Source organism: Megascapheus bottae, chromosome 6, assembly GCF_031878675.1.
Source record: "Megascapheus bottae isolate mThoBot1 chromosome 6, mThoBot2.hap1, whole genome shotgun sequence".
NCBI classification, from domain to species: Eukaryota; Metazoa; Chordata; class Mammalia; order Rodentia; family Geomyidae; genus Megascapheus; species Megascapheus bottae.
Genome location: NC_143514.1, coordinates 69,130,946 through 69,202,075, shown reverse-complemented (window position 1 = coordinate 69,202,075; position 71,130 = coordinate 69,130,946). Strand labels below are relative to the sequence as shown.

Sequence of the window (71,130 nt, the reverse complement as noted above, 5' to 3'; positions counted from 1 at the left end):
GCAGTACCCCAACCCCCTCCTGCCTCTCCTGAAGAGGCATATAAACCCCTGTGTGAAAAATAAAATCCGCAGCTTGATCAGGACGCTTGTCTTGCTGCCTTCTTCATGTCTCCTGTCCCTTTCATTCCTCCCTCTAGGTTCTTGGCCCTAGTTGACGTCCCGCTGGACGGGACAACTTTCACCATTCAGCTGGTGGCTCTGCTTGACCCTCATTTCCATTCCAACTCAACTCAGCTCTTTTTTCCCACTACACCCTCCAACTGTAAAAACTTACCATTTCCTGGTATACTAGAACCTTTAAATAACGATAGCTAACACACTTGTGGACTGTTACCCTACAGCTGGTATTAAACACACTGTACAATTGTGTATAATTTGGGTAACTGTATGATTGCCTGAAGCACAGCACTGCGGAGGGTACAGTTGTATCTCTCTACCCAGACAAGGATATCCCAAGGACCAATCAGAGATGCCACTGGGAACCTGGGCACCTTTTTAGACCTCCCCAACCCACCCCTGCACCTGGGACTCAAGAATTCCATGCTCAAATTGACCAGAATTCACATTCACCATTTATGCCAGACCCATCCTCTCAGGGTCAAACTTCTTGCCTACAGATGCACTCCTGTACCCAGAGCTGGCATTGACAGGCCTGTGTGTGGAGTTCACATAATGCAAGAAGAGGCTCTATCTGGTATCAACCTGCAACTCTAGAAGGCCAATAATTCCCAATGCAGAATCTGGCTATCTTGTTGTAGCAGTAGAAGTATCAACATTGTTTGCTTAAGCCTGTGGTCTAGTGGTTGAGATCCTGTTGATGATTCCATTAAGATAATATAAGCAAGAAAGGGAAAGAGGAAATGCTTTGGGATAAGGAGGGATTTTTGAAATGTAAAGTTTGTCTTAATTGTGTCAATTAAGACACAGCTCAGATTGTTCAAGAAAATAGTGGAGGATATATGTTTTGAGATTGCTTGTGGGCTGGGAAGGTGGCTTAGTGGTTGAGTGTTTTTGTAGATTGCATGAAGCCCTGGGTTTGACGATTCCTCAATACCACATAAACAGAAAAAGCCAGAAGTGTTGCTGTGGATCAAGTGGTAGAGTGCTAGTCCTGAGTAAAAGAAGCTCAGGGACATTGCCCAGGCCCTGAGCTCAAGCCCCAGAACTGGAAGGGAGTGGCGAGGGGAGCGGGGGAGATAGATTGCTTGTGTACTGTTAATTTTTTGTCAGTTAGGGATAAAAAGGGAGCAGCCGACCTACTGTGTGCTTGCTTGCTAGATTTTTGGCTAATGGAGCACCCTTCTGCAGAAGTAAACTTTGCCTTACCAAGTTCCTTTTGAACTGGTGTGCTTGTTCCTACGTGACACCCCAACATCCTGAGCCCTTTCTAATAAAGGGTAGAACACATATTCATAAGAACTAGTTATCCATTATTCATGAGGCTAAGATCTAGGAATCAGGGTTCAAAGCCAGCAAGGGTATATAAATTGAGAGAGACTCTTATTCTCAGTTAAACAACAGAAAGCCAAAAGTGGAGTTGTGGCTTCAGTGGTAAAGTGCCAGCCATGAGTGAAAAACCTAAGCAAGAGCACAAGGCATTGAGTTCAAGCTCCCAGTACTGGAATACATGTACAATGGCGTACATGTACAATGCACGTGCATGCACACACACACACACACACACACCCCACTTGTTGGCTTGATCTATAACTAACATGCTTATGCATATAGTATTTTCACTTCCCTCTTCTACACCTGCCCTGGATGTGCAAGTAGGCCTGAAGAAATAAAATCACTGGTCCAATTAGGCTACACAAGAGCCAGAGCTTTGGGCCCGGGAGTTTGGCCTAGTGGTAGATTGCTTGCCTAGCATGCAGGAAGCCCTGGGTTCAATTCCTCCATACCACATACATAGAAAAAGCCTGAAGTGGTGCTGTGACTCAAGTAGTAGAGCTCAAGCCGTGAGAAAGCCCAAAGACAGTGCCCAGGCCCTGAGTTCAAACCCCAGAACTGGGAAAAAAAAAAAAAAAAAAACTCCTGCTCTGTGGATCATGCTAAACTATCTTACCAGGCCACCCCTATTTATAGGCAGAGGAGGAAGGCCCGGAGAACTTCAGACATTTGCACAGATGCGAATGGACTTCATGTTGCAGAGGGACTTCTATAGTGCTGCAGGTATTATTCAGTTTCCTTTGCTCAAGTCTGGGTTTGCAGCCTTCGCTTTGAAGGCCTGCGTTTCCTCCTCTGTGAGATTTGGAAGATGCCCGTTCCACAGGGTGCTTGGCAGAACCACGTAGGGACAACGTCTCCGGCATCTAGGAATGATAACTATCTATAAGTGCCAGTGGTGTTACTGACCACCAAACAGCCTTGCAGTTTTCTGCTTGCAACCATTCTAGAAGCTTAACTTTGTAACCCATTGTAAGAGAAAAGAAAAAAATTCTTAAAATAATTTGATAGCTCCCTTTCTTAGAATAGTCCAAGGATTTTTTTTTTTTAATGCTGGTCCCTTTACTTGGATTCTAGACACTGTCCCAGAGTATACATTAGTACACACACACACACACACAGAGTCAACAATAACAACTGCTGACGCTGAATGACTCTACATCTTGTTGGTTCAAGTAAGCAATTCATTACCATCTTTCCAGTGTGAGCCAGGACAGTCTGATAAATATGTTTAAGTCAAGGGCAGATGACTGTTAGGATAAGGGAGGAGCATGGAAAAGGAGGAGGCCAGACTGGATCGTCAGCAGGTGAAGATTGTTTATTGAGGAGCAGTGAGGGGCACAGACTTTCCTGCGTGATTAAGGCTGTGTGAGGGACTGAGGTTGGGGTGGGCTTATATAGGGCTTAACAAGGCAGCAGAAAATAAAGTTGGGCTGTGGTTTCTTTGGGGCCAAGGGCTGTGTCCTTGACCAGGCCCAGAGCAGAATGTTCCGCCTGGGGAGTGGGGGCTGTTGTCCCCAGGGGACACAGCAATCAGGTGAGCAGGTGCCTTGTGCTCTGCTTGACCTTGAGGAATAAGGCAGGACTCGGTCCTTCATATTCCTTCTTTAGATACATAAAAAGATTGGACTGAGAGGCAAGTCCTTCAATTACTACCTATGAATTTATCAGACCAAGTTAAGACCAAGTGAACATACCCATATTAGTATCACACACCAGACCCAAGTGCTTGTCAAACACACATGACCTTATAAACCCCTACCTGAATAGGAGGAGACTCACCCATCCTCAGACCACCTAATGCCTGTGTCCAGATGGGTAGGTGGCAAACTCCCAACTCCAGCCCTCAGGGATCAACGCCGTTCCATCCCCCCTGGATGACATAACCCTGTGGATTTGTCATTTGTCTCAACCTAGTAAGCTTAGAAACAGCTTCAAGCCTGGAACCAGCATTTCATCTTGACCTAGCTTGTTTTGACAACAGCCCTGGGACATTTTTTCTTGTTCTATCTTATCTACCCACTAAGAGTGACTCCCATCCAGCCTTTGTATCAGCTCCCAGAGTTTGCCTTTCTTCAAGGCCTCTAAGTATTCTACAGCCCCTTTAACCCTTTCTTAGCCTTCCTGGAACCTCTCTATTACTGTGAGGGACAATGTGAGATCTGAGAGTTAATACTAGTAACAGAGATTGGAAGGCTGGGAATGTGGCTCAGTGGTAGACTGCTTGTCTAGCATGATAAAGCCCTTGGCTCCATTCCTCAGTACCACATAAACAGAAAAAGCCAGAAGTGGCACTGTGGCTCAAGTAGTAGAGCAAAAAAAACTCAGGGACAGTGCCCAGGCCGAGTTCAAGCCCCAGGACTGGTACTGGGGGTAGAGGGGGCAGAATGGATAAAGGAAACTGTCTACCAACTGGCTTACCACAATCAAGAAAAACAGTAATACTCGACAAATAAATGCCAACAAAACTGAGGCAGTTTGTGACTTTATTGTTATTCAATAAATTCTGACATTGTGAGATGACACAGTATATTAGTTTATAGACATCTATTAGTTTATAGATGTCTATAAACTAATACATATATGTACACACATATGCCAGTCCTAGGCCTTGAACTCAGGGCCTGAGCATTCTCCTTGGGCTTTCTCTTTTTTTTTTTTTTTGCCAATCCTGGGCTTGGACTCAGGGCCTGAGCATGGTCCTTGGGTTTTCTCAAAACTAGAACTCTATCACTTGAGCCATAGCACCACTTCTGGCTTTTTTCTATGTATGTGGTACTGAGGAATCGAACCTGGGTCTTCGTGCATGCTAGGCAAGCACTCTACCACTAGACCAAACCCCTGGCCCTAGTATGTGTGTATATATATTTTTTTGGGGGGGGGGGGGGCGTCAGTTGTAGTACTTGAATTCTGGGCCTGTGCACTGTCCCTGTGCTCTTTAGCTCAAGGCTACCGCCCTACCCCTGGAGCCACAGCTCCACTTCCTGTTTTCTGGTGGTTAATTGGAGCTAAGAGTCTCAGGGACTTTCCTGCCTGTGCTGGCGTTGAGCCACCATCCTCAGATCTCAGCCTCCTGAGTAGCAAGGACTGCTACTGCTGCGCCTGCTTCCTAGTTTATATTTTTGACATAACTCTCTCCTCTCTCTCTCTCCCCCTCCCTCCCTCTCTCTCTCTACTTTCTTTCCCTTTCTCTTTCCCTCCCTCCCTCTCCCCCCTCTCTCTTTCTGCCAGTCCTGGGCCTTGAACTGAGGGCCTGAGCACTGTCCTTGGACTTTCTCAAGGCTAGAGCTTTACCACTTGAGCCTCAGCACCATTTCTGGCTTTTTCTATGTATGTGGTGTCAAGGAATCGAACCCAGGTCTTCATGCATGCTAGGCAAGCACTCTACCACTAGGCCAAACCCCCGGCCCCCCCCCCCCCCCCTCTCTCTCTCTCTCTCTCTCTCTCTCTCTCTCTCTCTCTCTCTCTCTCTCTCTCTCTCTCTCTTTCTTTCCCTTCCCTCCCTCCCTCCCTGACTCTCCCTTCCCTCTCTCTTCCACTCTTTTCCAGGGTCTGGGTGCTGTCCCTGAGCTTTTGGACTCAAGACTCCCACTTCAGCTGCAGCTCCATTTTCAGCCTTTTGCGGTTTATTGGACATAAGAGTTTCACGGATTTTTCTGCCCAGGGTTGGCTTTGAACCACACACCTCAGATCTTAACCTCCTGACTATGGAGGATTACAGGCATGAGCCACAGGTACCCAGCTGAGAATTTTCACTTTGTATCTAGTCTAGTTGTGTGTTTGGGGTTTGTGAAATATCTGGGCTATTCCATAACATCTTTTTCTATGGCCTGGCATGGGGCGTGTTCCATGTCCCTTACAAAGTTTCCAAGCAGTTGACATTCATTGCAATTATAGCAGTTCAGTGGAGAATGGAGGTAACAGCTGCCACGGGAAGTTGGAAGGAAGCTTGCTGAAATCGCACCCCTTTTAGGCCAGGTGAAAATCTACCCTGAGGGGAGATCAAGCCTGGGAGGCAGAGGTGGCTGAGGTATCAGGTGGAGGAGTGTGGGATGCTGTGGGAGAGGAAGAGGAGGAGAAGGAGGAGGAGGAAGAAGAAGAAGAGGAGGAGGAGGAAGAGGAGGAGGAAACTGAACAGGAAGGAAAGAAAGCAAATGTATCCCTGAAACTTACTCCTGATTTATAGATGCCATCAGTGGCTTCTTCCAGCAAAGCCACTGCATCAGTTGGCAGACAACAGCACTGGCCCAAGACAAGTGCAGGTCTATCATTAGGACCTACAAAATAGGCCATTGCCAACTCAAAGCCCTGCAGAGAGGCAGCCCAGGAGGAGACTGGGCCAATCTAGAAGGCACACACTGGTCTAAGAGGTTGGGAAGTGAGTGTGTGTTACATGCCCTGGCTGTCTTAATAAAGTACCACAAGCTGAGCGAGGGTGGCTCATGCCTATAACACTAACACTCAGGAGGCTAGATGAGGATCACTGTTCAAAGCCAGCCTAGGCAGGAGAGTCTGTAAGACTTATCTCCAATTAAACTATCAAAAAGCTGGAAGCCAAGTTGTGGCTCCAGTGGTAGAGAACTAGCCTTGAGAAAAAAAAAAAAAAGTTCAGAGACAGTGTGCAGGTCCTGGGTTCAAGCCCAGGACTGACTATATAAGTAAATAAATATAAACTACAACCAAGTGGGGGACTAAAGCAATGAGTCTTCTCACTGTTCTGGGGCTGCAAGTCTGAAATCCCATGGGGACTGCTCCATGAGCAGTCGGGCTGGTCCCTTCTGAATATGGTGCCTGAGCAGAGGACCTGCCTGTAGCCATATTCCACCTGCATCTTCCCTCTTCTTCCTGCTGTGTGTGGCTGTGTCTGAGCCTGTTTCCCAGTTTTACAAGGACACCAGTCAGGCTGGATTGGTGCCAACCGTGATGACCTCATCAGAGTCATCTTCAAAGTCCCTGTATGAAGGTCACCAGTGGCCCCAGGAATGACGGACACAGCTAGGATTCATAGCAGCTTTTAGGGGGACATGGTTCAATTCAGACAGGGGCTTCCACTCAGCTTCAGCTGGTGGCTGTCCTGTAACAACGTGAGACCAGGAAAATGAGAATTTAAGTTTTTGTTTTTGTTTTTGTTTTTGTTTTTTTTTGCCAATCCTGGGGCTTGAACTCAGGGCCTGAGCACTGTCCTTGGGCTTTCTCAAGGCTAGACCTCTATCACTTGAGCCACAGAACCACTTCCAGCTTTTTCTATGTATGTGGTACTGAGGAATCAAACCTGGGTCTTTGCCTGGGGCCAGGCAAGCACTGTACCACTAGGCCAAACTCCTGGCCCCAGAATTTAAGATTTTTGTGTAACATCTTCTGATTTTTTAAATATGAGCATCTAATTAGAGATGAGTAAACTTGGCCTTAGCTGGGCACCATGGTCTCATGGCTGGATCATGCACGAGTTCTCTGAGTAAAGAGATTGTGGGGCTGGAGCAGCTAACATAGACCTGGGCACACAAAAGGTTCTCAATAAATGTTGACTGGACAAAAACTTTTAACATGATGGGAACCCAAAGAAATGTCCTGTGGAGTCCTGGTCTTTGAGTTCCTTACAAATCCAGTTGGTTCCCCCAAAAAGGTAAAATTCATACGTGTGAAGCTGGCTCACCTTTAACCCTAGCTACTCAGGAGGCTGAGATCTGAGGATCTCTATGAGTCTGTGAGACTCATCACCAGAAAACTGGAAGTGGTGCTATGGATCAAGGGGTAGGGTGGTAGCCTTGAGCTGAAGAGCTCAGGGGCAAGACCCAGGCCCAGAGTTCAAATTCCATGACTGACAAAAACAAAAAACAAAAAAACTCAGGAAGAAGTGCCCAGGACTTGAGTGCTGGGAGTCTGGCCTAGTGGTAGAGTGATTGCCTAGCATGCATGAAGACCTGGGTTCGATTCCTCAGTACCACATACATAGAAAAAAAGCAGAAGTGGTGCTGTGGCTCAAGTGGTAGAGCTCTAGCCTTGAGAAAGTCCAAGGATAGTGCCCAGGCCCTGAGCCCAAGCCCAAGACTGGGGAAAAAAAAAAAAAAAGATAGAAAAGAAAACAAAACCAAACAAAAAAAACTATGAGGTGTTTGACAATAGGCAAAAGAGGCCTTTAGGATCTCAATAGATATCCCAAAAGTGGTCTGATGAAGTATACTTCTTTTTCACGTGTTTGTAGTAGGCCTTGGACCCAATGCCTGGGCTCTGTCCCTTAGCTATTTTTTTTTTTGTGTGTGTGGGGGGGGGAAGTCCTGGGGCTTGAACTCTGGGCCTGGGCATTGTGTCCTTGAACTCTGTAGCTCCAGGCTACCACCCTACCCCTGAGCCACAGCCCCACTTTCTGTTTTCTAGTGGCTAATTGGAGGTAAGAGTCTCTCAGTCTTTAGTGCTCAGGCTGGCTTTGAACCAAGATCTGCAGATCTCAGCCTCCTGAGTAGCTAGGATTACAGGTGTGAGCCACCACCCCTTGCTTGTCCCTTAGCTTTTTCTGCTCAAAACTGGTACCCTTCCTCTTGAGCCACACCTCCACTTCTGGCTTTTTGCTGGTTAATTGGTGATGCATCTCAAGGATGCTTCTGTCTGGGCTGACCTTGAACCAGAACCCCTAGATTTCAGCCTCCTGAGTAGCTAGGATTACAGGAGTGAGCCACCAGCACCTACTTAGCATTTTGGTTTTGAGCCGGGTCTGTCTTTCCTGGCACATTTGCCCTGGCTAGCTCCAGATCCTCCAGCTTCTGCCCAGCCTCTCCTATGATTACAGGCAGACTGCACCACCACACCCACTCCTGTGAGGTAGGGGCCTCGCTTTCAATTTCCTTTCTTTAAAAATAAATGCTTTCTGACAAACATTTGAACATCCCCAGTCGGTTGGATGTCTTACAGAAACTGTATTATTCAGTGCATTCTTATGTAAGCTTGGCCTGTTCGGAGCTCCATCCAATCACATCTGCACAAGGAGGGGGCGCCCTCCTGCCTGCCCTGCAGTGACCCCTCCATTGTTCGCAGACCCTATTTGATTTCCGCATCCTCTGTTGTGGGCCCTGGAGCTGTGTACGGTGATTATTAGATACACAATCTAATGGGGACAGCATCCCTGCGTCCATGGCTAGGGTAGAAAAGACGCAGACGGAATTTGTGGGCACACGTTAGGAGCGCTTTCTCGTGCGGACACACGGACAGGACAGAATCCCTTCCTCCAGGCACCCCCGCCCGCCCGCCGGTCTCCCCGCTCCGCGGCTGCAGAGTTATAAAGGAAGAAGCAGCGAAGGCGGCGCCTAGCCAGGCGGGGTCAGAACCCGCACTCGCGTCCCCTCATCCCCGGCCCCCACCGGGCCCTGCGTGCCCCTTCTCCCCGAAACCCGCAGCGCAGGGCCGGGACGGAACCCAGCGAAGACAGCACCGGGGCAAAGAATGCAAATCCGCCCAGAAAATGGCTCCTGGGCGCTCGCCGGGTGGAGGGGGAGGGGAGGGGGCGGCGGGCGGGGCCCGGCCACCTGCAGCGCCCCCCCACCGCCCTCACCGCCCCCCCACCGCCTGGCGATTGGCTCCTCCCCGCCGGGGAGGGCGGGGCGGGGCGGCCGCCGGCCCCAGCGTTTCCACGCCGCCGCCGCTCAGCTCCAGCCTAGAAGCCGGAGGATCAGCACCGGTGCAGAAGAGCCGTCGGCCCGCGCCCGGGTGGTGCTGGGGTACTGGGCGCATGTCCACGGCCACCGGCACCCAGCAGGGCCAGGCGGACACGCCGCAGGGAGCAGGGTGGGCTGGGGACGGGAAGGGACGTCGGTTGGTTGGTGGCCGCCTCCTGCACTCTCCTGGGCCCGCTGCCCCCCCGGGGCTGCCACATCCTGGGTTTGAAATCATGGCAGGATTGTGATGCGCTTGCTCACCTTGGTTCTCCTCAAACAGATTCTTCGGGACACATCTGTTGTGGCCGTGGGCTGCTCGTGCCTGTAATCCAGACTTTCCTGCCAACCTGGATGGGACTCTTTAGCTCCAATTCACCACCAAAAAGCTAGAATTGGAGGTGCGGCTCAAATGGTAGAGTACCAGTTGGCAGAACGCATGAGCTGCTGCTGAAAGGCCAACAGACCAGAAAGTACTGTGCCACTTACACCAGGGTTCGTCCTTTCCTCTAATGGGGGAAGGACAATCTTCTACAGAAAAGGACAGGAGCGATTAGTGAGTGAGATGGCCATTCTCTGGCACCCAGAAATTGCACTTGCAGGAATCTGTTTTATAGCTAGCTCACCAGCATGCATACATAAAGGTGTGTAAGTAAAGGCATCCATTACTGCACCGTTCCAACTGCCAGAGACAGGAAACCACCTAAGAATGCACTGGCAGCGTTGATTAATTATGACATGTTCACTTAAAGGAATTCTATGCACTCTCTTTTGAAAATGAGACAGTTTTCATACCTGGAACAATTACCAGGACATAGTTAAAAAAAAAAAACAGTATAAAAGCATATGGTGTGATTGCTACTACGTAGAAAAAGGAAATATATACATGGGATGATATCCCACTAAAAAACAGACAAAGCTGGGTGTGGTAGTGCATGCCTCTAATCTCAACATTTCAGAGGCTGAAGCAAAAGGATCAACAGTTCGAAGCCTGGTGCTGCATAGTGAAAGCTGTATCCAAAAAGCAAGAAAATAAATGACAGTAAACACATACACTCTACATTCACTAAAATCTCTAGATCTGGTATTTCTCTTTTTAAGAGTGTAGCTTAAGGCTGGGAGCGTGGCCTAGTGGTAGGGAGATTGCCTAGCATGCATGAAGCCCTGGGTTTGATTCCTCTGTACCACATACACAGAAAAAGTTGGCAGTGGTGCTGTGGCTCAGGTAGTGCTAGCCTTGAGAAATCTCAAGTACAGTGCCCACTTCCTGAGTTCAAACCCCAAATGTAGCATGTAGCTTAATCAAATCATTCCAGTTAGAATGAAGACATACAAAAAGACTACTAAATTATGAGTAAAAATGAACCCAATGAAAGAGGAATAGGCAAAGAATATACATATAATACTGTCAAGAAATTATAAAAGGGATGTTTATAAGAAGGTTTAAGTGACACAGGCAGGAAGTGTTTACCATATAAAGAAAAGCTACTCAGAAGATTACAAGCTACTCAGAAGATTACCTACAGGCATGCAAAATAGTTTGAAGAAAACATGTCAGAAGAAGAAGAAGAGGAGGAGGAGGAGGAGGAGGAGGAAGACGTAGTAGTAGTACTGGAGCCAGCCGGCAGCAAACCAGGGTTCACAAATTGGGATTCCTGAAATAGGGGGCAGGGACTAGGAAAAAATAAAAGAGAGACAAACAGATGGGGTTCGGGAGGGCTACAACCCAAATCAGCAGCCACAGCTTAAGAAGACTGTAGCCCAAGACTGTCGCCCAGTTTATTTCAAGTTCTGACCTTAAATACACTTCATTAAACTAGGAGACTGCCAGGAGCTACATTCCTACAAAAAGTATCAAGTCCCAAACAGGTTAAAAGAGAAGTGATAGACACAGTCCAAAATCATGATAAGAGCTTACTTCCTTGTGTACTCAATTGTGCGGGTCCAAGGTCACTGACCCCACAGTCTGTCCCCAACAAAGAAGAAGAAGAAGCTGCAGCAGCAGCAGCAGCAGCTGGGCAAGATGGCTCACACTTGTAATCCTAGCTACTCAGGAAGTTGAGATCTGAGGATCAAGGTTCAAAGCTAGCCCAGGCACTAAAGGCTCTTATCTCCAAGTATTCACTAGAAAACAGGAAGTAGGGTTGTTGCTCCAGGGGTAGGGTGGTAGCCTTGAGCTGAAGAGCTCAGGACAACACTCAGATCCAGAGTTCAAGCCCTATAACCCACACACACAAAAAAAGGGGGTGGGGGGTGGGGGCTGGGAATGTGGCTTAATGGTAGAGTGCTTGCTTAGCATGCATGAAGCCCTGGGTTTGATTGATTCTTCAGTACCATATACACAGAAAAAGCCAGAAGTAGTGCTGTGGCCCAAGGGGTAGAGTGCCAGCCTTGAGCCAAAGAGGTTCAGGGACAACATCTAGGCCCTAAGTTCAAGCTCCAGGACTGGCAAAAACAAAACAAAATGTAATCCTGGCTACTGCATAAAGAGACTAGTTTTTCTACTTTATAGCTTTCTATGCCACTGTTTCTTTGCAGTGGACATCTTGGTCTCAGATAATTAAAAGACAGAAACAAAAAGCTTAAAATAAATCTCCGTGTTATTTAGAAAATTAGATATACAGACACACAAACCCAGCAATTCTACTTCTAGAAATAAACCAGCAAAAATAGCTGCAAGAGTGCTCAAAGCATTATTACTAATAACAAAGCCTATAAATAAGTTGTTGCTGTTGGAGATCACATAAATAAATGATAAGAACAGCTGTAATTCTGAACTCATGTCTGTAATCCTAGCTACTCAGGAGTCTGAGATCTGAGGATAGCAGCTTTTTTCTGAGTAATTTATTGGACTTCTATGTCCAGGCTAGCTTCAAATTGAGATCCTTAAATCTCAGACTCCTGAGAGTCTAGGATTACAGTTGTGAGCTATTGGCATCCAATCTGAGTTGCTTCCAACTCTAAGTTGACCTCAGTGTTTGCATCTTGTATAAACCTGGTCTTGCATATTTGTTTTATTTAAAAGTAATAATAAGGAGCTGGGAATGTGGCTTGGTGGTAGAATGCTCAGCTAGCATGCATGAGGCTCTGGGTTCGATTCCTTAGTACTACATAAACAGAAAAAGCCAGAAGTGGTGCTGTGGCTCAAGTGGTAGGGTACAGGCCTTGAGCAAAAGAGGCTCAGGGACAGTGCCCAGATCCTGAGTTCAAACCCCAGGACTGGCAAAAATAAATAAATAAAAGTAATAATAATAAAAAAAAAACAGGGGATGTGAAGCATAGACACGAATCGGAAGGACTCACAAGATATTTAATAGTGCTTTTTTTTTTTTTTTTTTTTTTTGCCAGTTTGGGCTTGAGCTCAGGGCCTGAGCACTGTCCTTGGACTTTCTCAAGGCTAGATAGAGCTCTATCACTTGAGTCTCAGCACCACTTCTAGCTTTTTTTTTTTTTTTTTCTATGTATGTGGTACCAAGGAATCAAACCCGGGTCTTTGTGCATGCTAGGCAAGCACTCTACCACTAGGCCAAACTTCCAGCCCCTAGTGCTTTTTATTAGGAAAAAGGAATTGGATTTTGAGGTGTTATGTTCTCAATTTCCTTTCTTACTTGGCATTTGCTTTTGCAATAATGATTACATGTTATACCTTCATAATTACAGAAGCAACACCAGAAGTACAGGCTGCCTCTGTTTTTCTCCATCTTTTCCTGTTCTTCCACACCAGGCCTTCTGCTGTACATAAAGACACTTGCTGCTCACATGCATTGTTCTGGAACTCAAAGCTTCAGATAATGCCATCCTCTTTTCTCCTTGTACTGAAGAGGAGGAAAGGGAGAGGCTGAGGCAAAGCCTTGTGGCAGCTGGAAAAATGACAAAGGCACCCTGAATCCCTGGCCTCTCCCAGGCCCCTCCTCTCCCACCTTGGGTTTCCAGAGATAACCCACAGAGGGACAGGGTGAGCTAGGACTGTTTCCATAGGGCCAAGGAGTTCAGGGCTGGAAGGGCAGCTGGCCAGGCCTGCATGGTCAGAGAGGTCACAAATGAATCTCAAATAGGGGAACAATGCAGTCTGTCCTTGGTCCAGATCCCCGTGGAGAGGATGAGTTTTTACCATCTCTTCCCAGACAATGGCTGGGCAGAGAAGCCATACACAGCCTCTGCTGGGTTTTCCAGGGGGAAGGTTGGCAAAGCTTTGGGTCCAACTGGCCTCTGGTGGTCATCACACTGACATTCACCTTTCAAGACTTACCTTCCGCCTAGAGGCAGCTGGGAAACCCTCCTGGGGGCCCAGGAGCTCAGCACAGGAAAATCTGTTTGCTCCAAAATAGAAGAGGATAGTGGTTTAGAAGCAGCAAACAGATCTTATTTGTCACCCTGGCAACTGGTGAAATGTGGTGATCCTAGGAGATGTGGGACAGGCAGGGGCCTCTCCATCTAGAGAGGGGAAGGGAAGGGAGGGGGAGGGGGATAGGAGAGGAAAGGGCGGTGGCCAGCCCTCCCTTTCCTCAGTTGTCTCAGAATCCTAGATGGGAGGAAGCTGCTGCCTTTCTCCTTTCCCTAGCAGCTGCTGCTGCTGTCTGTCTCCATGGTAACCAGGCCTAAAGACTAATTTGCTAAGGTCTGGGCCCCAGAGCTTACCTTGAAGCTGGGTTTTCTCCTTGTCTTTCTAGAAGCCAGGACATGGCCACTCCCTGAAATCTCAGACAGCATCCCCTGCCACTGCACGCAGGTCTGTGTGAACATAGCAGGACCTGACCAAAGCAAAAAGATAAACACCCTGTGTCTCCTTTACAGACCCCACTCACTTGGGAAGAGGAAAGACAAAGAGCCTCACTCCCAATAGCTTTCTAATCGTTGATGATGCGAGCAGGAGCAGATGGCTCAGGGAACTGGAAACATTCAAGGAGGCCTCTCTTCCTTCCTTTTCCTTTCTTTCTCCCTGGCTCTTTTCTGCTCTCTTCTGGCCTGGGACTAGGACTAGAAGTCCTACAATGGCTTGTCTGTTTTTGTTTTTCTTCTTTTCTCTTTTCCTTTCTTCCTTCTCCCCCCAGCTCCCCACTTCGTGTGTGTGCTAGTATTAGGGCTTGATTTTCTTCTTTTCTCTTTTCCTTTCCTTTCTTCCTTTCCTCCCCCCCCCCACTTTGTGTGTGTGCTAGGGCTTGAACCCAGGACCAGCGTGCTGCCCCTTAGTTTTTTTCCCTCAAGGGTGGCACTCTACCACTTAAGCCACATCCCCACTTCTGGATTTTTCCTGGTTCATTGGAGATAGGAGTCTTGCGGACTTTTCTGTCTGGGCTGACATTGAACCTGATCCTCAAATCTCAGCCTCTCAAGTAGCTAGGATTACAGGCGTATGCCACCAGTATCTCCCTACCCTCCCTCCAACATCTTCAAGAAAGTTCCCTTCATTTTTTATTTCTCTCTCCAAGGCCTCACATAGACTGAGGGTTTAGTTCAGTGGTACAGTGTTTGTCTAGCATGCTCAAAGTTCTGGGTCCAGCAGGGGGGTCGGGTAAGGAGACATACATCTACCTTTACATCTACATGCCATGGTTATGTGTTTAGATCTCTTCCTCTTCTCTGTGAGTTCTTTAACACTTGGGATATCCTTGGGTCTCCAGCAATGAACTCACTATTTGGCACAAGAAAGTATTCAATCAACATTCTTCCAGTGTGGCATGAATGAAGGAAAGTGAAAGAAAGAAAAGGAAGAAAGCTGGAGGGCCACCAGCTGCCATTCTATATAAAGATGATCAGAATTATGCTTTCCATGTGCATTATGCTGGTTTCACCATTCCCAGGGCGTTTGTGACATTGCTCCTTTCTGTTGCTTCTCACTAATATAATATTCCAAGTAGACAAGGAAAGTGATGCCCTGCAGGACACGGGGCCCAGTGACCTGAAAGGTCCCAGAGGCAATGGCAGCAGCGTTTGGAGAAGCTGGGAATCAAAACTCCTTCACTCCTCCAAATGGTTCCCCCATGTCCCTGTAAACCTCTCCTCTAAAACAAAAAGAAAGGCAGGTTTGTAACTAAGAAGGCTTTGCTCCTTTGTGGAAAAGCCCAATTCCTTGGCCCCAGAGATGGAAACTTATACTCTGAACCAACAGAACTAGACTCTAGACAGGATTTCTACTTTCTGGCCATTTGATGTTTATTTTCCCTGCACCATGGTTTCCTGAGAAGCAGCTGGTCGCAGCTTCACAGGACTCTTTACAGAAGCTATGGGGATCCAAGGCTAAAAAGGATGCATGCCTCTGACATTCACCATGGAAAGGGAAGACATAAGTGACAAAGTTCACAAAACAGCTGGGAAAAGGCCTGGCCCATGCTCAACTTTCAGTGAAGGGTGTATAGGGTATAGGGTCTTATATCTATTAAAACTTTGCAAAAAGGTATTTTCTTATATTCTTCTTATTGTTGTTGGTAGTGAGACTTGGACTCTGGGCCTGGGTGTTGTCCCTGAGCTCTTCAGCTCGAGGCTACTGCCCTACCCCCACAGCGCTACTTCCCGTTTTCTAGTGGTTAACTGGAGGTGAGTCTCATGGTCTTTAGTGCCTGGGCTGGCTTTGCCTTTGATCAGCGATCCTCAGATCTCAGCCTCCTGAGTAGTTAGGATTACAGGTGTGAGCCAAGGCACCCTGCCTTTCTTACATTCCTTGTCTTCATAAAAAAAAAAAAAAATCTGGCTGGGCCTGTGGCTCATGCCTGTAATCCTATTCAGGAGGCTGAGATCTGAGAATCAAGGTTCAAAGCCAGTCTGGGCAGGAAAGTCCATGAGACTCTTATCTCCAACTAACCATCAGAAAACTGGAAGAGGTGCTGTGGGTCAAAGCTGTAGAGCCCTTAGCTCAGGGACAGTGCCCAGGGTCCAAGTTTAAGCCCCACAATGGGGGATGTGGAGGAGGGAGTGAGGTGGGGTGGGTTTGCTTCCTGCTAGCTTAAGATTCACCATTTCTGCCAGCCATCCCCATCCTAAATACTTTTTGACCATTTTTCTAACTATTTTCCCCTCCATGAGGTAGGTGGCCGGGGGGTGGGAAGGGGGAGACACATTTGATTGGGGTAGGGAACAGAGGTTGGAGTTTGCTCTCTAGGGTCCCTAGAGATCAGTTTGCTTTCTTTTCTTTTCTTTTTTTCTTTTTTGCCAATCCTGGGCTTGAGCTCAGGGCTTGAGCACTGTCCTTGGACTTTTTCAAGGATAGAGCTTTATTACTTGAGCCTCAGCACCACTTCTGGCTTTTTTCTATGTATGTGGTACCGAGGAATCGAACCTGGGTCTTCATGCATGCTAGGCAAGCACTTTAACCACTAGGCCAAACTCCCGGCCCTGCGGCCCTCCTTTCTTTCTTTCCTTCTTCCTTTCCTTTCGATCTTTCTTTTCTTCTTTCAGATAGCACTTTGCACTTAAGCTACAGCTCCACATGCAGCTTTTTGGTGGTTAATTGGCTGGGCTGTCTTCAAACCCCAATCATCAGATCTCAGCCTCCTGAGTAGCCATGATTACGGTGTGAACTGCAGGTGAACTGCTATGTCACTTTCTTTTTTTTTTTTTATTGTAATTAGTAAAAGGGTTACATGATATTTGCCAGATAGAAGGTGCATTAATTCACATACATTGATACCCTTTCACATGTCTTGGTACCCGTTTCCCTCCCCCCCCCAAACCCCCCCTATGTCACTTTCTTAAGGCTCCAGAAAAGCTACTGATGTCTGTTTAGTTAGCACCAATTTTTTTTTTTTTTTTGCCAGTCCTGGGCTTGAGCTCAGGGCCTGAGCACTGTCCTTGGACTTTCTCAAGGCTAGAGCTCTACCACTTGAGCCTCAGCACCACTTCTGGCTTTTTTCTATGTATGTGGTACCGAAGAATCGAACCCGGGTCTTTGTGCATGCTAGGCAAGCACTCTACCACTAGGCCAAACTCCTGGCCCAGCACCAAATTTTATAAGGTTTTGTGGATGATAAAATAAAATCCCTGGCAGCTGAGACATGATAGACATGTTCCCTGGAAATGGCCAATTGCTGTACTGCTATTATTTCTTTTTATGACCCAGTCTCCTTTCTCACACAATTAGTTTTACCCGGAGGCAAGAAGATGTATTCTAAAGGTGTAGACAGCAATGCTCCTTCCAGATAGCTCGATTCCCAGTGTGCCAAATGCGTTCACTAGAGGAGCCTGCCTTCACATAAGCTTCTCGAGGGTTTGCAATACTGTGGACAGTTAATAATCACAGCTTCTATTTATTGCATCCTATACAAGGCACTTTTTACATACCACACCATTATTCCTTATGCTACTTTGCAAAATAGTATTTTTAATTTTTTATTTGAAGTGTGTGTGTGTGTGTGTGTGTGTGTGTGTGTGTGTGTACTGGGGCTTGGTCCCTCTTTTTCAAAGCTAGCAGTCTTCTGGTTTTTCTTTTGTGGTTGGTTGGAGATAGTTACACAGACTGTCCTGGCTGGCTTCAAACTAAGATCCCTAGCTCTCCTGAGTAGCTAGGATTACAAGGCAGGAGCCACCGGATACCCAGCTTACAAAGGAGTATTTTGGTTTGTGCTAGTACCAGGGCTTGAAGTTAAGACCTCAAGGTCTTGCTCAACATGTTTGCTCATGGCTAGCATGCTTATCACTGGAACCATACCTCCACTCCAGCCTTTGGCTGGTAAGAGTCATGTGGATTTTTCTGTCTACACTGACTTCAAGCCATGACCCTCAGATCTCAGCATCCTGAGTAGCCTGAGCTGCCTGCTCCTGGTTGAGTTACCACTCCCCATGCTGGAGATGAGTTCAGGTCAGTATGCATTCTAGGCAAGAGCTCTACCACGGAATTATACTCCAAGCCCTAACACTGGTACTATTCTTCCCATTTTACAAATAAGAAAACAATCTCAGAACAGCAAGGGATGTGTCCAGGGGACCTTGACCAGTTAATTTGGATCCAAGTTCCTTTGCTTTCTGAACAACTCCTACTGAGAGGGAGAGAGTATCTCTGATTTGCATCCCGTTTTCCTGACTCTCTCAGCCTTTATCCTTTCTGGCTTCCCAGCTCCCCTCCCTGTTCTATCTGCAGCGTGTGGCTTTTATTCTTTTTTTTCCCCAAACTTTTCCTTGCTACTGCCAACTGCCACAGTGGGTGGCGAGGATTTCCTACCACAATGCTCTGCTGCTAACTGGAAAGGAAAGCTCAGGAGGATCAAAATAATAGGGTAGTTGAAGAGCCGAGTCTGGCTCCAGTCTGCTCTGGGGAGAGCCTGGTGGACTCCCTCCCCAGGGGCCCGGTCCATTATGAAATGATGGAGATGATGCTCACCCCGTGGGGAGGGGAGGGGAAGATTTCTGTGGGTGGAGCTAGGACTTGGATGGGAGAGAATTAAAGCCCTGAGGCTGACATCATTCCTTTGGGGAGTGAAAAAGTCAACGGAGGGGTGATAAGAAAGAGCAAAAGCAGGGATGAGCGTGATTAAAGTATAGAGTATACAATATGGAAACATCACAATGAAATTCTTTTGGACAATTAATATACATTAAGAAGGAGAGAGGGAAAAAGGGAGGAAGAGAAAGAAAAATGAAAGGAGAGAGTGAAAGAGGAGTCTTTTTTGTGATGCTAGTGACTGAATCAAGGGCTTTTGTATGCTAAGCATGACTACCACTGGGCTACAGGCCAAGCCCAAGAATCCTTTTGTTTGTTTGTCCATTTGTTTATTTTGTACAACTACGGTTTACACTCAAGACTTCAGGCTTTGGTGCAGGTGCTTTCTCTCATAAACCATGCTTCTAGCCACTTACTTATATGTGTATTTTGATTTGGGGACATTGGAACTGACTGTGTAGCCCAAACTGGCCTTGAACTCTCAATCCTCCTGTTTCAGCTTCCTGAGTGCTGAGATCACAAGCATTCATCATTATACTCAAGAATTCCTTCCTTCCTTCCTTCCTTCCTTCCTTCTTTCCTTCCTTTCTTTTTTCCTTCCTTCCTTCTTCCTCTCCCCTCCCCCCCCCCACCTTGGTAATAGGGGTTGAACTCAGGACCTGGCACTGTCCTTGACCTCTCTTTGCTCAAAGCTAGGACACTCAACTACTTTGAGCCACAGTGTCACTTCTGGTTTTCTGGTGGTTAATTGGAGATAAGACTCGCAAGGACTCTCCTGTCCTGGCTGGCTTCAAACCACTATCTTCAGAGCTCAGCCTCCTGAACAGTTAGGAGGAATACAGGTGTGAGCCCCAAGAATCCTTTCTTTTGAAACTGCCTTTGAGGATCTTTGTTTTCTGTATTTTTTTTCTCATTTCTCCTTTCCACAAGAAGGAGAGACCCAAGTTCAGAAAGTGTTTATATTCAAGCTGAGGCTAGGAGTCATGGGAGGCTTTGAAGGCTCAACAAGGAGTGATGGATGGTGAGAACAAAAGGAGAGATTTTGGAAGGTTCAGTGAACTCCATGGGTGGAAGTCAAACAGGTTGTGGGGAAGGAAGCTTTTGTGGGGCTGGAGAGAATCATCATCACCTGTCTTTTCCTTCAGTTCTAGGCATGGATTGCTAAGGCAGAAACTGCTATCCAAGGACTTGGACTCAGCCAATAGAATAAAACAGTATTTAGCAAAAGAAAGGAAAAAAAATGAATTCAACTCCCAGTTCAGTTATGATTTAGATGCAGCCACGGGCAGAATAGCAATGAGCTCCATATTTTAAGCAAGCGGTAGAGAGATGAAAATGGATCAAGAGTGTTCAATCAGTCTGGGTTTTTTGCAATCAGTGAAGTGGATTTAAAAGACCACACCTTTACCAGGCAGGGAAGAGAGAGGAGGGAGGAAGCTTTCTTAAAAAAAAAAAAAAATGAGACCTCTGTGTCTTCAAAAAGAAGCACTCCTATTGCTTCAGACTGACTTTCCCCTGAATCACAGAAAAGGTTTTCAAGGTCAGCTGAGGACTGGGTTCTGGAAGGGGCAGGGACCCTTACTCAAAAATAGTCTGGACCATGATTTTGATGAACTCTCAAGATCATCTAGCAAATGTGGACTGTGGTTCTCATCTATAGACTTAGAGCCAGAGTTATTCTATGCAACATTCCATCCATCCATAGATATATACATTCTGTAATCCAGGATCTATTTAGCACCAAGCCACATAATTAGAAGTACAGTGCCAGGATTTGAATGTAGCCCTGTCTGACCCCAATATCCAAGGTTTTTCTCAATGTCACAGAGACTTCTGCTCAATGGCCACTTCTCAGTCAGGCCTTTCCTGACTGATTTAACTGTGAAATGCTCTGTTTGTCCCTGATTCTCTTCCCCTATCGTATCACTGTATGTAGAATTTTTCTCTAAGTTGAATACTAAAGTAGAATTCTGATCTGAATTCTCCCTTGCTTATTTGGTTGTTGTTTTTGTCTTTCCCCCAGGAAATATTTTAGTACTTATTAGCTCTTCAGGAAAGCGAATGGATGTGCAGGAAGCAAATGCTAAATAAACTTTTGTTGGCAAGCTGATGGAAATGCATTTATGCTACAAAACAACCCAACAGCAGGGCACTGGTGGCTCAGACTGTAATCTTAGCTACTCAAGAGACAGAGGTCTGAGGATCCAGGTTCAAAGCCAGTTCGAGCAGGGCCGGAAATGTGGCTTAGTGGTATACTGCTTGCCTAGCACGCATGAAGCCTTGGATTCAATTCCTCAGTACCACATATACAGAAAAAGCTGAAAGTGGCACTGTGGCTCAAATGGTAGAGTGCTAGCTTTGAGGAAAGGAAGCTCTGGGTCTGTAGTCAGGCCCCAAGTTCAAGCCCCAAGACCGACCAAAAAAAAAAAAAGCCAGTGAGAACAGACAAATCCAAAAGATTCCCATCTCCAATTAAGCAGCAAAAAGCCAGATGTGAAAGTGTGGCTCAAGTGGTAGAATAGCAGAATGAAAAAGCCAAGTGAAAGCATAAGTTCCTGAGTTCAAGTCCCAGTATTCATACACACATGCACATACACACATACACACCCCACACAGCAACCCAACAATCCTTTAGGAAGCCAACAGGTTTGAGAGTGCAAAAGCAAAGGGGAGAGCAAGATGGATCCTTGGAAGAAATGGCATTTACAGAAGGTACCACCCAAACCAGGTGAGGGTAGAGCTCTGTGAACAAAAAAAGGAAAGCTGGTAACCAGAGAATTTGGGCCAGAAGGTGGATCTCAGCCCCTGTGAAGAGCCAACATAGGACAGCTTCTTCACAGTGCATTGCAGCCTAGGTAAGTTCTCATTGCCAAGACATTTTTTTTTTCTGTGCAGAGAGATAAAAAGGATCAACAAAGACTTGCCTGCAGCACAAACATTAACTAGACCAGACAAGAGACCTATGCAGCTACTTTAAAGCTTGCCCAGGCTGGTAGCCGGGGACAAGGTGCTGGCCTCAATGTGGGTCAAATAAGGTCATGCTGTAAGGTCTTCCTGGGACCTCACTAGGACATGGGGGCCATGGCATGTTCAATGTTAAATTGAAATCCTTCTTGAAGAACCTGAAACGCTACACATTTTTACTCCTGAAAATACAAATTGGACCAAATATTCCAGGTTTTGCATTCAACCTTAGGGACAAGAGATTAAAGGAGGAAAACTCTGGCTGGGAGTGTGGCCTAGTGGTAGAGTGCATGCATGAAGCCCTGGGTTTGATTCCTCGGTACCACATACACAGAAAAAGGCAGAAGTGATGCTGTGGCTCAAGTGGTAGAGCACTGGCCTTAAGAAAACCCAAGGATAGTGCCCAAGCCCTGAGTTCAAGCCCCAGGACTGGCAAATAAATTAAGAAAGCAAAGTGGTAGATATCTTTAAGGTGAGAAGTGAGTAACCTCTCAGGGGCTAAATAGAGGTGCGGAATAAGTCTGTTGTTTGCTAACACCACCCTCCCCATTAAGTTATATAGTCTGAGTTAATTAAGATAGTATTTACATTGAGCACTGGTAGCTCATGACTGTTGTTGCTTTCTCTTTTTGCCAGTCCTGGGTCTTGAATTCAGGGACTCGGTACTGTCCCTAAGCCTCTTTGTGCTCAAGGCTAGAGCTCTACCACTTGAGCCACAGCATCACTTCTGGCTTTTTCTATTTATGAGATACTGAAGAGTAGAACCCAGGGCTTCATAAATATGTTAGGCAAGCACTCCACCACTGTGCCACATTACCAACCAGGTAGTTCATGACTACAATCCTAGCTACTAAGAAGGCTGAGACCTGAGGATCATGGTTCAAAGCCAGCCCATGCAGGAAAGTCCATAAGATTCTGATTGCCAACTGACCACCAGAAAACTCAAAGTGGAGGTGTTGCTTAAAGTGCTAAAGAGCTAGCCTTGAACAAACATGTTCCTGGACAACACCTAGGCCCTGAATGTAAGCCCCAAGATCAACAAGAACAAACAATAGCATTAACTTCAAAGAATAAGAAGGTATGGTGAAGGGTATGAAACATGAGAGGGGAAAGGGCAAGACACAGCAAAAAACAAAACAAAAAACCCAGTCTAAGACTCTAAAGGGAGAAAGGACAGTTCCCTGGTTGTTTGCCAGAGAGGTCCGTAGACACAGGGGCTGTGACTTATCGCACAGACCAGCTAGCAAGCTTTTCCAAACTCCATAGCATAGGCTGTGGACTGGGTGGGGCAGGAAGGAGAGACCCTCTCCTGGGCCTCAGCTTCTCTTATCAGAGACAAAGAGGCTGGACAGGCTGGTGGGGGCCCGAGGATGACGCAGCCAGCTGGCTTACCCTGATCAGTTCTGTCTTCCCTTCCAGGTCATGAGAGGAGCAAGACCCATGTCTTGACCCAAGAGATCACTGAGACAGGTCCTGGAATCTGCCCTGCCCAGTTCAGGGTCCGCCCTGCCAGACACTGTACTCTATCTGATAAGAGCAGTGCCTAGGGTCAGTCATGTGAGTACCAACCCAATGGTGCCTCAAAGGACAGTGTGGCAAAGCCAATTTGAATGCAGGGGACATTTTGACTAGGTCTAAGTGAAGATGTGCGAGCAGGTAGTTCATCAAAGCCTGATTTTTGACTCTCAGTCTCCCTTCCAAGCCCCTAGTATTTCAGTTTCCTATAGCATCATGGGAACTTGAGAATTTCAAGGAATCTCACTGAGAGGCGTTGCACATGGTGAAGAAAGGATTTATTTAGTAATAATAGGGTTCAGTGCAGAGCATTGGACAAGGGGAGAGAAAATAATTCCTGCTAGAAATGCAGGGTAATGAACCGTTTTGGTTTTTGTTGTTGTTTCTGCCACTCCTGGGGTTTGAATTCAGGGCTTAAGCACTGTCCTTGGGCTTTCTCTTTTTCTTTTTGCCAGTCCTAGGCCTTGAACTTAGGGCCTGGGCACTGCACTGTGCTTGGGCTTTCTCAAGGGTAGAACTCTACCACTTGAGCCATAGCACCATTTCTGGCTTTTTTTTTTTTTTCTATGTATGTGGTACCAAGGAATTGAACGCGGGTCTTCATGCATGCTAAGCAAGCACTCCTACCACTAGGCCAAACTCCTGGCCTTGTCCTTCGGGTTTCTCAAGGCTAGTATAGTACTCCACCACTTGAGCCACTGCAGCACTTCTGGCTTTTTTTCTATGTACGTGGTACTGAGGAATCGAACCTAGGTCCTCATGCATGCTAGGAAAGCACTCTACCACTAGGCCAAACTCCCAGCCCCCATGAACCGTTTTATCTGCATTGAGTCAGGGAAATACTTGTGTTCATGACATTAAAGAACAGTTAGTCACTGGAGATGGGAGTTCTGGATTGGCCAAGATGATTGCTTCATTATTGTAAAACATGGAGATGTGATCTGGGCCTACCTAGAACACAGGGAATATAGGTACATTTATCCATTTGAGAAGAGTTTTCGCTTTTAGTATCTCAGAGGTAACCCATAACCAGATGTCCTTCCATATTTCACAACAAACCTTTTTCCTCTTTTTAATTCAACAAAGTCTTCTATCAAACAAGATGCCTCTATTAGACACACATTCAAGTGTCTGACCTTTAAGGATAAAGATCAGTGCTCAAAATTTCCAAACACAAAGGACCAAAATTCAGACTAGAAGCGGCAGTTCAGGTGGTAGAACTCCTGCCTTCCAAGACCTGATCAATCCCCAGTGCCATAAAATAAACAAATAAGATTCAGATTAGCATCAGATAGGTCTCTTACCAATGGAACTGCAGGTTGGAAGCTGAGTGACATCTCCCTCTGGTATTCTGAGGGTAAGGAATTTGTACCTATAGCTGTATATTCAGTGTGGTAGACTGAGACAGGTCAGAGACAACCAGTCCTTCACAGGCCCCATTTGGCAAGGGGTTAAACACATTCAAGCGTGGAAAGAATGAAGCTATTAAGCACACTCAAAAAAATGTTAATTCCAAGCCAGGTGCTGGTAGCTTACCTTTATAATCCTAGTTCCTTGAAGAGGTGAGAACTGGAGGTTGAAGGTGCCAGGTACACAGGGGAAGAAAAGTCCCTGGGACATAGTCTTCACAAGAGGGAAGCTATCAAGTGGAGGCCCTGAGTTCAAAGCCTGCGTACTGCCAACAGTGGGCACCAAACAGGGGATTGAAGACTTCCAGAGATGGGAGCAGGGACAGAGCAGTCAAGAAGAGGCAAGGGAAGGACACAGAAAATGGAAGGCTGTGAGGGACATGGGCCTAGAAGAGTCACTAGAAGAGTTCCAGGGACTTCAAGGCTCTATAGCTGTAACACTGGCCAGCTGCTGCCAGCTGCCACCGCCATATGCTGCTGCCAAGAACTGAGGATTACGTTAGTTTCTGAGTGCTGGTCTGCTAGCCACCAAAGCCCCGGGGTGGAAAATTCTACAGCGTGAGCTCCTAGAGCTTGAAGTCTCTTGGCCTTCAAGACCTGGAACCATGGCCTTTACTTCCCAGGACTGAAGCTACAAAGCCTCTACGTCTGTCAGCCCTGCTCATAAGCCTTTGGTACTCGAGTATCTGCCAACACTAGAAGAGCGACTCGTTGCCTTTCTAGATTTTCATCTAGAGTAAGAAGACCTCAATCAGCTGATTTGTCACAAAAGGACAATAAATCTTTAGGCATTGAGAGAGAAAATGTAAGGAAATATTTTTAGTGCCAGGTATATACATAAAGAGCAGGAAATGGGCTGGGAGTTTGGCCTAGTGGTAGAGTGCTTGCCTAGCATGCATGAAGACCCGGGTTCAATTCCTCGGTACCACATACATAGAAAAAAAGCTGGAAGTGGTGCTGTGGCTCAAGTGGTAGAGCTCTAGCCTTAAGAAAGTCCAAGGACAGTGCTCAGGCCCTGAGTTCAAGCCCAAGACTGGCAAAAAAAAAAAAAAAATAGAGCAGAAAGACAAACTTGGAGGTCACAGATTTCAGTGGACTGAAAAACTGAGAAGGAAGACTAAGATTTTTTTTTTCCAGTCCTAGGGCTTGAACTCAGGGCCTGGGCACTGTCCTTGGACACATTTTGCTCAAGGCTAGTGCTCTGCCACTTGAGCCCCAGCGCCACTTCCAGCTTGTGGTACCAAGGAATCGAACCAGGGTTTCATGCATGCTATGCAAACATTCTACCACTAGAGACTTTTTTTTTTTTTTGCCAGCACTTGGGCTTGAACTCAGGGCCTGGGCACTGTCTCTGAGCTTCTTTTGCTCAAGGCTAGCACTTTATTTCTTGCCACTTCTGGCTTTTTCTGTGTGGCAGTGAGGAATCAACCCAAGGCCTCATGCATGTTAGTCAAGCACTCTACCACTAAGCCACATTCTCAGCCCAAGCTCTCTTAATTAGGCAAAACAGTGAAGTCAGTTGGTACAGAGGCAGGGGTAGTTCCTGCAGGCAGGGAGCGCAGTAGGGGAGATGGGGGAAGGGGTTCCTTGTGCAGAGAAGGAGGTGGGGTAGGAGAGAAATCTTATCTTAAGTTACAGACAGGAAAGGTGTTTTTTTTTTTTTTTAACAGTATGCTTTTAGCAGACATGTTAACAGGGTATAGACCTCAGTTCGCAGGTTATCTCATTTACAGCTATGAGGTGTGTTTGGGGAGAGGAAGGGGTGGATGATTCAGTGAGGTCTGCAGTTAGGCAGTTCTAAGATTAGCTGTCAGGGGAAAGGTGAGTGTGTTTGGTTTAGTTCATTTTCTAGGAGAGAAGATGGGTGTGTTTGACAGGAAAGAATTCAGTCCAGAAAAGAAGCTGAAAAATAAATGAAGTGATTAAGTAAAACTACCAAATTGACCCATGTGTCAAAATTTCCATTCACAAAATCAGGACCTAGGAGCAATGGTTGAGTAAGTCACACAGAATGGTCTCAAAAGAGGCTTACCTTCCAAAGAGATTCTCTAAGTAGTAGCTTAATGCTAGGCAAATTGTCCAAGACAGACCATCCAGCCAGGAAGTGCAAGTGTAGGATCCGAAGCTTTTCTTGACCCAGATTCTTAGCCACAATGCTCTGGGAGTACTTACCATCAGTGACATTAGCTATCTCACTTAATCCCCCCACAACTCCTGAGCTGCATTTACACACTTAACTCTTCCAGGCCTACCTGCCTGCTCCCAGAATCCTGTCCTCAGTATCTTCCTGAGAGTCAGGCGGCAAGCACCTGCACCTGCACTGATCAGGCTATACTGATGAACTCGGGATGCTTTGGTTTTGGTTTTGTTTATAGAGCAGGGTAAGGTCAGAGACTGATTTTATGTGCCTGTGTGTGTGTGTCCCTCCATGTACCAGTTCTGGGACTTGAACTTGGGGCCTAGATATTGTCCCTGAGCTTCTTTGCCCAAAGGTGAGCACTCTACCACTTCTGGCTTTTTTGGGGGTACTTTATTGGAGACAATAGTCTCACAGACTTTCCTGCCCAGGCTAGATGCAAATTGTGATTCTCAGATCTCAGCCTCTTAAGTAGCTAGGATTATAGGTGTGAGCCACCAGTGCCTGTCTCTTATGTACCTTTTAAATTCTACTGTTTGGACTGCCTCGAGGAAGTCAGTATTTCTCGTAGAAAGAGGAGTATGTGTGAGTGAGACAGGCTTTCCACCCCCATGGAACTGCACAACAACCCGCAGAGATACAGAGGCGCCAAGAGATGAAGCCAGGTCTCCAAACATTACTCACTGTCTGCTTCCATTTCCCAGGGGGCAAATGGCAGGGATGCTGCTCCAATTATACTGGATTGATGAGGGGCCTCCAGGATGATGAAAGGGAGGGAGGGGAGATGTCAGAGCACACAGCCAGAGCTCTGAACCATTAAGCCTAGAGAAGGCAAGAAGGCCATGACAGCAGGTCTCTAGGGAGTAGAGGGCTGGATGGCAGGGTGAGAAGAGCAGGAGGCCCAGCCTCAGGGTGCCTGGGACCTAGCCCCATCCTTGGGGCCCTAGTGTGAGTGGGGAGAGACGGCAGGAGTGACTGTGATAACAGAATGTTGCCATTGGCTTTCAGCTTCAGAAGTTTTTTGTTTTGTTTTTTTTTGCCAATCCTAGGACTTGAACTCAGGGCCTTGGCACTGTCCTTGAGCCTCTTTTGCTCAAGGCTAGCACTCTACCACTTGAGCCACAGCACCACTTCTGGCCTTTTCTGTTTCTGTGGTACCTAGGAATTGAACCCAGGGTTTCAGGCATGCTAGGCAAGCACTCTACCACTAAGTCACATTTCCAGTCCCAGCTTTAGAAGTTTGTAAATGTGATGTATGTAACTGTAGCCCCTCTGTACATCACCTTTATAATAATTTTTTTAGGGGCCTGGAGTTTGGCCTAGTGGTAGAGCTCATGTTTTCTCACAGATCTAAAATACAAACATATATAATATATACAGGCTTTCATGCATATACATCTGAACTGTCTAAAGGATGGTATACTCAGGGGAGAAAAATAACCTGTAACTCCTCTGAACAATTAACCAACTGTTTACCAAAATGAATAACAGGGAGTGGAAACATGTTGGGGGGAGGCAGTGAGAGGGTATGTGAATGGAAGGGTGAGTACATGCAATCGTATTTAATGTACATTCTATAAAAATGGAACTACATAACTTGAGGGTAGAGACAGAGGAGGGGGAAGGGGAGGATACTCAAGATGCTTTGTACTCATAATCTGACTTATCAAATTGTCACCTCTTTATACAACTACATACTATTACTACTTCATTAGTAATGAAGTTTATAAATTAGGATTCTGTAGCTGCTACAGTTTAGCTGTTTTTTGCTTCCCTGTTGGTCGCAGAGACGCCAGACTACAAAGGCTGAGTAGGGGGTGGGGAGGGGGGCGGGGAAGGCACAGATGCTAGGGCCTTTCCAGCTCTGATACCGCATTTCAAGCATGAGCAGAGGAAGAAGATGTAGCCAGATTCTTCATCACCGAGAAGACTAGGTCTCCAGAAGTCTCCTGCTTGAAGCTTTTTCTATTTACTCCACGTTGCAAGCTTGAATGCCTATTGGAATTATCTAAGCAATTAACAACTGTGCTGGTGTCAGGCCCCCTCTCAGAGATTCTGATTTAATTAATCTGGGTGGAGCCTTGGCACGGACATTGGGGGCCAAAAAAATCTGCTTAAGGGATGCAGGCCGGCTTCACCAACACAGAAGGCAGGTGTCAGTGCCAGGCGTGTTTCTGAACACTAGATTGCAAGTGAGAGCTTTTTTTGTTTGTTTTTGTCAGTTGTGGGGCTTGAACTCAGGGCTTAAAAGCTGTCCTTGAGCTCTTTAGCTCAAAGCTAGCAAAGCTAACACTCTTATCATATTGAGCTACAGCTCCATTTCCAGTCTTCTGATGACTAATTGGAGATAAGAATCTCATGGAGGGTGGGGAAAGTGGCTTAGTGGTAGATTACTTGCTTAGCATGCATGAAGCCCTGGGTTCAATTCCTAAGTACCACATAGGCAGAAAAAGTTGGAAGTGGCCCTGGGGCTCAAGTGGTACAGTGCTAGCCTTGAGCAAAAGAAGCTCGGGGACAGTACCCTGGCCTTGAGTTTATGGGGGAAAAAAAATAAGAATCTCATGGATTTCCCTGCCCAGGATGGCTTTGAACCACAATCCTTAGATCTCAGCTGAGTACCTAGGATTTGTAGGCATGAGCCACCAGCGCCCAGCTTCAAGGTATTCTTGTTGTTGTTTTGGGTTCCAGCCCAATGTGCCAAAACCCCACTGCCAACAGCCCTAGATTTTAACCCAAATCTGTCAACTTCCTGCGGATCTTCTCAATTTCTCAGTTCTGGTTTCCTCATGAACCTAATTAGTCTTCCAATTTTAAATTTAATGATTTGGTATTTTCAGCTAGCATGTTCTCTTGCTCTCCTCAAAAGAGAAAGCAGACTAATGGGCTTTACATCATTACATGGGTTCTCAAGGCTTACCTTACCCTTTCCTGGAAATCACACACACATCTGCTCCCCGCCCAGAACAGTCCGGAATCAGCCTCGAGATGCCTGACGACATGGCCAGGGCATCTGTACTTTTTTTTTTTTAACTGTTCCCTTTGAGCTTCAGGACCACTTCCAGCTTTTTCTATGTATGTGGTACTGAGGAATTGAACCCTGGTCTTTGTGCATGCTAGGCAAGCACTCTACCACTAGGCCAAACTCCTGGCCCAGCATCTGTATTTCACACAGTAGTGGTTGTGAGTTAGGGATTTAAAACAGTAAAGAAAGAAAGCCCTTGGCTGCACCCTGGTTGCTCACACCTGTAATCCTAGCTACTCAGGAGGCTAAGATCTGAGGATAAAGGTTCAAAGCTAGACAGGATAGAAAAGTCCTTGAGATTCTTATCCCCAATTAAATAACAAAAAACAAAACAACAACAAAAACTCAGAGGTGAAGGTGTGCTCAATAGTAGAGTGTAAGCCTTGAGTGAAAAAGTCAAGTGAAAGCACAATGTCCAGAATTTGAGCTCTAGTCCTGGCACACACACACACACACACACACACACCAAAACAAAGCTCCACCTCTGCAGCAGGTTGGCCCCCGCCTTTGTGCCTTGAACTCTCCACTCTGTAGAGGTAAGCATGCTCACTTTTATTGTCAGAAGCCTTTCAAGAGGCTCGTCTTCTGTCAGGATAGAAATAGCTAGCCCTTTGTGTGACCCAACTACTTAGTGCATTTGGCGAGGGAACATAGTATGGGTTACTTTAGCCTACATAATATCAAGGATATCTTAAGAGCACTGGCTTTGGAGCCCAACAATATAGGTTCAAATCATGCTTCCACACACCTCCAAATTGAGGGAGTTGGCTGAGCTAGCAAAGTTCCCTGACCCTCATCTTCCTCCTCTGTGCAATGGGTTTAATACCACGATTTGCTAATAAGCCTAGACTTTCATGATATGCTCATTAGGTAGAAGCACATTATGACAAAACCAAAATATAACACTTACTATAAAGAGCAGAATGTGCCCTGGAGCAGTGGCTTAGCCCTGTAATCCTAGCTACTCAGAAGGCTGATATCTGAGGATTGAGGTTGGAAGCCAGCCAGTGCAGGAAAGTCCATGACATGCCCATCTCAAATTAACCACCAAAAGGCTGGAATGATACTGTGGCTCAAGTGGTAGAGTGCTAGTCTTGTACAAGAAAGCACCCAGGCACTGAATCCAAGCCCTAGAATTCTCTCTCCCCCCCCCCTCTCTCTCTCTCTCACACACACACACACACACACACACACACACACACACACACACACACACACACACACACACACACACACATGCCCCAGCAACATGTATCTGACTTTGCAGATTACAAAATGCTACTGTATGTTACAACTACCCATTCAGTCCCACCAAGGGCCTGGAGGGAGGAAAGGAAAGACATTTATGACCCATTTTATAGAGAAAGAAACAAAAGCTCAGGAGGGTTCACTGGCTCCAGATCAAACAGCACAAAAAGTGTCAGTGTCTGAATTCAGTCTTGGGTGTGATTCCGTGAAGATGGATAATTATATCTACGCACTTGGCAGGCTGTGCTTCGAGGGGCCATCTGGCTTAGCAGCCTGAGGAGGGCTGGATTTCTGAGCAGCTTCTTTTTTTAGATGAAAGCAAGATGGGGAAAATAAGCTGGCAAACTGCTTTTCCTCATTTTCAGCATTGGTGTGATGTGTGCTCGTTCTGCCCTCCTTCTAAATCCCCAAGTGCTACGTGTCCACGTATTTCTGAAGTTTGCTCCAAGCTGCCCTTGGCTGAACTGATGCCGACTCTGCTTTGGTCTCATAGCTAGCATTGGGAGAAACCAAGATAAGGTAGCACGGGCAGCTGGAGACATCAGAAGGCCAGGCCAGCGCCAGCTGGTTCCAAGTCTGACTGGGGAATAAGGAACTGATAGGGGGGCAGGGGCAGGGGCAGGGGCAAGGGTTCCTGTTCCCTCAGGTCAGTCGGCAGGGAAGCTCTTTCCTGTCCAGCAGATGGGCCTTGCTCCTGGAGAAATGTAATAAAGTGCAATATTCAATATGGCACAGAATGTGGCTCTCTGGAGGAACAGGAGGCCAAGAGATCAAATATTAGCTGAAGATCATTGAAGCCCTTTCCTAGAACAGATGGGTTAGAAACGGGCCTGAAGTGTTAGCAGTATCGAATATACAGAAAGGGGGTTTGTGAAAACAGGAATGCATCACCAGAAAGGGTGAAAATGTCTGGGGACGAGGCTTGTGGTAAAAGAACAGTGCTCTGAAAGAAACGGAGGCCTAGGGAGAAAAGGCAAGACCAGATAATGAGAATTGAGATGACGTTTTAACAAGAGGCATTTTTCTTTTCTTCCCTCCTTCCCTCCCTCCCTCTTTCCTTTCCTCCTCCCCTTCCCCTTGTCTCTTCCTCTCCTTTTCCCTCTTTTCCCCACTTCTGTGTCAGTTGTAGGGCTTGAACTCAGGACCTAAGCTGTCTCTGGGCTCTTCTGCTCAAAGCTAGTGCTCTACCACTTCCAGTTTTATGGTGGTTAATTGGAGATAAGAGTCTCTTGGACTTTAGTACCCAGATTGGCATTAAACCATGATCCTCAGATCTCAGCCTCCTTACTAGCTAGAATAACAGGTGTGAGCAATTGGCTGTCCAGATGCTGCTCACAGACTTAAGCAGTTAGGGAACTTTCTCCCGAGGACAGAAGGTGCTACATCCTCAAAGACAGCAGACAAAAAATGGCTGCCACCAGCTTCTAAACCCAGCCTCCTCCTCCAGGTTCTCCCTTTGGCCAGTTTCTGCAGATACTGTTCTTGCTTCCCACTTGACATTTTAGAACCCACAGTTTGTATCTGGCACACAGATGCATGTTTGGACAATTAGGTGTGAAATTGAAAGAGCAATACTCGAGAGTGAATTCCTGTTAATGATCCAGAGAGCCTGTGGGGCTACAACTAGAGCATGGACTGGGAATTTTTTTTGTCAGTCATGACTCGAACTCTGGGCCTGGTGTTGTGCCTGAGATCTTCAGCTCAAGGCTACCTCCTTACCCTTAAGCCACAGCGACCCTTCCAGTTTTCTGGTGGTTAATTGGAGATAAGAGTCTCTTGGACTTTAGTACCCAGATTGGCATTAAACCATGATCCTCAGATCTCAGCCTCCTTACTAGCTAGAATAACAGGTGTGAGCAATTGGCACCCAGCTGGAAACTCTTTTTTTAATAGTGCTGAGATATTACCAAAATCCAATTTGGGTCATGCAGAAATTGCTGGACATACTAAGTCATTCAGTTATGAATTATACTGCTCAGGCAGTTCAAACAGGAGCAAGTGGAAAAATATGTATGCACGTTATCACACTCAGAATTCTGAATGACAGGAAAGTAAAACAGACTGTTAGGAAGGTGGGATCCGTGGGAGAGGGAGGACTAAGAAGGAGGGTTAATTAGGATGAATATGATTGAAGCAGCTTATTTGCATGTATAAAATAGAACTATGTAATCTGCTGAATTTATTCAAAAAAGTGGGCTAACAGTGATAGAGGGGGTGAGTTGATCAGGATACATTATCTGCACGTACAGAACAGTCACAATAAAACCACCCTGTACAAGTAATGTTTATTAATTAAAAAAAAGAAAAACTAAGAGAAAAAGGTGCTGAAGATAGGCTTAAGTGGTAGCATGCAGAAGACCGAGTTCAATCCCCAGTCTTGCAACCAATAAAATAAATACCGCAAAACATTGAGGTCCAAATTACACAATCAAATGGCATTCTTGTACTCTGTCTCATATGATGGGGATAATTGGTTTCAGGACCCCCTTCGTAGGCATAGCATCTCTTCATTATATTTCGTGGTGCTGGCCTTGAACATGCGAGGCAAAAGCTCACACCTGAGCCCTAGTCCTGGCCTGTAATTTCTTAGAGTTTTTAAAAAGTGTGTCTCTTGGTCAAGAGCTTAGATATGGATGGATGCTTAAACTCTAGCTTTGCCAAATTCTTGATGAGGCTTCTGCTTCCTCATACATCTGCTAAAGCTAATATCACCTGACTTGGTGGGGATTCTGTGAAAAGAAAGAGATAATGTATGCAGAAAACAGCTGAGTTGTTCCTGACACACAGTGTGGGCCTAGGAAATGTTGGCTGTTAGATTTATTGATGCTATCACCATTACCATTTTGCCATGTAGCTATGGCTAGGGACACTTGGCCCCTGCATCCAGCTGTGATAGAAGAGAACATGATGAGTCCAACTACAGAGTATGGCCTGTCCTGTCCTCTGTCACTTTGTGGGCTTAGAGATAAGTGGCATTCAGTAAAAACAGGAGTAGATAAAGGTTCCCACATTCTAACTCCCTGTAATTAGAATGCATTTGATGTTTTTGTTGGTGGTGGTGGTGGTTGTGGGGCTTGAACTCAGGGCCTGGATGCTACCTGTGAGCTCCTTTGTTCAAGGCTAGGGCCTTGTCACTTTGAGTCACACCACTTTCAGCTTTCTGGTGGTTAATTGGAGATATGAGTCTCAGGGACTTTCCTGCCTAGCCTGGCTTTGAACCATGATCCTCAGATTTCAGCCTCCTGAGTAGCTAGGATTATAGGCATAAGCCACCAGCACTTGGTTATAGTCTCAGCAAATAGACATCCACAAAGGGGGGCAGGGTGGCCTAACAGGGCACTGTGGACTTGAGGCTAGTTCTCCCGCACTTTCTGTTCCAGCTGAGAAATGTATTTCCTCTGCCTACAAAAGCCAGTGCAAGTCAGAACTGAAGTCCTAACACTAATCCCTTCACATTATCCCCTTTTCTTAGACAGATAGACAATGCCTTCTATAAAAATAAAAACCTTAATTCTGGGTCATCATGTTTTGCTGGAGGAGGAAGAACGAATGGGAAAACAACTGAGGAAAAACAAAGAGCCAGTGGCTGGAGGCTCAGGCCTAAAATCCCTGCTACTCAGAGGATGAGACCTGAGGATACTGGTTCAAGCCAGTCTAGGCAGGGAAGTCCCTGAGACTCTTCAGTTAATCGCAAAAAAGCTGGAAATACCTCCAATGTGGCATTTTGCTGGTTAGAGATGGAATCACAGAGATTTTTCTGCTCAAACTGGCTTCAAACTGTGATTTCCCCAAGTTTCAGTGTCCTGAGTAACTATGATTACAGGTGTGAGCCTCGGAAGCCTGGCTTCATTGAATCTTGAAGGAAAGAAATCATATGGTCACTTTCCCCATCCATCAAGCAATTAATCTAGAAAATAACACCTACAACCAGAAAACCTCCATATTTCTGCAAAGCAGGAAACACATTTTAATTACCCATGATTACACACCTTCTCACTTGATCCTCTTAACAATTCCTAATTTTAGAATGCAGGAACTGAGATTAGAAAGAGAACATAATTTGCTCAGATTTATCCAGTGGTAAAGCCAGGACTCAAACTAGGGTGGCTAACTCCAGAGCCCAGGATGTCAAGGAAATCCTCTAAATGCTACATCACATGGAAATTCAAAGGCCCTTCAGCAGCCCTGATCTCAGACTACTAGGTAGATCGCAAATATATTCCTTCTAGTATTTGTCTCCTCTGGGATCCTCTCATTGGATTGAGATACGAAGTTTTTTTTTTGTTTTTGTTTTTTTGGGTCATGGCCTTGCAATGTAAACCAGGATGACCTTGAACTTGTGCTTCAGCCTCCAGGGTCCTGAAATTATAGGCAAGAAGCTCAATAAAGGAGATGGAGTTTCAGACTCAAGTTCCCACACATATCTCTAAGACTTCCTTTCCTTATAAAGAAGATTTTTCCACGGAGGTTCACGTGGCTAGTGAACAAAGAAATTCAGAAGGAAAAAAAAAAATCCAACACTTCCAGATGGTTCCCTGTCTTGCTCTAATGCAGATTAAACAGAATCTTTCAACAGACCACCAGGCAAACATGAGTACCAATAGCCTCCAAATTAAAAATGGAACAGAATAAAAACTGGGTCTATATCTAGACTTAAAATCTGGAGTAAGGGTCTCAGAACAAAAAAGACAACTAAAGCACCTTGATTCTGAGCAAGTTGGTAGTTCATAGCCTTTGAGGTAAGAAGCAAAACCAAGCTGGTGCTAGCCCTCCTAGGCGTGGCCTCCAGAGTTTGAGATGACCAACACAGCTCCCTCTGGTGGTGCTAATGGCTATTTGGCACTCTATCTGACCCTCTCTCTCTCTTTTTTTTTTTTTGTGGGTCATGGGCTTGAACTCTGCCTGGGCACTGTCCCTGAGCTCTTCCAGCTCAAGGCTACCACTCTACTCCTGGGCCTGGGCCTTGTCTCTGAGCTCTTCTGCTCAAGGCTACCACCCTACCCTTGAGCCAAGCCCCACTTCCCATTTTCTAGTGGTTACTTGGAGATAGAGTTTCATGTCCTTTTGTGCCAGGGCTGGCTTTGAACCTTGATTCTCAGATTTCAGCCTCCTGAGTAGCTAGAATCACAGGTGCGAGCCACGGAGCCCCAGCTCAATCTGACCCTCGTAACCTACAAGATTAATTTCTGGCAAATCACAAAGACACCTAGGTCTTCTGAAAGACCCCATTGTACCTTAGCATCTCTCCCTAGGTTATGGGAATACTTTCTGACCCCAGACAGCACTGATTTGAGTACTGATTCTGTTTTAGGCACTGGATGATGGTTCACAGTGTAGAAAGTTATCTAAAGCACGGATGACCCTGGGAAGGGCAAGGTTGAGAAGCTGGGTGAGAGGGCCTGGCAGGCCTGAAGACCTCCCTACTTGCACTCTAGAGGCAACATTGGTCCCAGTGAGACAGCAGGCTTGTTGTCAGTCTTTATATCTTGGCTTCACAGGTTCAGCTTGGGGCCTGGGCCTCCCCTAACCCCAATCCACTGCTCATTTCCTGGCTCAGGTCTCCGATTCAATTTGCCAGTCAGTGATCACCATTCTCATATGATTTTAAGATCAACAAACCCCAGATTAAAGTATCTAGTTATTCAATCAGCAGTTATTCAATCATGATGACCACTTTCTGATAGGTTATGGGTGCCCTTCGGCAGCCCCCAAATGGAGAACTCAGCTCATGAAAAGGCCAGTTGTGCCTACAGGCTAGAAAGGTAGGGTGGGGCCCCTGGAGTGAGTGATGGTCCAATGCCTTCAATGAGGTCGTCCCATTGATCATAATCCTCTTTCAGATCTGACAGGGAAAAAACAAAAAACAAAAAACAAGGTTAGCCAAGTCCTAGTAAGGTTAGGTCCAAATGTAACTATCATAGGTCGAGCAGGTTGTACCAGAGAGGGCTGCCTGGGATACCAAAAGGGCAGGTTCTAGGCTGGGGTGGGGAGGAGTAGTGATAATAGTGCTATTCATTTAAAACCTTTAGAAATGACTCAATAATCCTAGTAACAAAGGGTAACATGTAGCTAGGCAACAGTGGCTGGTACTTGTACTCCTAGCTACTCAGGAGGTTGAGATCTGAGGAGGTTTGAAGCCAGCACACACAAGAAAGACTGTGAAACTCTAATTTTCTTTTTTTTTGGGGGGGGGCAGGAGTTCGGTCATGGGACTTGAACTGGGCCTAAGCACTGTCCCTGAGCTCTTCAGTTCAAAGCTACTACCCTGCTCCTTGAGCCACAGCGCCACTTCCTCTTTTCTGGTGGTTAATTGGAGATAAGAGTCTCACAGACTTTCCTGCCTGGGTTGGCTTTGAACTGAGATCCTCAGATCTCAGCCTCCCGAGTAGCTAGGGTTATAGGCATGAGCCACTGTGCCCAGTTCTTATTTTCAATTAACTACTAAGAATGCTAGAAGTGGAGCTGTGTCTCAAGTGGTAGATTGCTGGCTGTGAACACAAAAGCTTAAGGACAGTGCCCAGGCCCTTGTGCTAGGGATGGAACCCAGGACTCATGCATGCTAGGAAAGTACCCTACATTGGGCTATACCTAGCCTCAAGTTTTTTTTTTTTTTTCTCCTTCCCTCTGGTTGTAGGGCTTGAACTCTGGGCCTGGACGCTGTGCCTGAGCTCTTCAGCTTAAGGTTAGCACTCTATCACTTGAGCCACAGAGCCACTCCAGTTTTCTGGGGGTTCATTGGAGATAAAAGTCTCATGGACTTTTGTGCCCAGGATGGCTTTGAACTGTGATCCTCAGATCTCAGCCTCCTGAGTAGTTAGGATGACAGGTGTGAGCCACTGGGCCCAGCTTGTTTTTTTTTGTTGTTGGTTTTTTTTGCCAGTCCTGGGCTTGAGCTCAGGGCCTGAGCACTGTCCTTGGACTTTCTCAAGGCTAGAGCTCTACCACTTGAGTCTCAGCACCACTTCCGGCTTTTTTCTATGTATGTGGTACTGAGGAATCGAACCTGGGTCTTCATGCATGCTAGGCAAGCACTTTAACCACTAGGCCAAACTCCCGGCCCCACAGCTTGTTTTTTTTAAGGTAAGAGAAACATTGCTATGAAATGGAGCCGCAGAGGGGAAATGTGAAGGTGTGACAGCATGAATGGATGGCAGCCTTGACAGGGCACTGAAGGGAGCTCTGGGAAGGAGGGAAGTGGGTCTGAGGGGCAGGCGTGGTATGGCGGTGGAGGAGGTGCTGTGGCTTCCATTTTCAGCCAAGTGGGAGGCAGCTATTCAAGTAAGGTTCCACTTTTGTCCAGGTCTGGCCTCAGATCTCCTATCCTTCCCCCTATACACACCTCCTCACCCAACTTGTTTGGTTGAGATGGGTTCTTGCTAACTTTTTGCCCAGACTAGCCTTGATTGCAACACTAATTATCACCAATGATTAGCTAGGATTCTACACATGCCTCATCATCCCTGGCCTCCCTTATCATCCTTCATTTTATTTTATTTTATTTTATTTTTTTTTTTGCCAGTCCTGGGCTTGAGCTCAGGGCCTGAGCACTGTCCTTGGACTTTCTCAAGGCTAGAGCTCTACCACTTGAGCCTCAGCACCACTTCCGGCTTTTTTGTATGTATGTGGTGCCGAGGAATCGAACCTGGGTCTTCATGCATGCTAGGTAAGCACTTTAACCACTAGGCCAAACTCCCGGCCCCATTTTATTTTTTAATTTTTGCCAGTCCTGGGGCTTGAACTCAGGGCCTAAGCACTGTCCCTAAGCTTCTTTGGCTCAGGGCTGGCATTTTACCACTTGAGCCAGCCTTTTGTGTTTATGTAGTACTGAAGCTTCATGTACCCAGAGCTTCATGCAGACCAGGCAAGCACTCTACCACTAAGCCACGTTCCTAGCTCTCATTTTATTTTAACTAATTTTTGTCAGTAGTGGCCTATGTCCCTGAGATTCCATTTTGTTTTTCTTTTTTTCTCTTTGTCAGTAGTGAGGTTTGAACCTAAGGGCTTGGGTGCTGTCCCAGCGCTCTTCTGCTCAATGCTAGTGTACTACCACTTGAGCCACAGCACCACTTCTGTCTTTTTCTGTGATTAACTGTGATCTCAGCTTCCTGAATAGCTGGGATAACAGGCGTGAGCCATCTGTGCCCAACCTTATCTTCTGCTTTAAACTCTTACAGAGGCGTGATGTCTAGGAGGAAAAAGGAAAGGATGATGAGGATCCAGAAGCCAGGAATCATTCAAGTCTTAGGAGGTGGGAAAAAGGGTGCTCTATTAACCTAAGTCTCTAAACTCAGCTGGAAGACAATGTGCAAAATGAAATGAATAGGCCTACATATAAGAATGCAAATTCAGTTCAAAATATCAGTACATTCCCAATAGGACAAATATATCTTTTTTTTTTTTTTTTTTTTTTTTTTTTTGCCAGTCCTGGGCTTGAGCTCAGGGCCTAAGCACTGTCCTTGGACTTTCTCAAGGCTAGAGCTCTACCACTTGAGCTTCAGCACCACTTCTGGCTTTTTCTATATATGTAGTACTGAGGAATCGAACCTGGATCTTCGTGCATGCTAGGCAAGCACTTTAACCACTAGGCCAAACTCCCGGCCCCTAGGACAAATATATCTTAAAAGCAAACTCAACTCAATCCAAATGTATGACACATGTGTAATAATTGTGAACACACTCAGGCCACTCGATTAGACAAGTCAGTGTACAGAGTACAGAGGTGAGCACCCTTCTGCGCTGGGTGCTGGTCAGACTGTATCTAGCACTCCATGTTCAAGCCAGGGCACTGCTCTTTAAGGGGAAATTGATGAAGAGGTATCCACAGGAAAGGGGTAAGAAGTGGCAGCACGGGGAATGGAACAGGAAACAGCTTTAGGTAATGGCATTCAGCATCATGAACTCAGGCCATCAGAGGTGACTAAATATCTAAAAAGCTGCTGGGTGCCATACCATATGAGGCTAGTCTCTGGTCAGGTCTTAAGGGACAGCAGCAGGCTGGGGGGCTACAGGAGCTGTGAAGTATCAGACTTTGCTTTCAGGTTAGACTGGAGTAGAACCTTAGCAGTCCAGGCAAACCAGGCCACTTCCTGATGTTGGTATGCTACACCCAGCACTGCAGTGGCTTATATCATGCACTCCATTCTGACTACATCAAAAAGGACAGCTGAGGCCGGGAGTTTGACCTAGCATGCACAAGACCTGAGTTCAATTCCTTGGTACCACATACATAGAAAAACATCTGGAAGTGGTGCTGTGGCTCAAGTGGTAGAGCTCTAGACTTGGGAAAGTCCAAGGACAGTGCTCAGGCCCTGAGTTCAAGGCCCAGAACTGGCAAAAAAAAAAAAAAAAAAAAGGACAGCTGATCAAGGGAGCTCCAAACCTGGGCAAAGGCCAACCATGTTTTGGCAGGAAATATATGCTATTATAATCAAATCCCTCCCTAAGGAAGAGGCTAAGGGAAAAATAAATATATCTACACCTATATCTATAGATATAGTTAAGTATGGCTATAAGCTGTGAGAGCTTTAGAGGAAAGGTGTAAAAGCATCAGGTAGAAGGCACCAGTGGTTTAAGCCAAGCAAAGTTACAGGAAGCAAAAATGGAATGAACAGACAATTGATAAGAGAAAAAAAAAACTGGCAGAAATTTTTTTTTTTTTTTTTTTTTTTGCCAGTCCTGGGCTTGAGCTCAGGGCCTGAGCACTGTCCTTGGACTTTCTCAAGGCTAGAGCTCTACCACTTGAGCCTCAGCACCACTTCCGGCTTTTTTCTATGTATGTGGTACCGAGGAATCGAACCCGGGTCTTCATGCATGCTAGGTAAACACTTTAACCACTAGGCCAAACTCCCGGCCCTGGCAGAAATATTTTTAAAAAAACCTTGGATGGAGAACATGGGGAACTGAGAAGGAAACAGAGGCAGGCACCATGGATATCATAAGAGGAAGAGCCAAAGACAAACTTTTTTTTTTTTTTTTTGCCAGTCCTGGGGCTTGAACTCAGGGCCTAGGCACTGTCTTTGGACACTATTTTTGCTCAAGGCTAGTGCTCTGCCACTTGAGCTACTGTGCCATTTCTGGCTTCTTCTGTATCTGTGGTACCGAGGAATCGAACCCAGGTCTTTATGCATGCTAGGCAAGCACTCTATCACTAGGCCAAACTAGTAGCCCTGGGCCTAAGTTTTCTGATTCAAGGCTAGCCTTCTACCACTTGAGCCACAGCTCTACTTCCAGCTTTTTGATGGTTTACTTGAGATAAGTGTCTTAAAGACTTTCTTGCCTGGACTGGCTTTGAACTGTGGCCTTTCGATCTTAGCCTCCTTAGTAGCTAGGATTAAAGGTATAAGCCACTGGTACCTCATTCATGCATAGTTTCTTAAAAGTACACTTACAGGGCAGGGAGTTTGGCCTAGTGGTAGAGTGCTTGCCTAGCATGCACAAAGACCCGGGTTCGATTCCTCGGTACCATGTACACAGAAAAAAGCCGGAAATGGGCCGGGAGTTTGGCCTAGTGGTTAAAGTGCTTGCCTAACATGCGCAAAGAGCCGGGTTCGATTCCTTCCTACCACATACATACAAAAACGCTGGAAGTGGTGCTGAGGCTCAAGTGGTAGAGCTCTAGCCTTGAGAAAGTCCAAGGACAGTGCTCAGGCCCTGAGCACAAGCCCAGGACAAAAAAAAAAAAAAAAGTACACTTACAAACGTAGCTCAATTATCAACATAACCTCCCTGACATGCAGATGAGGTGAATAATAATAAATGTGGGTCAGGATAGAGGCAGTGGGGCTGAGAGGTGAACTCTCCATTTATAGTGAGGAAACCAAGATACAGAGAGGTCAAATGATGAGGCCAAGGTCATTCATCTAGTAAGAGTCAGAGCTGGGATCTCTAAACTTTTCAGGTAAGTGTTTTTTCTATACTTCTATTTACCTGTCTTCATTCAGTTTTCCTTGATGTAAATCTTTTGGGACCCAGCTGTGTCAGAAGGGACCACACTATGTGATAGGGAAAGTAGAGGTCCCACATCTGCCCACTGGTCCCAGTTCTCTGCTTACCAAGGTGCTTCTGCAGGAAGGCCAGCATACCCCGCACCATAATCTCCTGGCCTTCATAGGGGTCCAAGCTCCCACGGGTCTGGGAGGAGAAGAATTTGCTAAACCAGTTGCCAGTCACAAAAACAAAGTCAGTCTGACTCCGATGAATAGAACCACTAGAGGAAAAGAAAAACAACTGGTAGGAATCTGGAGGCTAAGTGTCCAAGTGTCAAGTACCTACTATGTGCCAGATACTTTCTACATATTAACACAGGAATCTTCCCAGAAACTTCATCAAGAAAGTATTTTCCTTTATGATAGAATCTGGAGAGAGAAATGATCTATCCCAGGTCATTGGTGATAGCTGGGAATATAGCTCTAATTGTGTGTGTGTGTGTGTGTGTGTGTGTGTGTGTGTGTGTGTGTGTGTGTGTGTGTGTGTGTATTGTTGTATATCTTGGTGTGTTGATACTGGGCTTGAACTCAGGGCCTTTTTTATTTAAGGCTAGTGCTTTATCATGAGCTGCAGATCTATTTCTGGCTTCTTGGTGAAGATAAAGAGTCTTAAAACTTCCTGCCCCAGCTGGCTTTGAGCTGTAATCCTCAGATCTCAGCCTCTAAATTAGCTACAATTATAGGCAGGAACCACTGGCCAAAAGAGCTATAATTTGAACCCAGCATACCTAACTTCAAAAGTGGCTTAAGTCCTAGACAACCACAGGCCAGAAATTCAGGAAAAATGCTTATCTTGCTGGACAGTGCTGAGGAAGGGAGATGAGACCCCAGTGCTTACTATCCCTATGTTTTAACCTGTGCAGGTGACAGTTCTGGAGTTTGAACTCAGGGCCTTGAGCTTGCTTAGTTTGCTGACAAAGCCAGATATTCTACCATTTGAGCTACACTTGGTTTATTTGTGGGTGGTGGGGCTTGAACTCAGGGCCTGAGCACTGTCCGTGAGCTTTTCTTGCTTAAGGCTAGTGCTCTACCTCCTTGAGACACAACTCCACTTCCAGTTTTCTGGTGATTGATTACAGGCATGAGCCACCAGTGCCTGGCTTTTTTTTTTTTGGATGTGTTGTTTTGACAGGGCTGACTTCAAACTGTGATCCTCAAGATCTCAGCCTCCTAAGTAGCTAGGATTATGGGTTGAGTCATCATGAGACTCATCTCCAATTAATTACCAGAAAACCAGAAGTGGGCACTGTGCCTCAAGTGGTAGAGCAATAGCCTTGAGCTGAAGAGCTCAGGGACAGCATCTAGGCCCAGAGTTCAAACCACATGACCGAACCAAAAAAAAAGAAAAAAAGAAAAGCAAGCAGGCAAGCACAAGGTAAATCCGATCATGCAGCCATGTAAGTTACTGAAGAAACCACTACAGACAGATCTGAGTGAAGAAAAATACAAAAATCCAAAGAAATTAACTTTGGAAATTGAGGAAGTATTTAGGTGCAAGGCTCTGGATAGTTCAGAAGAATCAAAGGGAGCCATGACTGCTGGGACATGGGAAGGATGCTGGGGTCTCAACCTGGCTTACTCACAGGACAGTTATGATCCTCGACTGCTCATGCTGAGTACATATCTTCTTCATCAAGGTGACACTCTCTGCAGTCTGGAATTTCTCAGCATTGATGAAGAACACAGGGCCCCGGGCCTTTGGGTAAAAGTCCCGTTCAAGAGGGAACATCCAGGCATCCAAGGCTACAGCACACCTGGAAGAAGGCCAGCCACGAACACTGCTTATCAGTCTAGCCATGAATAATTCTGGGGAGGGGGAAAGAGTTCTTCCTTTCAGGAAGTCTCACATGGCTGTCCTGACATGTGAAACTCCCGGAGTTTAGGCCTAGGGTCTAAATTCTAGTACTGCGAATTTAGCATCTAGTATCTCGCTTCTTTCATTTGTCTCCTCTTAGAATAATGACCGAACTCCCAGGCTCTCAAATAGTAATGAAACCACCATGTTTTCTTAACAGGCTTGCAGAATGGATCTCGGGCAGTAGCCTCACCGGGAGGGAAACTCACCGAAACTGGGCCTCCTTGGCTAAGGCCAGAATAGCCGTGGCCCCTCCAAATGAATGTCCCATCACGGCCACACGGCTCATGTCAATGCTGCCCTGAGAAAAGCAGAGAACTTAGCCAGGCCAGAAACTTGTGACTGCTTTTGTAAGGATTTCCCCAGGAGCGAGAGGAAGAAGCAGTGAGGGAATGAGGCAAGGCCATAATACAGCGGGTGAGCCCACCACACCACACTATTAGGAACCCTAGAGACAGGCCTGGCAGTGCCTGCCTGTAATCTCAGCATTTAGGAGGCTGAGGCAGGAGGACTTGAGGTCAGCCTGGACTACAAAGCAAAACCCTATCTCAAGAAAAGGAAAGACAGATGGAAGGAAGGGAAGGAAGAAGGAAAGGGGAGGAAAGAAAGGGAAAAAAGTTAAAACAACAACAACTAACCTCTAATCTGAGCATAGTTGACACCGGCCTGGAGCATACTCAGAAGCATAGGCTATGTAGTAAGATCGATTTCCTGGGTAGAGCGCTGTAAATATTTCTACTCTCATGTCATTATTAAAATAATTCCTTGCTAAAGCTTACAAATAAATAAATGAACACCTGGGCCAGGTGCTAGTGGCTCATGCCTATATTTATGTGACTCTTATCTTCAATTAACCATCTAAAAGCCAGATGTGAGAAGAAAAGCTCAGATCAAGTCCCATGACCAACCAAAACAAAATAAAACAAAAAGAACATCTGGGAGTACAGCTCATTAGTAGACCACGTCCCCAGCATGCCCGAGTTCTGCGTTCTACCCTCACCACCACAAACAAAACAAAATCCAGCAAAGAACTTCTTGACTAGAGAGCAGACACACCCAGCCTTTTATAGCAGGAATCCCAAGAACCAGTTTTCATCTTTTCATTTTTCCACTGGTCGTGGGGCTAGAACTCTGGGTCTGGGTGTTGTCCCTGAGCTCTTCAGCTCAAGGCTAACACTCTACCACTTGAGCCACAGTGCCACTTCCAGTTTTCTGGTGGTCAAGTGGAAATAAGAGTCTCACAGACTTTCATGCATGGGTTGGCTTTGAACTATGATCCTCAGATCTCAGACTCCTCAGTAGGTAGGATTACAGCACCAGCACCCACTGTGCCTGGGCTGGCACCCAGCTCATCTTTACATTTCTATCATCTCCCAGGGCTAATATCTGCCAAGGACAGACATTCAAGTACATATGAATAAGTAAATGGAAAGGAGTTCCCAGGTTCATCAGTGAGACTGTGCTGAGAGTAAACCCTCTCCAGCCTCCAGTCCTTGACTCATGAGCTAGAACTAGGGGAGGCTGCATGGTCCATGTAGAAGAGAGGCAGGGAAGAATCCTGTGGCCACTCCACTCTCTCTGGAGCAAGGACTACTTGTACAGAAATGACTCAGGCTTATATTTCCTTGCTGGCTATCCTGATTTTTATCCAGAGCTCAAGGGACAAAACTGTGAGTCTGTGTGTTCTGACTGCTTGATAAATGTCTATTTCTGGTTGTCCCAAAAGCCTTCAGGGCCATAAAAAGTCACCGGAGCTACCTGCTAGAAGACTCAAGAAATCTCTCCAGTCTTTGAAGTCCAGCCTCTGCTTGGTAGATCCTTTACTTTCTTTACTTCTATCCCAGGGCTTTGTACCTAAATTCTCTCTCTTTGCTCAGTACCTTCAGACTAGCAACCAGGGTAGATTGCCTTTATAGCTATTTTTTTAGTAGGTGAATATATTCACCTACCAAATCAGAAGTATACAGAGAAGTCTCTCACCCGCTCAGTTTTTTTTCTCTACCCCCAAGAAGATAAAGAGTTCTTGGACTTTTTTTTTTGGCCAATCCTGGGGCTTGAACTCAGGACCTGACCACTGTCCTTGGACTTTTCTCAAGGCTAGTACTCTACCACTTGAGCCACAGCACCACTTTCAGCTTTTTTCTATCTGTATGGTACTGAGGAATCGAGCCCGGGTCTTCAATGCATGCTAGGCAAGCATTCTACCACTAGGCCAAACTCCCAGGCCCTGATAAGAGTTCTTTATGTGTCCTTGAAGACCTCGCTTCTACATGAGTGAGTGAATATAAATGTACACTAGTCCCACGTTTCTCACAGGTGCTTCTGTAACCAATGTTTCTACATAACAATATTAACACAGAGAACTACTCATTCTTTCTTACAGCTATGTTTGATTCCATCATAAAACATAGACAGTTGGGTGATCACTACAACTGTCCCCAGGCTCACAGCCAAAAAGAATGTAAGCAAAGATGATGTAAACTTTCAAGCTTGATCCATAAAAACTCTTGTCTGGGGAGCATGTGGCTCAAGAGGTAGAGTTCCTACCTAGCAAGAACAAGGCCCTGAGCTCAAACCAGGTAACTAACTCTCTCTCTCTCTCTCTCTCTCTCTCTCTGACAAAACCTATACCCATTCCATTGGCTTAATGTACACAGCACACTTGAGATTCACAAGTGAAAGAAGGTACAGACCACAGTTGGGTGGCTCACTCCTATAAATCCTAGCTTGATATTTGAGGATTCCAATTTGAACCCAGCCTAAGCAGGAAAGTGTATGAGACTCTGATCTCCAACTAAACACCAAAAAGCTAGAAGTGGAGCTGTGGCTCAAGTGATAGAGTACTAGCCTTGAGTATAAAAGCTCAGGGACAGGGCCGGGAGTTGGCCTAGTGGTTAAAGTGCTTGCCTAGCATGCATGAAGACCCGGGTTCGGTTCCTCGGTACCACATACATAGAAAAAAATCCAGAAGTGGTGCTGAGGCTCAAGTGGTAGAGCTCTAGCCTTGAGAAAGCCCAAGGACAGTGCTCAGGCCCTGAGCTCAAGCCCAGGACTGGCAAAAAAAAAAAAAAGCTCAGGGACAGTGCCCAAACCCTGAGTTCAGGCCCCAGAACCATCACCAGAGGAGGAAGAGGAGGAAGAGGAGGAGGAGGAGGAGGAGGAGGAGGAGGAGGAGGAGGAGGAGTTGTTAGAGCTCTGAGGTGAAAGGGGCCAGGATCTCTGAACGGCCTCTTGCACAAGAGTAACCCTGTACATTTTATGTAGAAAAGAAACAAGTTTCTATTACACTAAGACACAAAGTTGGGGGATTTATTTGCTATAGCAATTAGCATTAGCCAAATAATACAACCATTATACCAGAAACCAGTACCCAGTTCTCTTAATGACGAACACTTAGGCTCCTGCTGGTCATTTGCTACTACAAACAACGTTGGCATGCATGTACCCAGGCGATGCTGTATGTATGCAGGTATTATGGGATAAATTCCCAGAACTGGGAATTGTTGGTCCAGAGAATGGGTATTAATAGAGTTGAAAGATCTTTCCAAACTGTCCTTGGTGGGCAACTGTCTTCTCACCCTCAAACTGGAGGACATCAACTTTTCCAAGCTTATTAAAAGAGGGAGTAATCAGTTTTAGGATCTTAGTCTGTTAGGTAAAAAGTTACTACTTAGCTTTTCTAGTCTGCATTTTCTCTGAGAGGCTGCCTCTTAAATAATCCAACTGCAGCCTGCCATTCCCCAGTGCCATCTCAGGCTCCTAGGGCCTATACTGCAGTGTTCAGGCACTGCCCTCCAGAGGGGACAGATGACACACCCCAAATACCCAGTGAAGCCCTGTAGATTCCAGGTTCTGCCTCACCTACTGGCTGCCAAGGCAGATTCTTCCTCTTGGAGGTGATTACCAGAGCCTTAATAAGGGTTCTGGGGGCACAAAGTAGAGGCTTTGTGGTCAGAAAACCCAAGTTTAATGTTTGATCACTTAGCGAGTAATCCTAGATAAATACTTAGCACTTTTGGGGGGTGGGGGGTTCAGTTGTAGGGCCTAGGTGCTGCCCCCTGAGCTTCTGCAGTCAAAGCTAGTGCTCTACCACTTTAAACCTCGGTGCCACTTCCGGAGATAAGAGTCTCATAAATTTTCCTGACTGGGCTGGCTTTCAACTTCGATCTTCAGATCTCAGCCTTCTGAGTAGCTAGAGTTACAGGCATGAGCCACTGGCACCAGCTGATACTTAGCCTTTCCGACGCTTGATTTCTTTCAGTGTACAGAGGTAATAGTTCTGACTTTGGAAGTTTGTGTAAGAACTATTTTAAGTACTCATAATACAGTAATATTCATAACTATACAGCAGAATATTCCATGGCATACAAAAACAGTACTATTTTACCTATTATTTAAAAGGCCATAAAACATTTAAAATGAAGCTCTTGCTTTGTTTTTCTTCTACCCGAGGTTGGTGCTCTACTAGTTGAGCCACTTTTGGCTTTTTGTGCTGGTTAGCTGGAGATGGTAATCTCTCAGATTTATCTGCTGCAGCTGTCTTTGAACCAGGGGCCTCAAATCTCAATCTCCTGAGTAGTTAGTTAGGATTACAGGCATGAGCCACCAGTGCCCAACTTGACATAGGTTTATTGCTTATAATCGGGACAGTTCTGATGAATATACAACTCTGGGACATACCAATTGGGGCCATACCTTGAAGGTCATCAGATCCAATCCACCAGGCAAGACATTGGGGACAGTCCTCCCAGCAGTGACTTCCTGCAGGATCCTCAGCACCTGCACACACTCCCTCACCCGCTGGTGTACCTGCAACACAGCCAGGCCCAGGAGGAGCTGAGGCACTCCTCAGCTATCCAGTGAGAATAGTGCCATCCAATGACTGGGGCAGATGTGGGAGGAGCTTGCCACCGCATCCCAGAAAGCACTGCAGGCTCACCTAGGAACCACCAGATGGCAAAATGGAATTAGCTCTGTTCAGAGTCTACCTGTTTATCTATTAAGTTGTTAGAATGACTAAGCAAGATAATATATATAGCCTTTTTTTTTCTGGTTGGTTGTGGGTCTTGAACCCAGGGCTTGGGCGTTTTCACTCCAGTCTAGTACTCTACCACTTTGAACCAAGGGCCACTTCCCCAGCTATTATAGCATTTTGAAAAGAAATTTTAAGAGAGAGAGAGAGAGAGAGAGAGAGAGAGAGAGAGAGAGAGAGAGAGAGAGAGAGAGAGAGAGGGAGAGAGAGAGGGAGAAGGAGAGAAAGAGAGTGTTTTGCCAGTTCTAGGGCTTGAATTCAGGGCCTGGGCACTGTCCTTGAACACATTTTGCTCAAGGCTAGTGCTCTGCCACTTGAGCCACAGCACCACTACTTCCAGCTTTTTCTGTGTATGCGGTACCAAGGAATCGAACCCAGGGCTTCATGCATGCTAGATGAGCAATCTACCTCCCAGCCCCTAATAGTGTTCTTATTAACACTTCAGCACTGGGTTCTGTTTGTCTACTTATAGTACACATCAGTTATTTTTGTTTGCCTAGCATTTAATTAGTGCCTCCTTCTCCCCTTAACTCTGTCTTCTGAGGACTTCTCCATTTTAATCTAACACCATGTGGCTGGTGGGAGCCTTTATTTTGACACCTCTCCTCAGGCTATTATACCTGCTTTAAAAATTTATTCTGCCAGGGGTTGGGGAGGGAAATGAGGACAAAAACATGAGAAGGGATAGCAATGATTATTGAGTAATGCACCTTCTATCTGGCGAATATAATGTAACCCTTCTATTAATTACAATAAACATATATTAAAAATTTATTCTGCCAGAACCAGGGTTTGAACTGAGGGCTCCACACTCACTCAGCTGCCTTCTTTGACTGAGGCTCTACCACTCGAGAGAGCCACATCTCCAGATGGACTTTTTGCTGGTTCCTTCAGAACTGGAGTAGGATTACAGGTGTGAGCCACCAGTGGCTGGCTGGCTCCAGTGGTCTCATGCCTCCTATGGCCTGCTTGGATGAGCAAGTCAGCTCCCCTTTTCACGTATACAAGTTGAAGTTGGGTTTCTCTCACTGATAATTGTAAAAATCCTGATCACTATCCCATTTATTCTATGGAGTGAAAAAGCCATTCCAGATGTGCTATGATTGAAACTTTTTAAGAGAGGGTGTTGGGGGTGTGGCCCAATGGTATCTTGTCAGCCTAGCAAGGAAGAGACCACGAGTTCAAACCCCTTAGTATCACAAGAGAGAGAAAAACAGAGAGAGGGAGAGAGAAGTTAGTTGAAAGTCTTGTTTATGAGGCTAGATTATGGCTCTAGGAGCAGAGCACCTGCTTAGCAAGTGTGAGTGAAACCCTGAGTTCAAACCACACAACTGCCTCCCTTCTCCAGAACAAGAGCTTGGGGTATGGCCCAAGTAGGAGAGCACCTGCCTAGCAAGACTCTGAATTCAGTGCCTATAATCCCTAGTGCACACGAGCACGCACACGCACACACACACACACACACACACACACATACACACATCTTGCTTACAGAGAGCACTATGTATGGCATAGATAAGTGTCTCCTAAACATTCCTGGTTCCCTAAAAGGCGCTACTGGAAGATGCTAGAACCTTTAGGAGATGGAGCCTAGGGGGAGGCCTTTTAAGCCATCAAGGACATGCCCTCAAAAGGGATCATGGGATCTTAGACTTTTTCTTTCTTCTGTTTCCCACTTCAAGAGGTGAGTGGATTTGCTCCCCAACCCAACATCTGAGGCCCAAAGTGGTAGATTTGCCTGATTTGGGACTAGAACTTCCAAACTATGAGCTAAATAAATTTTTCTAAGTTATTTCTCTAACGTATTTTATTATAACAATGGCCCATTAACACAATAAATGCCATATAATAGAGAAGGCCGTCTTATTAGCTTTTCCTATTCAATTGGAAAGGCATACCTGAGGATTCCTGATGTGGAATTCCTTCTCCCCTTCCTCGATTCGGCGGTAGGGGATCCATTCTTCCTCCAGTGACTCACTAGGGGGCTGGTTCTCCTCTGGGGGCTGCTTATAGAAATAGGTAGTCGAAGCTGACTGGTCCCTGAGATACATATGCCATCAGATCAGAGAGAAGACAGAAGACACTTGTTAGCTTACTCCTCCCCTTTACCAACTCCTCCCCAAGAACTCGGGCACCTTCTGTGCAGGTAGCAAAGGAGATATGGGCAAATGAGATTTGAAAAAAAAAAAAAGGCCGGAAATAGGGGCTAGGAGTTTGGCCTAGTGGTAGAGTGCTTGCCTAGCATGCATGAAGACCGGGGTTCGATTCCTCGGTACCACATACATAGAAAAGCCAGAAGTGGTGCTGTCGCTCAAGTGGCAGAGCACTAGCCTCAAGGAAGAAGCCCAAGGACAGTGCTCAGGCCCCCTGAGTTCAAGCCCCAGGACTGGCAAAAAAAAAAAATAATAATAATAAAATAAAGCCGGGAGTATGGGCTAGTGGTAGATAGAGTGTGCTTGTCTAGCATGCATGAAGCCCTGGGTTTTGATTTCTTGGTACCATATACACAGAAAAAGCTGGAAATAGTAGAGCTCTAGCCTTAAGAAAGTCTAAGGATGGTGCCCAGACCCTGAGCTAAAGCCCCAGGACTTGGGGAAAAAAAAAAAAAAAAGCCAGGCACCAGTGGCTCATGCTATAACTCTAGCTACTCAGGAGACTGAGATCTGAGGATCATGATTCAAAGCCAGACTGGACATGAAAGTCTGTGAGACTTTTATCTCCAATGAACCATCAGAAAGCCAAAGGTGGTGCTGTGTCTCAAAGTGGTAGAGGGTTAGCCTTGAGCTAGCACACAAGAGCTCAGAGACAATGCCCAGGCCCAGAGTTCAAGCACCACAACTGACCACCCCTCCGCCCCCAAAAAAAACCAAACTGGGTTTGGAGACCTGCATTTGAACATCGTCCCAGCTCTGTCAATTTAGGTAAGTTATCTGGTATCTTTTAGCTTGGATTTTCTTTTGTTTAAAATGGGTGTAATAGCCTCACACCTGTAATCCTAGCTACTCTGGAGACTGAGATCTAAGGATTGCTGTTCAAAGCTGGCCCAGGCAGAAAAGTCCATGAAACTCTTACCACCTATAAACTACTCAGAAAAGGCTGGATGTGGCTCTGTGGCTTAAGTGGTAGAGCACTAGCCTTGAGCAAAAGCAAAAGAAGCTCAGAATCAACGCCCAGGAGTTCAAGCTCTAGGACATGCCAAAAAGAAAATGAAAAAAAAAGGGGGGGGGGGAGCAATAATACACACCTTGCATGACTGAGGGAAGATTAGAAATACATTGGGGCTGGGGACGTAGGTCAGTGGTAGAACACTTGTCTAGTATGTTTGAAGCCCTGAGTTTGATCCCTGGCACTGTAAAAAACAAAACAAAAAATTATTATTATTATTGCCAGGACTGGGACTTGAACTCAGGGCTTCAGCACTGTCCTTGGACACCTTTTGCTCAAAACTAGCACTCTGCGACTTGAGCCACTTTCCCTGGGTTCCAGAGAATCAAAACCAAGATTTTGTGCATGCTAGGCAAGCACACTACCACTAGGCCACACTCCTGGCCAAAAAAAAAAAAATCTAAAAAAACAAATTAAAAAAAAAAAAACAAATAATAATAATGCATTGATGAACACTAGCCTATATCCTAGCTCACTGCCAAAACCCAGTCTAGAACAGCTCATGGTGCCTGGCATTTCTTACCTGTGTTCTGGCACTGCAACCACAAAACCATGGGAGGCCAGCTCCATACAGAAGGCTGAATACAGTGTCCTACAGATTCACAAAGGGAAGGGACTAAGTGAATAATTGGCTTTCATTCCCATACCAACCACTGTCTGCTGGTGGCTGCTGTCTGCTGAAAGGCTGATGGGCAAAGCGCCCTCCTCAGGCCTCATCTCACCGTACATGTGTACAAATCAAGTCAAGGCGCCTTCTAACCCCACAGAGCCAGGCCAGCCCTGCACCCAGTATGTTCAGGCTACTCTAGTGACATTTTGATTAGCCTATATATTGATATTGATATTTTACATTTCCCAAATTAGTGGTCGAACTCCTTAAGGACAGGGACACTGAGTATTTCTTCATAATTCAACTCATCTCCCATTTGATACATGAATCTTTTTGTCTGTGTTCCAACCTCCCAGGAAAAAATGAATATGGTAGATATAGTTGACTACCTATTCCAAACACCTCCTTTCCCCTTTCCCCTCAGGAAGAGAATCCAATTTTCAGCAAACACTGTCATGCCACCAAAATACCACATCTCCCAGTCTCCCTCCCAGGTTCCCTATGTTAGTCTGTGTGATTAGTCTGCTAGCCCAATATGGTGAACAGACATATGCTAAATTTAAAAGGAACTTTCTGTACACAATTTTTTTTCTTTAAAGATGCTGGGACTAAGCCCAAGACCTTGTGCATGTTAGATAAACATTCTACCACTGAGTTACATACATCTCCAGCATCTATTAGACATGTTTTAAAAATAAAGAGGCTGGGAACTTGTGGCTCATGCTTAAAATCCTAGCTATTTAGGAGTCTGAGATCTGAGGATTGCAGCTTGAAGAAAGCATGGGCAGGAAAATCTGTGAGACTCTTATCTCCAATTAGTCACCAAGAAAGCTAGAATAGAGTGTGGTTCAAGTGGTAGAGTGCTAGCCTTGAGCAAAAAGCTCAGGGACAGCATTCAGGCCCTGAGGTTAAACCCCAGGGCCAGTACAAAAAATAAAACACAATATTAACAAATATATTTTATTTAATCTATGATAGCCTTTTATACCTATTATATATATATATATATATATATATATTTTTTTTTTTTCCCAGTCCTGGCCTTGGGCTCAGGGCTTGAACACTGTCCCTGGATTTTCTCAAGGCTAGCACTCTACCACTTGAGCCATAGCACTACTTCTGGCTTTTTGCTATGTATGTGGTACCGAGGAATCGAACCCGGGTCTTCGTGCATGCTAGGCAAGCACTCTACCACTAGGCCAAACTCCCGGCCCCTACCTATTATATTTTATTTGACCTGTTTAATATATTTAACTTATTATAATTCCAAGAAAACAAAGAAATTAGTTACTTTTTTCCTATTCTATCCTTTTTTTTTTTTTTTAAAGATAGGGTCTCATTATATATTTGTAGTCCAGCCTGCACTATGTAGTCTGCTGGCCTTAAACTTTAGATCTTTCTGCCTCAGCCTCCCAAGTGCTAAAAGTATGTGCCTGGCACTATTCCTTGCTTATTTAAGGAGAAAACAACAACTGGCACAGGGGTTTGAGCTAAGAGCCTTGAGCATACTTGGCTGGCTTGCTTAGATGGTGTGCTAGTACCACTGGAGACATATCTCTAGTTAACCCTGAATTTTACCAGTTACCTTAGAGATAAGTCTCACCAGGCTAGCTTTGAATAGTAATCCTCTAGATCTCAGCCTCCTGAGCAGCTTGGATTATAGATGTGAGCCACTGGCAATTGGGTTTAAAATATTTTTCATGTTATTTTCACATATAGTCCCTGAAATCTAGTGTATTTTTACACTTGTGGTAATCTCAGTTTGAATCAGGCTCATTTCAAAGGTTTCAGAACTGCATGGAGCTAGACACTATAATAACTGACAGGCCAATGAGATGCAAGCAGTTGTTATATACAACTTTCAGAAATTTCCCTTTAAAGGGAGAACGCATTGCCTGAGTTGCAGCTATGATAGCTAGAACTTAAGGCAGACACCCTGGGCCATGAGATAACTTTACAAAAAGAAGCCATACAGAGTACAGAAAAATTATATGAAAGAAGTCTGGTTCTCTGGTAACTTCTCTACATCTAGCTTTCTTTCATCAGAAACTTTTCTTCTCATTTTAAGATAGATTTTTGGCACATTCCTTAGAATAGCCTCAAACTCATGGTCCTCCTGCCTCAGCAGGCATATGTAACCATGCTCAGTGAAAAATAAACTTTACGCTTTAGTCAGTATTTGCAGTGTGTGTGTGTGTGTGTGTGTGTGTGTGTGTGTATGTGTTGATCCTGCGGTTTGAACTCGGGGCTTCTTTTGCTCAAGGCTATCACTCCACCACTTGAGCCACAGCACCACTTCTTCCAGCTTTTTCTGTTTATGTGGCACTGAGCAACGGAACTCAGGGTTTCATGCATGCTGGGCAAGTATTCTACCACTAACCCACATTCCAGCCAGGGAGATCAATTTAAGTTTCCTTTAGGCTTTTTCCATTTTTCCAGAGGAGACAGTAAACTGGACTGAAGAGGCTTAGCAATTTCCGCTCCTATCCCAGTTCAGTTCAAACTGTGTTACCTTGACACAATCTGTCTGCCATTTGGAGCCTCCCTGCTCAGCCATAAGACATATGTTTCCACCTGCCTGCTCCAGAGGACTGAGTGGGAACCACAGGAGACAATGGTGTTGTGCAAACAGTGAGGCTGTATCTAAATGCATACACTCCTGTCTGCAATGGGAAGCCACAGGTGTGTGACACAGGGAAGGCTTTCATAGCCAAATGAACCACAGATATAATGAGAAAAGCCTCTGTCCTTTGTCCTCCCTGCCCTTTCGCCTTGGTGGGCAAAGAGTATTTGTAAGTCATTCATTTTGGTCTATCTTTAGTGAGACTTCACACTAAAGATTCTTTTTATTTTTTCCTGCCAGTCCTGGGGCTCAAACTCAGGGCCTAAGCTTCTTTTGCTCAAGGCTAGCACTCTACCTCTTGAGTCATAGTGCTACTTCCAGCCTTTTCTGTGTATGTGGTAACTGAGGACTTGAACCCAGGGCTTCATGCATGCTAGGCAAGCACTTTACTACTAAGCCACATTCCCAGCCCCTCACTAAAGAGTCTTACTCCAAAAACAGCATTCCAAAGTTCTGTGCTCACATGCTTTTCAAGAGCATATCTATAGCTGTTTATTTGTTTCTCTTCCCCTGCTAGATGAAAAATCTTCCAGGGCCAGGAGTCTGGCCTAGTGGTAGAGTGCTTGCCTAGCATACATGAAGACCTGGGTTCGATTCCTCAGTACCACATACATAGAAAAAGCTGGAAGTGGTTCTGTGGCTCAAGTGGTAGAGCTCTAGCCTTGAGAAAGCCTAAGGACAGTGCTCAGGTCCTGAGTTCAAGCCACAGCTGACACATATACACACATATAAAAAAATTTCCCAGAAGTCCCTAAAAGCAAGGACTCTCTTACCTGCTACTGAATATTCAACCCTGGCACATGCCCCTGGTATACATCAGGTATTCAGTTGATTGACTAAGAAAGCAGCACTGAGGCTGAGTACAAACTAGTGAGTTAGAACTTGGGAGGCTAAGGCAGGAAGAGTACAAATTGGAGGTCAGCCTAGACTACACAGCAAAACCATGTCACACACACACACACACACACACACACAGAGGAAGCAACACTGAAACCATCTGCTTCCCTTCCTGGCCTCATCTCTATATCTACTTTCTACTTCTAGCCAGCTAGAAGTCTGTAGCTCCTCCAGTTCATGACTTTCTTAATTTGCTTATCTTATGGCAAGGGGCTGGCACTGAGCATGTGCTCAACAGAAGTCTTCTAGATGAATGAAAACCCAGCCAAACACAGATGGTAGATATAGACAGATAGATAGATAGATAGATAGATAGATAGATATTGGGAAACTATTACTTTTCAGGCAGATAATCTAACTGGGAAGGCAGATATGGAATAATAATTCCACAAATAAAAAACATTTATAATTAGGTTAAAATATCCAAAGTACAGAAGATACTGAAAACAACATAATATAGGGGGTAGGATGGGTCTAAAGAAGTGCCATCAAGGCCAGGGGCAGTGTTTTATACCTATAATCCAAGCACTCGGGAGGCTGGCTGGTCAGGAGGGTTGTGAATCTGAGAACTGTCTGGGCTACTGAGTGAGACCTTGTCTCAAAAATAAACAAAGAGGGAGCTGGAGGTGTGGCTCAAAACCCTGAGTGCAAACCCCAGTATTGCCAAAACAGCAACAACAACGACAAACTGGCATCCAAACTAAGATCTTGAAGGTAATTTGGATTGATTACACAAAAGAGAGAAAAAAGAAAAGACAAGTTTGGCTATCTTCAATTAACCACTAATTAAGTTGGAAGTAGAGGTATGACTCAAGTGGTAGAATACCAGCCTTGATTGAAAAAAGCTAAGGGACAGAGCCTGGAACCAGTACACATACATGTTTTTAAAAAGTGGGATTAACTTCAAGAGTTATTGAAAGTTTTAATTAGAAGAGGAACATTCATTCACTCAACTCATTCACTTAGTCAACAAATATTTCCTGAGCCTCTCCTATATGTCAAGCACTACTGAAGGTGTTAGAATGATGAGATGGTATTTGATTTTAAAATAGCAATCCCACCAGACACTGGTAGCTCAAAAGGCTGAGATTTAAGGATCATGGTTCAAAGCCAGCCCCAGCAGAAAAGTCCAAAAGATTCTTCTCTTCAACTAACCATGGAAAAATCAGAATCAGAGCTATGGCTCAAAGTGTTCTTAGGGCACTAGCCTTGGGAAGAGGCCCAGGCCATGAGTTTGAACCCTATTACCAACACACACATACACACACACACACACACAAGCAATCCCTGGATAGAGGGTGGACAATTGTTTGGGGTCGGGAGGCCTCTGAGATGTGTGTCATACTTTGGGATATAAACTAGACATAGACGTTGATAAACAAAGCATTCACAAGTTTAACTATGAACACCTGCACTGTAATTACTAAGCCATATAACACACCAAGGGGGAAGAAACTAGAGGAAGTCATAAAGAATCCTAAAAGGATAGTAAAGTATTCCCAAACTCTGGTAAAATAAATCATGGAGTATGGCATCACATGTCCCTTCCCGTGGAGAAAGGGAGAAAACCATCCAGATGCAGCCTGCAGTAGGTGTCAATCCAGTGGAATCCTCAGAAGCCATTTTGTGTGAGTGGCATCCTCATGTGGCAAATGCTGAAATCCAGGCTTTGTCCTGTTCGCACAGGGTATGGCTGGGGTTTGGAAGTTAAGATGCTAGGAATGAGCCTGTCTTATTCTCCGTTGTCAATACCTTGCAAAATGGATGCACAACATAGGGTGCGTGTGCGTGTGTGTGTGTGTGTGTGTGTGTGTGTGTGTGTGTGTGTGTGTGTGTGTGATTAACTGCAGATAAGACTCATCCTTTTGGGCCATGAGTCTGGCCTAGTGGTAGAGTGCTTGCATAGCATGCATGAAGGCACAGATTCAATTCCTCGGTACCACATACATAGAAAAAAGCTGGAAGTGGTGCTGTGGCTCAAGTGGTAGAGCTCTTGAGAAAGGCCTTTTAGAGAAGGGGAACCCAGGGTTACCACAGGAGGCAGATGGCAGATAAGACAGCTAGCAGATGGAGATGCCTGTTACTCTGCCCTTAGAGAATAAGATCCATCTCAGCTGCTGTCACTAGGCAAAGAGTATGGTTGAAACTCTTACCTGAAAGCTCCCATGCCATGGGAGAAGATGATCAAAGGGTATCCAGAGTCCTTTGTCTTAAAAGGACCATTCCAGCTAACAGGCAGGCGACAAGATCCTGGTACAGAGACATAGGCTATAGAATCTCTGGCTGCCCTGGACATGTAATCCCAAAAGCAGCCTAAACATAGGCATGGGGTGAGGGGGAAGTTGGTGGTTTCTCCCCTCTGGAGAACAACCAATTACCCCTCCTCCAGCCAGGGCCATCGTCATGTGTTTTCTTCTCTTCACTTCCCTAGGGAGAGTGAATACCATCAGCAATAACTGAATGACTCAAATAATACCAAAGAGCAGGGCTGGTGTGTAGTGCAGTGCAGCATAGTGTGCAGGAGGCCTCTGGTTTCATCTCCAGAGTTACACTGAATAGTGGAAGCAGGTCCCTGAGATGTCAGGACTGTAGGTACAGTTCCTAGGTGTGACTGATTCAATGATCCTACCCAGAAGAAGGTAGGACCAGAGAGAACTTAGGAGATGTATGCTCTCCATGAGCTTTAAGGACTGGGAGTATACTTCAGTGTTAGTGTACTTTCTAGCATGCTTAGTTTGATCTCTAGCACTACCAGAAAAAGAAAATGAAAAAAGAAAAATGACCAATCTACACAATGGCTAACTCAGAGTAAGGCTTAGTGCATACTGGATAAAGGAGTCACAGTACCACTTACGCTCCCAGTTCATATCCCAAGTGTTGCACAGTGGCTGTGCAGACATCTCACACTACAATGCTGCAGGCAGGAATTCAGATGGGACAAGTAACTTGCTCTAGTGAAGTCTGGAGAGTCTATCTCAACATCCAAAGCTCTTACCTATAAGTCTTTCCCAATTTTCCACTCCACCCACTAAGAGATGGTCGTATGTGCCTGGGCATCCTCTCAGGATGTCTCCTAGGGATGTGACCATGCACTTGGGTGAGCACCTGTGGCCAGGCCAGCCTTACCCACAGCCAGGTTGAGCAGCATCCCCACCCAGCGCTTGTTAAACTTCAGGTAATCAGCCAGGCCAGTGCAGTACTCATATCGAGGAATCCAGAGAGGCTGCTCTGGGGTCTCCTCCACCTCTTGGCAAGGGTAGAAGAGCCGAAAGAAGCTCCCCTGTAGCAAAGAGAACAGCTGCTCAGCGAGAAGAAAAAGCACTACTGGGTCTCTCAGCAGACATACTCCTTAGGTGTCTGGGGTACAAGATAGTCAGGGCACCAACATGAAGAAACTTCAGCATACCTAAACTTTTCTGTGTATGCCAGTTCTGGAGCTTCAATTCAGGGCCTAGATGCTGTCCCTCAGCTTTTTTTGTCAAGAACAGCACTCTACCATTTGAGCCCCAGCTCCACTTCCAGGTTTTTGGTAGATAATTGGAGATAATAAGAGTCTCATTGGCTAGGAATGTGGCTTAGTGGTAGAGTGCGTGCATGAAGCCCTAGGTTCGATTCCTCCATACCACATACACAGAAAAAGCCAGAAATGGTGCTGTGGCTCTAGTGGTAGAGCAGTAGCCTTGAGAAAGCCCATGACAGTGTCCAGGCCCTGAGTTCAAGCCCTAGGATGACAATGATGAAGAAAGAAAGAAAGAAAGAAAGAAAGAAAGAAAGAAAGAAAGAAAGAAAGAAAGAAAGAAAGAAAGAAAGGAAAGAAAAGAAAGAAAGAAGAAGAAAGTAGAAAGAAGAAAGAGATGGCTTCAAATCACAATCATCAGATCTCAGCCTTTTGAGTAGCTAGGATTATAGGTGTGAGACACCCATACCCTGTCAACATACCTAAGCTTTACATTTAGAAAATCCAAAGAGGAGCAATTTTCTTTTGAACATATGGAAAGCTTATGTTATTACAAATACCAACTATATATTTTGAATTACATCTTGGAAGAGAACCAAAATATTTTGAGTGCTTGGGTCATTAAAAAATTTCAATCTGGTGTTGAGCCAAGGCTTTGAAGAACTTAGGAAAGTTAGAGATTTGTGGGTGTGCTAAACAGGGTGGCATCAGGGGATGACCCAGGTCAGTCTCTCCAGGGCTGGCTCTCAGGAAGCAGTAGCATATACATTTTACGGGAGAGGAGATGAGAGGTTACAGGGAAAAGCAGAGTCTAAGAGCCAACAGTGTAAAACCTAAGGACAGATGGAAAAAAAACTTCAGAATGGAGCAGGAGAGGCCAGGCACAGTGGCTCACACTTGTAATCCTAGCTACTCAGGAGGCTGAGATCAGAGGATAAAGATTCAAAGCCAGCCCTGGCACAAAAAATAAGAAGTGGAGCTTGGCTCAAGGTTAGGGCAGTAGCCTTAAGCTGAAGAGCTCAGGGATAGCACCCAGGCCGAGTTCAAGCCCCATGACCCACCAAAAAAGAAAAAGAAAAAGAAGGAAGCAGGAGGGAAATGGGTGCAGGCAGGAGAGCAGATCATCTCATCCAGGTCAGGGTCAAGGGCAATAGCACATGGCCCACAGCTCTTTCTCTCATTAACTTGCATGAGACAAGACTGAAAATCTTCCAGAGTCAGCACCTGTCCTCAGCTTCTCCCAGATCTGCACACTCGGGACCTATGCTTACAAAGGCCCAGAGCAGGCAGAAGCAATGGAGCTGTGTGCGTGTGTTGGGGGGAGGGAGGGCGGGTAGAGCTAGAGTCACATACCTGGAGGCTATGACCTTCCATCACATCTCCACAGCCTACGAGGTGGGGTCCTGACATGGGTGGAAAGCTCACAGACAGGCTGGTCCCCATTGTATCACCAGTGGATTGACTCAAGGGTCTGCGTGGTCATAAACTTGAGGTCTGGCAAATGGAACACAGAACAGCCTCTTGCTGGTTTCTTCCTAGCTTCTTTTGTTTATAAGGGTCATGTGCTCCTTGTCAGCCCTCCCTCTTCCCCCCCCCCACTCTGCCCTCATCACCACATCCTCCCTGGCCTGACACTCACTGATTCATACATATCATGTTTAGAGCTGCACTTTTCCCCCCTGATAGAGTAAGAAGATGGTGGTGAGAACTTCCATAGACCTCAAAACCTACTACCAAGCACTTATTCAACCCCCATCACATGCCAGGCATGGCAGTGACCACTGTAGAGGTGTCCACACAGACCCGGCCCTCATCAGGCCCCCTGAGCACCTGTCAGCACTGCACCAAGCTCCTCACATAGATGGTCTCATTTCACAGTCTCAAAACTCTCCACAGTATCCAGTGCCAAGACCTATTGTGCAGATGAGGACTGAGGCACAGAGAGGAGTTCAATAGCTTTCCCTAGTCACTGTGGTGATAGGTGATAAACACAGGCCCTGTCATCTCCGTGACTAGCCCTGCTCAAGAAGAGGTTTACTTCTAGTCTTTTAGCTACCTTAGTCAACAAATTCATTCTTTTGCTTAAACCAACAGAATTGTGGGATTTTTTTAGGGGAGGGGATGTTTAGGGGTTTAGGGTCTCCTTGCTTGATACATACTCTACCACTTTACACTCTTCTTTTTGTTTTAGTTTGGGGGATGGGATGGCTTTATACTAAGATGCCCCTACCTATGCCTCTCATATCCTCGAGGTTATAGGCACATGCCACCATGCTTGCCTTATCAGCTGAGATAGGAGGAGGAGGGTCTCACTTTTTTTTCTTTTTAATCAGTGGCCTCATACCACAATCTTCCTACTCTCCAACTCCAGAACTGAGATTCCTATTGCTTGCAACCAAAAGCAAGATCTAAATGGATGGCGAATGTAACTGTAACCCCTCTGTACATTACCTCGATAATAAAAAAGAAAAAGAAAAAATCTAAATGGATACCGAGTTCTGGGCCTACATGATTGACTATTATTATTATTATTATTATTATTATTATTATTATTATTATTATTATTATCTGTGGGTCACGGGGCTCAAACTCTAGTCTTGAGCTCTTCAGCAAAAAGGCTACTGCCCTACCTCTTCCCATTTTCTAGTGGTTAATTGGAGATAAGAGCCTCCTGTTCTTTAGTGCCTAGGCTGGCTTTGAACCACAATCCTCAGATTTCAGCCTCCTAAAATCTGGCATGAGCCACCTGGCCTAGCTGAATTATTGTTACATCATTCTGCCTGCTTTGAGATGCTCTGGGAAAGATCAGAGTTCAAGTCAAAGTGAGCCTGGACAAGAAGAGATCTTAGACATACATGGTTTCTGGCAGTCCTCTCCCCTGTCATATATGTGCTTCACTGGCAGAGAAACCAAGATCCTGAGAGATTCAACGAGCCTCTCAATGCCACATGCAGAACAACTATTTAATTTAATTTCACTTAATTTTGTCTATGGTACTGAAGATTGAATCTGGGATCTTATCCTTGTTAAGGAAGAAGTCTACCACTTCATTCATTTATTTATGTATTTTTAATTAATTTATTTTTTCCTGGTTGTAGGGCTGAAACTCAGGGACTGGGCACTGTTATTTGCTCAGTAGTACTCCACTACTTTAAGCCACAACACCTCTTCTGGCTTTCTGGTGGTTAGAGATAAGAGTCTCACAGACTTTGAACCAGATCTCAGCCTCTTGAGTAGCCAGGATTAGGAGCATGAGCCATTGGTGCCTGGCTTTAGTTTGTTTTTGAGATAAGGTCTCACTAACTTTTCCCAAGCTGGACTCCAGCTCAAAAACGTTTAACCTTGCCATTTGCTGGTGGCTCACACTTGTAAACCTAGTTCCTCAGGAGGCTGAAATCTGAGGGTTTCAAAGCCAGCCCAGACAGGAAAGTCCATGAGACTGTCTCCAATTAGCCACCAGAAAACCAGAGTGGTGCTGTGGCTCAAAGTCGTAGAGCACTAGCCTTGAATAATAGAGCTCAGGGACAGCACCTAGGCCCTGAGTTCAAGCCCTAGGACTGACAAAAAAAAAAACCATCTGAACATCTGGCCTCTGTCTCCAGAGTAGCTGAAATTATAGGTTTGAACTATCATGTCAGGCTATTTTTTTTTTGCCAGTCCTAGGGCTTGAACTCATGACCTGAGCACTGTCCTTGAGCTTTCTCAAGGCTAGCATTGTACCATTTGAGGCACAGCACCACTTCTGGCTTTTTTCTGTATATGTGGTACCAAGGAATCGAACCTAGGGCTTTGTGCATGCTAGGCATCAGTCTACCACTAGGCCACACTCCCAGCCCCTATTTTATTTAATTATTAATTTTAGGGATGCTGGGGATTTAACCCAGGACCTGGTATATGCTAAGAAGGTACTCTACCATAGAGCTATAGCCACAGTTTGTTTTAATCCTCCTCTCCTCCTTCCTCTCTCTCCTCCCCTCCTTTTCTTCCCTATCTTCTCCTTTTCTTTTCTCCCTCCTATCCCCTTCTTTCTTCTCTTTTTTCACTTCTCCTTTTTCCCCCTCCCTCTCTTCCTGTTACTATACACAGATCTCCTGATTGTCAACATCCATCTGTCTGGTCTAAAGAAAACCCTAAAGAATCCTACTGTTCATCATACTACTTAATGTTGGAAGATAATAAAACAAATCATTTTCTTTTTACTCTACCCTCAACTCCTTCCTTTTGTTTCTCTGATGCAAATTTTAAAATTAGCCCACTTCTTTTAAAGAAGCATCTATACTCTGAGGCAGTCAGTGGATTGCTTAGACTTAGTCACTGACTCTGACCTTTTTCCTGTGTTATTGAAAGCATATGCATGAGACACATACCAAGCACGTGACAGCAGAGGGGCTCTAGTCCTAACTGTAATAAGCAAAGAATCAGATAAAATGCCACAAGAGGTCTGAAGACAGAGAGAGCTCCCAAGCTTGGGCACAGAGATCGAGAGAATGTGCCTCAAGCTTGGGCACAGATGGCAAGGGAAAATGAGAAAGGTCAATTGTCAAGGAGAATAAAGTGTGAGCAAAAGCAGAGTGTGAAGAAAGGACATGTGAGAAACAGGGGCTGTTAGTGATGGGTATGGGGAGAGAAGGTTGTGACAAGGCCTACGTAGCAGTCCCTGAATCACCAGGCAAAGGTGTCAGAATCTGCTCTAGATGAGGTGGTGGGTAAGAAAGAAATTAACTCAGAAGATCTCATGAAAAGACTCACTTAACTCCTTTACCACTTGGTCTGGGCAAGTTACCTGATGTCTTGTAAGTCTGATTCTCTATGTAGATAGCAGGAATCTATTCATTCTTGGGGTTCCTCTGAAGACAAATAGAATCAACACATTTAAAGCACCTACTATAGACTGTATAAATCTTTTGCCTTTTTTAAAGCACCTACTGTAGGCTCTTGGCAAGTATCAAGGAAATAACTGTTGATCTGTTGCATATTTGATAACAGACGGGATGTGGAATCAATGGAGTGGGAAGAGCTAAGGAGAGTGAGGTACCAGGATTCTGTACCCAGGATGAGAGCAGTTCTTTATAGGAAGGGGTTTTTGTATCTGCTCACAGAGGGCAGTGCTCGAGACAGGTATACACCGGAGAGTCGGGATGCTGGCCCTAGAAATTCTGAAAGGATGATCAGATAAATTTGACTAGAAACCAATAAAATGAAAGAAGATAACTGGTCAGAGTGTGGCTCACATAAAAAAAAAGAGTCTGTGAGCCCGGCATGGTGACTCACACCTATAATCCTAGCTACTCAGTAAGCCGAGATCTGAGGATGAAGGTTCAAACCCAGCCCGGGGAACAAAAGGACCTGTGACTCATATCTCCAATTAACCTCTAAAAAATGGGAAGTGGGGCTGTGGCTCAAGGGTAGGGTGGTAGCCTTGAGCTGAAGAGCTCAGGGACAGCTCCCAGGCAGAGTTCAAGCCCCATGCCCCTCTCCTCAAAAAAAAAAGAGTCTGTGGTCAGGTGAAGTGGTTCACGCTTGTAATCCTAGTTACTCAGGTGGCTGAGATCTGAGGTCTGAGGTTCAAAGCCAGCTCAGGCACTAAAGAACGGGAGACTCTTATCTCTAATTAACCACTAGAAAATGGGAAGTGAAGCTGAGGCTCAAGGGACAGGGGAGTAGCCTTGAGCTGAGGAGCTCAGGTACAGGTAAAGCACCCCATTACTCCCCTGCCCCCAGCAAAAAAAGGGAGTCTGTTTCCTAGGCCCACATAAATTGATGCCTAAACTTATTTTTAATAAATGCCATGGCATTTTCCAGGAATCAGTCCAGGGGGCCCTACCTTCTTTTGTTCATCTTCTCTCAACAATTATGGTAGCGCCTGTATAGGAAGGAGCCTCTCTGTCCATCGAGGCCCGTGAGATTTCTGAGTCCTCTTGGGAGTTTTCTCGAGTCTTTCCAACCTTTTCTCCTCTCATCTCTGAGTACGGTCACTATCCCTCATCTGGGATCCAATCTCAGGCGGACAGTGCAAGTCAGTGACCTGTGTACAACTAGTGGTCCATGTGGAATCTAGACCACAGGCTTCTGAAACCATAGCCCAATTGGCTGGAAAACTTTAACACCTATCTCCTCCATTCCCAGAGACCAATTTCTCTCTCCCTCTCTCCCTCTCTCCCCTTCCCTCCCTCCCTCCCTCCCTCCTCTCTCTCTCTCCCTCCTCTCTCTCTCTCTCTCTCTCTCTCTCCCTCCCTCCCTCCCTCCCTCCCCCCTCCCTCTCTGGTTCTCTTCTTGGCTGGTCAACTGATGCTCTACCACTTAAGCCACACCTCCAGCTCAGCTTTTTACTAGATATTATGGAGATGGAGTCAAGTAAACTTTTCTGCTCAGGTTGATCTGAAACAATCATCCTTTAGATCTCAGCCTCTTGAATTCTACAATTCTAATTGTGAGCCACTGACTTCAATTAGAGTGTTTTGTTGTTGTTGTTGTTGTTGTTTTGTATAAGTGTATCTATTCTGGTATTGGGGCTTGAACTCAGGACCAAGCTATTTTCCTTTAGCTTTTTCACTCAAAGCTGGTGCTCTACCACTTGAACCACAGCTTTACTTCTGGCTTTTTGGTGGTCAATTAGAGCTAATAGTCTCCACAGACCTTTCTGCAGGGGCTAGATTCGAATACCATTCTGAACCCGGCTTCCTGAGCAGTTAGTATTATAGGCAAGAACTACCAGTGCCCAGCTCCTAACAACTTTTTTTTTCTTTGCTGGTCCTGAGACCTGAGCTCAGGGCCTGGGCTCTGTCCTTGAGCTTCTCTGTGCTCAAGGCTAGAGCTCTACCACTTGAACCACAGTGGCATTTCTGGCCTTTTCTGAGTAGTTTATTGGAGATAATAGCCTCACAGACTTTCCTGCCCCAGTTGGCCTTCAAACCATGATCCTTAGATCTCAGCTTCCTGAATAGCTAGGATTACAGGCGTGAGCCACCAGTGCCTGGTCCCAACTACCTTTTTAAAAGCCCTAGGTATGCCTGACCAGCAAGGTTTGACCCCCTCTGCTGCAGATGTAGAAAGGCCTTTTCCTTCATTCAGATATACATGCATCAACAAATAGAGTATATACTATTGTGGTTTTATAACTCTGATTTCATTGGATGTGATCCTCATGGTCACTGACAGTACGTTCCTGAAAATCACCAGGCTTAATGTAGTGCATATTCAGAGTCTCGGTAATTACTTTATCCAATGACTGCTATTTAACTTTCACATACTGATGCCTTTCTCTTCAGATGTATTCCAGAGGTTAAAAACTCTATTTTATACTTCTTTATAGCTCAAGCCATCTATCCGTATGCTTTTCACACACAGTGGTGACTTAATAAATGTATCTCCCTTGGCTTTGATTTAAACTTAATTCCCTTTGGATCTTTTTTATCTCTAATAAGGCTACAAAATACAGTATGGAAAGAAAGGCTTTGATGACTCTGAATTCTACCTCTCCTAGTTATTAGCTATGAGGGAGAGGGAGAGGGGGGAAGGAGAGAGAAAGGGAGAATGTATGTGTATTGTGTATGCATGTGTATGTATGTGTGTAGTGGGACTTGAACTCACTCTTGTCTGTTTTGTTTTGCCATACCTCCATTTCTTACTTTTTGCTGGCTAACTAGAAATGAGTTTCTAGAATTTGTTTGCTCAGGCTAGGTACAGACTTCATTTCTCAGAACTCCTGAGTATCTAGGAATTTAGGTATGAGCCACCAGTGCCTGGCTGCCAGTGAGATTTAAACTCTAAATCTCTGATAATTTGTCTACTTGATAGAAATAACTCACAAGTTTGGGGAAGATGATTGAATAATGATGCAAAACACCTGACATATAACAGGCACACTAACCAACAATGATTCCTAATCACTAACTACTTATTTTACCTATACGACTTTTCTGATCCTAAGTTATATGTAAAATGAGGACACTTCATAAGTGAAATTTAAATTTTAAAAAATCAATACTTCCTGGAGCCTGGTATAGTTAAGTGCTCGTAAAATGTCAGGAACCAATTAACGGTGCTACAGCTCTCTTTTCAGCATACCCAGCCAAGTCCTCTTCGTTTTACCTGGGTTACATCCTGGCAGAGTAGATTTTTGTCTTGCTGCCTTTTCAAGCCTAAGACGCCCCTACCGAAGCCCGAGTCCATTTCGCAGGGTCAGGAGAGCCCTTTAGAGGGCAAGGCCAGGGCTTGCAGCGCAGCTGTCCGGCTCGCCCTCCCCGCTTCCCCCCAGCCTCCCCGCCCCAGCGGGGTCGGGGCTGAGGCCTGAGGTTAGATAAGCCTCCCGGGAGAATGCAGGCTCGTTGGTGGGGGAAGTGGGGTAATAGCACCCTGGTCTTAGATATCAAAAGTGCAAAGGACAGGTTTGCGCAACTAGGTGGCAGAAGTCGAAAAGCACCCCCAACAAGGTTCTCCAGGACGTCACCAACGCTGCCTGCAGCCCAGCCTCACTCAGCCCGGCCAGGGAGGCTCCACTCCCCGCCGCAGGCTGTGTGACCCGCCCGGGGCCACCGAGAGCAAGCGGCCGGGCTGGGCCGGCCGGCGGCGGTCACGCTCACGGCGTGGGGAAGAAGGGTTGACAAGTGGGGTGGCGGGAGTCAAGGAAGCACACGGAGTGTGGGGGACACGAGGGGGGGAGGCGGCCGGAGGGGGCGCGGATTCCGGGGGACCCTCGGGGGGAACGAAGAGGACACAGAGAGGACGGAGATGGCAGATCCAGGGGAGGTGATTTGACGTGTGATGACAGGGCCGGTGCCTGGGACACCAGACGGGTCCAATTACGAAAAAGTCTCATCACAGTTCAGTGCAGAATGGGGGCTTTGCACCACACTTACCCGGTCCAGGTGATTCCCTCAGGAGACAACAACCTGAGACGGGCCCCTCGACGGAAACCAGAACCCTACCCACGGAGCCCACGGCTCTCTGGTAGTTGTGGTTTCCATGGCTCCACCTGGAAAATGTCAAAGCGCTTCCCACCTCTCCGGTTGAGACTACAAATCCCGAAGGACACCGCGCGGGCTCTTGCAAACACTCGAACTGCACTTCCCAGAAGTCTCTGCGACCCCGTCAGGATGACGTAATCCGCCCAAGACCCGGGATGCGGTGCGATTCCTCCCCCTGGTGGTCCTGAGGCGCGGCATCCGGTGACAGGTCTGCGCGGAGGGTGACCGCTAAGTAGTTCCGACGGGTAACCTTCCGCGTCGTCGTCCCCCTTGGAGTTCCCAGGCGGGTCTGGGAGCGGCGCGCGCCCCGTTCGTTTCTCGTTCCCGCCAGTGTGGAGGTGGCCGCGGCTCGTGTCTGTGTTCGTGTACTCGTACCCTGCTGGGAGAACTGGGGACCGTTCGTTTACATTAAAGGCACGTTTCCTGCAGAGGTGGTTTCCCAGTATCCTTGACAGCCAGGGACCCGGAGGAACCTTGGATGGGCCGGGGGGGAGGGGGGGTGGACCCGGAGGAACCTTGGATGGGCGGGGGGGGGGGGGGGCAGGCCAGGCCTCCACGCACCCCCACATCCCTGCCCGTGCTAGTTCGTGGACGTGCACTGATAAATGAGGTACTGCCCTCACCTCAGAATTCAGACTAGTGTCCAATTCACACAAAGGAATCATCACATCACCAGTTCACATCGTTATCTCTCCTCCAGCCAGAGACACAGTGAAGTGGGAGCCTCGAGAGAAGGGGAGAGGGGATTGACCAGACTTGGGGGGAAGGGAGTCGTCTCCAAAGCTTCTTGTAGGAAGAGATGTTGAAATTGAGACACACACACACACACACTCAAGTAAAGGAATTAGGAGGGAGTATAGGGAGTGAAGAATGTTTCAGTGCTGGCCACAGCATGTGGGAGATGGAATGGAAAGGTATGGAAGACCACAGACTCAAGAGGGTCTTACATGCAGTTTAAAAACTTCAGCATGGGCATGATGGTTTACACCTGTACTCCCTGCAACTCAGGAGGATCTCATGTTAGAGGCTGGTCTACATCATGAGACCTTGTCAAAAAAAAAAAATTAAATACTATAAAAAAAGAAAGAACCAGCTGTCTACAACTTACTCAAAAAGTTCCCAGTGTCTTAGCCAGGCATTCAAGGTCCTTCCCAGCCACATCTGGCCAATCTAGTGCTCATGTTATTTCCAGACCAGAACCTCCTCTCCTCTGCCTTGCTCCCAGCTACATATGCCTCTTGTATTTCCTGACCATTCTCAGGATGCTTCAGGTTCTTGTCGCTCTCTCTAAACTTTAACTTAGGCCATTCCCTCCACCACCTGCCCTAGTAGGCTCTCTTCAGTCCTCCCTCTCCATGGGGTTTCCTTGACTTCATTCAAAGGATCCTGTAACATCTCAGGTACTTTGTATGTACTTTTTTTGTTTGAGAGCTTCATTTTTACTATCATAACATCTGCAAGATTGGTGGTCTGCCAGGCACTGGTGGTTCATGCCTGTAATCCTAGCTACTCAGTAGTCTGAGATCTGAGGATTGCTGTTCAAAGCCATCACTGGCACAAAGGTCTATGAGACTCTTACCTCCAATTAACCACCAGAAAACCGGAAGTGGCACTGTGGCTCAAGTGGTAGAGCTCTAGTCTTCACTGAAAAGCTCAGGGACAGAGCCCAGGCCCAGAGTTCAAGCCCCATGCCTGACAAAAAAAAAAAAAATGGAGGTCTGAACTCTTCCCCCCACCAAAAAAAAATAATTGTGAGAGTCAGGGAATGGACTTAAGTGGTAGACAGCCTGCCTAGCAAATGCACACCAGAACTACCCCCCTCCCCACTTCACCCTCCTCCTTGCAAAAAAGTGAGTTCCTTAAGGTCTATAGTCCTTAAGTTCTCATCTCTTCTCCTGAAACATTATCACCACCACTATCCTTTCAAGAACCAAGATAGAGCCATCAGGAAAGTGATGACAGAACAGCATTGTGATAATTAAGCTCCTGATTTAATTAAAGCTGTGGTTGGTGGCAGTAGCCACAGCACATAACATACGTGGAGTAGACTGGAGAAGGGCGCCCTCTGGCTAATTAATCAGGGCTGTGTAGTTCGTCCAGAACTTCTGTGACAAGCCAGAATCCTAGTCATGAGAAGGGTGGCTGAGATAATGTCTTCCAGTCTTCTACCCCAGACCTGGCATGCCAGGGCCATCTGTTGGCCAGCGTAGTTTAAAATTTCCCAGTAGTCTTAGCTATTCAGGAGATCTAAAGATCAAAGTCCAATGCTGACCCAGGAAGAAAGGCGCTGGCAACTCCATCTCCAATTACTCAACAAAGGTCAAGCCAGTGACATGGGTCAAGAGGTAGAGCACTAGCAATGAGCAAGAAAAGCTGAGTGAAGCCAAGTACCAGTGGCTCACGCCTGTAATCCCAGCTACTTCGGAGGCTGAGACTTGAGGATTGTGGTTCAAAGCCAGCCCAGGCAGGAAAGTCCATGAGACTCTTACCTCCAATTAACCACCAAAAAGCCAGATGGGGAGCTATGGTTCAAGTGGTAGTACAGTAGCCTTGAGTAAAAACAAAGCAAAACAATCCCCAGGCTCTGAGTTCAAGCCCCATACCAGGACACAAAAAAGTGGGGGTAGGAGACTGGGAATGTGGCCTAGTGGTAGAGTGCTTGCCTAGCATGCACGAAGCCCTGGGTTTGATTTTTCAGTACCACATAAACAGAAAGTGGTGCTATGGCTCAAGCGATAAAGCACTAGCCTTGATCACAGAGAGGCTCAGGGACAGAGCCCAGG

General features: G+C 46.0%; 1 protein-coding gene across 3 annotated transcripts; it reads right to left on the bottom strand.

Annotated features, from left to right (window-relative positions):
* Nucleotides 1-36,490: 36,490 nt before the first annotated feature.
* Pafah2 (platelet activating factor acetylhydrolase 2) lies at nucleotides 36,491-60,827 on the bottom strand. 3 transcript variants are annotated; one of them, XM_090335518.1, is made up of 10 exons: nucleotides 60,735-60,827; nucleotides 59,051-59,204; nucleotides 58,078-58,174; nucleotides 52,318-52,386; nucleotides 50,528-50,669; nucleotides 48,293-48,406; nucleotides 43,807-43,898; nucleotides 43,326-43,496; nucleotides 41,809-41,963; nucleotides 36,491-36,599 (listed from the first exon to the last, which is right to left on the bottom strand). In XM_090335518.1, exons 1-10 carry the CDS (start codon nucleotides 60,822-60,824, stop codon nucleotides 36,505-36,507), a joined length of 1,179 nt encoding a protein of 392 aa, XP_090191644.1. In that variant the 5' UTR covers nucleotides 60,825-60,827; the 3' UTR covers nucleotides 36,491-36,504. The 3 variants fall into 3 exon arrangements, with proteins under 3 accessions (XP_090191644.1, XP_090191642.1, XP_090191643.1); XM_090335516.1 differs by lacking the exon at nucleotides 41,809-41,963 and having other exon boundaries at nucleotides 60,735-60,826; XM_090335517.1 differs by lacking the exons at nucleotides 58,078-58,174; nucleotides 60,735-60,827 and having other exon boundaries at nucleotides 59,051-59,073.
* Between the last annotated feature and the right edge of the window lie 10,303 nt (nucleotides 60,828-71,130).

Excerpts from the sequence above, each read along its gene's own strand:
- Pafah2 (XM_090335518.1), bottom strand. The coding sequence starts at position 60,824 with ATGGGGACCAGCCTGTCTGTGAGCTTTCCACCCATGTCAGGACCCCAC. Across the intron at positions 58,175-59,050 it reads GCTGCTCAACCTGGCTGTGG|GATCTTGTCGCCTGCCTGTT; the intron begins GTAAGGCTGGCC and ends TCTCTGTACCAG. Across the intron at positions 43,497-43,806 it reads GCCAAGGAGGCCCAGTTTCG|GTGTGCTGTAGCCTTGGATG; the intron begins GTGAGTTTCCCT and ends GCCTTCTTCCAG.